Raw genomic sequence first — 70,198 nt, forward strand, 5'->3', positions numbered from 1 at the left:
TATAAGATGTGACAATATCCTTTATATCGATATATGTTACGTTATAATTATACTTGTGGAGCCAAGTTTGCCTCTCTTTCGTCCACTTTTGTCTGTTACTCCTATTTTTCGTAATAATAATTTTTAATAGTTGTTTGATACTATATGTTTCCCCCCCTCTTTCTTGAGGGACTCTTAGCTTTTATTTAACATTGTCTCTGCTGTGAAATCTTTTTGGTATAAAGCAATTCTTGTGTTTTTTTGTTTTTTGTTTTTACTTGTACTCTGGTGTTTAGGTTTCTTCAGTGAGACTAATAATGTAGGTTTCTCTCACCCAGCGTCACCATGTGAGAAGCTCTGAGACATTTCAAACATCAGGATGTTAGTTAAAATTCTGTTTTTGTCGTGTATGCCAGTAGATCATAAAACCAACAACAGCAGCAAAAAGAAACCCAGCAGACACACTCAGACCAACTTTCAATCCAACAGATCCATCCTCCCTCTCTCCTCCATCCTCTGTGTCTGTTGGCCTCACAGATTTGATGTTCCTGGACCATGACTTGTGTTCTTCCTTATTTTATAATGTTTTTGTTTTCTCTTACTTGAGGCACGGTGTGTATCATGGAGGAATTGACGTTCACCTCTTCTGTTATTTAAGCCTAACATTGGCTTACTTATCAATCCATTGTCCATCCTGTGAAATTTCTTGGAATATATGCAGCTGTTTTTGTTTCATGCTCGGATGCTATTGTTTTAGTTTTTCCAGTCAGATCTTCTCCTGATTTTCCTTTTCCAGCATCATCATGTAAGAATCTCTGGGACATTTCAAACAGGTTGCTGTTCAGCTGGCGGCTGGTATGAATCTTTACTCTGTTCTTGTTTACATTTTCTGTAGATCAAAAAAACTGAAACTGACTGCAGCTGAGATCAAATCTGCATCAACTGCTTTAATAGAGAAAGAGAGAAAAGAGACAACCCGGCTCAGAGGAAATGACAAGCAAGTGGGAGACCACACACACAGGTTTTTAAAGGCTGTAAGACATATTTAATGAAAATAAGGTAAAGCAACTTAAACACAACTTAAAGGACATAACAGCCATAACTGAAACTTCCAAATGATGGAGAGAGCCAGAGCAACACAGCTGGTTCCGTCAAGGTGTCTTTATATACACTGGGACTGGCCTTCTCAGGTGTGCTGCATCTATAATTGGGTCAGCTCCACCTACCTGCAAGAAACAGGTAACAGAAAAAGCAAAACACAAGGCCAGCCCACTGGCCGTCACAGAGAAAAAAACATTTACAGCCACAAAAACACATGAATAGACTCAGTTAAGACAACAATAAGGCTAAAAAGAAATTATAAGTAAAAACATTCAAAAAGAGTAAAAATGAATAACAAAAATGTGACCAGCTCTTGAAATATTTAAACTGACAGCCAGAAAACAGAATGTAAATTTCAAAAAGCTTCACAGATCACAGGAAACATCTTAGTGTTACAGAAATAATTTTTAAATTTTAAATCTTTGGTTTTATTACCAAAAGATTTAAAATTATAGTTGTTAAATAGATCCCGAACTCCATCAGATTGTTATTGATGACCTACAATCCACAGTAATTCATATGTTCATCTTCACAGGTTTGTGTTGTTTAGCTGGTTCAGTTACTGTTTGTAGTAACAGCTACGTGAGGATCAGTCTGTGTGGTATAAACAGCTGTTGAAAATAAGCACACAACAATACATGTAAAGAACATGAAATGCAAACAGAAATGGTTTAGAATATAATGTTTTATTCAATATTAGGCAGCATCTAGCATAAACTTTGCCTGTTGATTAAAATGTCTTTGATTTTTCTTGGATCATTTTGGGTCTAATTTCTGAGGTCTCTCCCACAGATACTGGAGAATTTTTAGTTTTTAATTGCATTGTGATATTACAGTTAAAATAACCTACAAGTTTTAATAATTGTAGTTTCCCATTATGGATTGATTAACTGATCCTTGTCATTTCTTCCTGATAGTAGTAGTAGTAGTAATAATAATAATAATTATAATAATAATAATAATAATAATAATAATAATAATAGTAGTAGTAGTAAAATAATAAATGTCTTTTTTATCCTATTGAGAGACAGTTAGCTTTTTATTTAACATTGTCTCTGCTGTAAAAAATTTTTTTAAATTGAATCAACTCTTTTGGTTTTGTAGATGTTATTGTTTTAGGTTCTTCAGTCAGATTTACTCCTGCCTTTGTTGCTTCTCTTACCAAGCATCACCATGTAAGAAGCTCAAAGCTGCTGCATTTCACTGGGAGGCTGGAATAATTCCCGACACTGTCGTTGTTTATATTTTCTGTAGATCAAAAAACCAACAACAGCATTAACAAGAACAACAACAGAAATGCACAGGATAACGATCAGTCCAACAGATATTTCCTCCTCTCCTTCCTCCTTCCCTCCATCCTCTGTGCCTCCTCCTGGCTGACCTGCAGGTGAGAAACAGGTGTGAGGTGTCAGCTGTCAGGTAGGTGATGAGTGAAGAACAGTACAGAATCCATTTCCTCTTCAAACTGCTGTCAGACATTATCTACTGCACTCTGATCACATCACTCAGACCAGCTGCTTTCTACAAAGTCTCATCAACAACATCTTTAGAAACAAACATCAACAACCAGGAAGCAGCTTCACCTCTGATCACACACACACTCAGCTCTACTCACTCACCTGGAGGATCAACATTAAGGTAGATGCTGCTGATGACCTTCAACGGTTGTCTGACTCCCAGGAAGACACGACACTCATATGTTCCAGTGTCATTAATCGTCACATTCTTCAGAATCAGAGACACGTCTCCATCCTTCATCTGTCTGTCCTGCAGATCCACCCGGTTCTTAAAAGATGGATGCTGGTTTTCTGGATCAAACTGGCCATCCCGGTACAAAAGCACATATTCTTTTTGGAAGGTCATATATGTCCACTTTACAACTATGATGTTGTTGTTGGGGACACGACATGTCAGAGTGACGAGTTGTCCAGACTCAGCTGTGATGGTTTTCTGGTCTGAAATTGGAAACGACACAGAGCAGAGAGGTTAAAGGTTAAAGTACAACTGTTGACTTCAACAACATGTGCCGATAATAAGTGAACATAATGTGTGAGAGAAAGCAGCCTCTCATTATAAGACACTGTGAGTCTCTGCATGCTGCCTTTATGTAGCTACAGCTGTTTGTATACACTGAACTAAAAGCTTTGTAGCTGCATACTGACTCCTGACACTACAACACATCACACTGACACACACATTACACTTCTTTGTCTCTGTGCTGGGAACAACATCACTGACCAAGCGGGTAAATCCACACAGAAACCACCACATCTCGAGATGCGGTTACACACACAGGCAAACTGAAACTAATTTTTTGGGAAGTACCATGTAAACCAGACTGATGTTTATTCCTCTTTATCTCAGAGGGAAACAGTTTGGTTTATAAACCTCACCTGCAGAGACAAACACGAAGACACCGACAAACAGCAAAGTCGAGCAGAGCGACGCAGTTACAGGAAACATTTCCGTGTTTTTGTTTCTGCTGATCTGACTCTTAGTTTGTTCTAAAAGTCTGAGTCTGTTGGTATTTTCAGTGAATAACACAACTAGAGTTTTAAAACTGACTACATGAGGTTAACTTTGAGGTTTAAATAAAGCTGAAACATTAGTTTTTCAGCCACTCATTCAAACGCCACACTTTCGATCTCTTAAGGAAGTCGCATTAAAGTGACGTATGTTACGCTGCGCTGTAGGACGACCATGAATAAGTGCGTCATTACTAAAGCGGTGAAATCTAAAGCAGGTCTGAGTGTTTACAGGTTCAGTTCAGTAACACTATAAAATATATATTTAGTTTTACAATTTATATTCAGTGTTAATAGTAGTTGGATTCAAAGTGTTGATGCTAGCTTATTTTAATAAAAACAATATAGATACAAAACTACGGTGGCACTCGGGGTGCCAAAAGATCATTTTAGGGTGGCACCTGCCACCTCTGTAGATCTGCCCCTGGCTGTATACCGACTCCTGAAGCTACAACACATCACAGTGACGAACATCTTACACATCTTTGTCTCTGTGGTGCAAACTGCACCACTGACCAAGCGGGTAAATCCACAGACACCACCAGACCTCGTGATGCCGTCACACAATCAGACAATATGATTGTCTGATTCAATATAAAACTAATTGTTTGGGAAGAACCATGTAAACCAGACTGATGTTTGTTCCTCTTTATCTCAGAGGGAAACACCGTTTGGTTTATAAACCTCACCTGCAGAGACAAACACGAAGACATCGACAAACAGCAAAGTTGAGCAGAGCGACGCAGTTACAGGAAACATTTCCGTGTTTTTGTTTCTGCTGATCTGACTCTTAGTTCGTTCTAACTATCGGTGGCTGTTGATATTTTCAGTGAATAACACAACTAGAGTTTTAAAACTGCCTCTGTAGGGTTAACTTTGAGGTTTAAATAAAGCTGAAACATTTGTTTTTCGGCCACTCGTTCAAATGCCACACTTTCAATATCTCTCAATATCAAGGAAGTCGCGTTAGAGTGACGTTTGGTAGGTTGGGAGAATGGACTGCCATATCCGTTATGTGTCTGTGAGCGCGAGGAGGGAGAAAAATGTGAGTGGAAAAGTACGAGCTGTCACCGAGCAGAAACAATAATAACCACTTCAGCCAAGAAGAGAGCCTGACGAGCCCAGTTATAAGTAAGCTATTAAGACTCGACTGTACGCCGTGTTCGTGTTTTCCTCCGAAACAATAAGTTCCGTTGGAGCAGTCTTTCAACGCCTCTCTCTGTCTTTATTTTTCAGCTACGAGCCTGACACCAACGTATTAGCCAGAGGTCCCTTTACTAGGGTTTGGACCCGCGGACCTTCAGTAATAGTAATAAATCACACAGCAACAGTACATTCATGCAGTTATAAAAAGCATGATAATATGTTAATTAATCCAAAGTATTCAGAATACGTTACTCTTATTGAGTAACGTAACGGAATACGTTACAGAATACATTTTGGGGCATGTATTCTGTATTCTGTAATGGAATACATTTTAAAAGTAACCTTCCCAACACTGGTCATAACTAAAGCAATGAAATCTGAAGCAGGTCTGAGTGTTTAACAGGTTCAGTTCTTGAATGATCTCAGCAGAACAACACAAACATAACCTCTCTCATCATCATCAATCATCAGCTACATACTAAAGACCATCATCAGCCAAAGGACTTCAAAATGACGTCACTGTATAAAAATGTATATTGTACTATGGAGGAGGCAGCATTTAGCTGGAGCCTCCATAAAACCACAGAAAACTTAGCTACTATAACTATAAAATATTTTTAATCACTTACTGTTCTTCTGAAGAAATCTCTGAAATCCTCAAAGTATTTTCTGATCATCATGATGGAAAGAATAATCAAACTAATAATAATAAAATAATATTTTAACAATTTAAAGAGCGAAAAAAAAGGTAAAAAAATAAAACTAAAAATGGACCTCTGTACTAAACAGCCAGAGAACAAACTGAGCTTTATTTCCTTGTCAGCTGTTTTCATACAGACACACCTCAGATCTATGACATCAGCACCCACAGCATCACCTTAGCAACCACATTCCTCTCCACCCATCAGATGTGAGTTCACATATTCGACAAACAAATACCACAAATACAAAGTCACAGCTGACTCTGAGCCCTCAGCTGATCTTTCTGTCAAATAATTTAATGAAAAACACAAGTTATAAGTTAAGGAGATGGCATATTCCACTTTTTTTGGATAAATCCTTGACTTGAATTCCTGGTCTACAAGAGGGACTCTGCCCTACTGGACCAGAAACTGATGGCCCTCAAAAGGTTTCCACCTGGCTGTGTTTGAACCAAGTTAACAAGCCAGCATCTAGAGTTGGACAACCATGATTCAGCTCTCCAAGACCACAGAATAAATGCTACACCCTAAGACCCCAACGACCAAAACCACAAGCAGATGTGCTTGATTTGCACTATTTTATTTTATCTTTTTAAAAACAAAACTGATTTTGCAGAGTAGCATTCAATCAGAAGTGGCCTCAATGTGCTGTAGCACATTTTTCACATTTGCAGATGTGTCACAGGGCCGAGTGGCCTGTACTGAACAGGACTCAGGTGCAGAAACCCAGAGCAGAGACAGCAGATGATGTAACAATTTATTAGGTTTAAGTGCAAAAAAAGAAAACGTAGCAAAGACAAAAAAAAAAAAAAAAAAAACCCACCACACACAACAACAACAAGACGTGGAGTTTGACGAGGCGTGGCCTGGGGAACGTGGCTAGGGCGAGGGAATGAGGCCTGAGATGCGGAGTGGAGCTGAACAGGGAGCAGTCACACTGAAGAGAGAAGATAGAGTTAGGGAGGTGGTGCAGGCAGCTCTGAAGTGGCCAGTTGTAAGAGTAGCAATTCTTACTTGCAGTAGGGGACATGGAGTGTTGAGAGGGGGGTGATGAGAATCCAGGGGAGGCTGAGTGGCGTGGAAAGGCTGGCCTGAGATCCGGGGCTTCAGATGGAGTGTGATGGCAGGAGGGCAGGCAGGTGAGGCACAGAGAGATTTTCAGAATGATTTCTTGGTATCCTGAGTCCGGAGGTGGAGCGTGAGCCAAGGTGAATACAGCAACTGCAGCACAAGAGAGTCGCGTTAACAAGATAGATCACAGCAAGAACTTGAAGCATAAGGCCTGTTACCAACATGTGTTGATGACGAACTGGCAGTGAATGAACATCAACATGTGGTTTAAATCCCTCTGGCTTGATTGCCTGCAATAGGCTCCAGGTGTGCAGGAGCTGGAGTTGGCCCTGCCCAGGGGCGGATCCCAGGTCAGTTCAGGAGCCTTATGGAAATTCCAGCCACCCACCGCAGACCATGACAAGATGAAAAAACTATGTATTTTGTTGTTTGATGTAATACTTTCCTTTGATGGCATGAAAACAGCAATGTTCACTGGCATGCTACTAGAAATAAACTGTATCCAATGCCCTGGATAGTTTTTGTTATTAATTTTATTATAATTTGGCCCTTTATTTGATTTGTTCAACTGTATTATCTACTGTACTTGTATTTGCATGACATTTCATATTTTTACCATAAAGGGACATCTCAACCGTTTGGTAGAGATCAATATTTTAAAAACTACAGGGTCTATTGAAAAAAAAGTATTGATTGTGGTTATTTCTCACCCCAATCAATAAGTAATGCAAACAAAACATTTTCCATTGCTTTTTTTTCTTGGTGAGGACATCAAAGGGTTAAAAGACTGAAAGACATTATTTTAAACACTTACTGTTGTTCTGAAGGAACCCTCACACAGTCTTCTGATCATCAGGATGGAGAAATTACCCACTTGAAACAACAAACCCTCAACACCCTCGACACACCTGTGTGACATCATAGCAACATTTTAGAAACAACATTCCTGTCTTCTCTAGCTTCATACATATATATTTCCAGTCCAACTTTATTTATAGAGTACTTTAAAAACAAAATGATTTACCAAAGTGCTTTCTTGAGTATTTGACAAACAAATACATTTACAAAGTAATGGAAAGTCAACACATTTGAGTAAAACAGATATGTAGAGACAATCTCTCAACACACTCTGTGTAGTGGGAAGTTGTCTGTCTGTGAATTGAGATCAACTTGGTCCAATGAATTAACTTCAAAGCTCACATGTCTCTAAACATGTTGTAAAATGTTATATACAATGTGTTTAGATAGGAGTCAAACTTTTCAGGCTTTTTGTAATCCTTTACACACCATACAAATGAAAAAAACCTCAATTGTTCAAAATATATGTTACCTTTAAAAAGTAAAACAAAACCAAATCATTCATCATTAATCCAGCAGGAATAATCCCATATTCAAATAACATGAAAAAAAAACCACATACACTTACCAATGATTCCCTCATTACATCATCAAATTATAAATTATGAAATTATCATGGCTAAAAAACACCAATTTGTGTTGTGGAAAAAAAGTGACAACCAAATTTTAGACAACTTTCTAAAATGTCAATATCTATAGAACAAAATCTTAATCACAGTTTTATGAGTGAATGTTAAAAATAAATGTTAACTTTAAGAAGTAAAAAAAGCAGGTATGATCAACATGAATGCAAAAAAAAAAAAAAGGACTTACCATTTGTTCTTTCTTTCTTTACGTCATCAAATATTAAGCTATCAAATCATTAAGGCTAAATACATACTTAATTTAAGTTGTGCAAAAGAGTTACAACCAAATTAATATATTTTACAGCATCCACTCTAACTCTCACAATCTACAGACAAAACCTTTATCAAAGTTTCACATTTTTAATAAACAAGTCCAGGTTAAAGCAGTGCATTCTGGGAAACTTTGAAGGCTCATATGACCATGTGGGAAATGTGGCTGCTCAGAGCAGTTGATGAGTTACTGATTACTGTTACTGTTCACGGCGAAAAGGTCAGTGTATAGGACTTTCTTTTACTTATGAATTAAATTTCCTTTATGAGATTGTTACCTTAAAATAATTATTTGATATTCTGATTATTCATCAAATCCTCACCAGCTTTGTGTTGGTGGAAAACAGGTGTGTGTGTGTGAGTCAGTATCCTGGTCAAACTGGTTTAGTGTTTGTTGATGGAACACATGAACACACGCTGTGTGTTTTGTATGTGAACACATGATATGTTGTTTGTACAGCAAAAAAAAAAAAGACATAAAGCTTCTTTCTTCTCAATTTTTATCCTGTGTTCATGTTGATTGTGAAGTGATTTAATGTTAGTAGAGCTAACAGAGCTGCTTAGATGTCAACACAATGGTCAGCTCAGCTGCCTGAAAGCAACGAAACCACATAGTTCAAAAAATCTTGAAAAGGAATAGTTGCTGTCGTTGCAGTCAGCGACTGAACCGCCAATCTTTCACTTTCAAGGTGACCTACACCACCTACTGAGCTATAGCAACTCCAAATGAATACTTGCTACTAGCTAATTTAATTAGCAAGTGATTAGCATGTGAAGATTACACTATGGATTTTTTAAATGTTTTTTACTTAAACAGCTACACAGCTAAACAACACAAAACTGTGGCTGTATCCCAAGTCAGGGTCTGCAGCCTTAAAGGCCGCATTTTAACACAGCAACGCGACGAAGGCTGTCTCAATTCAAAGGCTGCTCGAAATGCGGCCCTCAAATGCGTCCTTCATTTCACTGAATTTAAGGATGTGGTGGTGTAGACTTTGTGGCCCAACATATCCCAGAATGCATAGCGCGGTTGTGGGTGTGGATAATTTTGCCGGAAAAAGAGGGCCGACCGAAGAGTAAACTTTTAAAAGTAAGTACTGAATGTTATGTCACTTATTTATGTGCGAATGTTTAATAACGAGGAACATTAAAACATTACTGTTGGCCACATGTCGGCAAAGTTATGTGACATAAGTGATGTTTGTACTAACTTGGTTTTAAAGCCTTTACTTTAAAATACACGCCGTTCAATGGTTGACGTTAATCTTACAGAGAATGTGATGATTTAGTGGATATTTAAAGTAAGCACTGAGAGAAATTTAGTAATGCCAACATATTAAAAGAACAATATTTGTCTCTCATATATAACACAGTTATATATACAGTGTCAAAGAAACCTGTCTTTGAGTGAAGATTTAAGGTGACAGGAAATATAAATAATATAAATAAATGCAGCTTGAATCTTTACTGAAGCTCAGTATTTGAAACAGAGTTCATTCACTGCTGTAATAACTAATAATGATTGAAATTATAACTTTAATATTGGCCATATTATATTTACATCACCAAAGTGAGATGACTTTAGTCTCATGAACAACATTAGCTAATTGTCATTTACTAGCTAATCTTAAATGACTGTTCAGTACAGAAGTGAAGCCCAATAATCATGATTTCACAGTCCTGTGGTCTCAGCCTCAGATACTTATCAAATCAAAGCTCATGTAGAAACAAACAAACAAATGAACAACAGATTTTCTCCTTCATTTCTGTCAAACAATGCTGTGTCAAACGTTTCCAGCTGTTAGTGTCATTGTTGCTAGGCAACCTGGGCAGCCTGACGGAGGCTAGACGGTCCCATTTCACAAGCCTGTCACTTCCGGCCTTAGCGGTCTTTGAGTACGTGGCCCTTGTGGGCCGTTAAGGCTGCAGACCCTGAATTGGGATACAGCCTGTGTGTTGTAAAAGGAACAGGAAGTGATACAGTGACACACAGAGAGTAAGCACCAATTGAGAGTGCCACCAAACTGTTCAAAGGCCATTTAACTCAAATTACTTCACTGGTAAGCTGAAGTTTAAACGCTAGATGGCAGCAAATTTTCAACATGACCTTTCAAGTGTCAGCTCTGAGCAGATGAGATCCAGAAGGAAGTTCCATATGCATTACATGTTCATTGGTTTTTAGTTTATCTCCAAACACTTTAGCTCTCTAGATTCGGGTTAAAGTACTAAGTGTTAAAGAAATTAATTCAAGTGGGTCAAAGGCTATTCTGGAAATGAGTAGAAGACCTTTTGTTTGTAGATATCTGAGAAGTATACACAGAATCATTCCCAGGAGGAGGAACAAAAAAGAAATCTGTTTATCAAAATGAAGCACCCTGTAGTCCAAGTTAACTAGAAGGTTGGAATTAACTTGTTTTTGCTCAGTAGAAAAAAGTCCCAGATTTGAGATTTGTAATACATATTAATTGTAAAGAATCACACGAATCTGCAACCAAATAATGTTTAGATTGTTATTATTAGGTTTCCTTAACATCAAACAGTCAGCTGCGGTTTCAGTGTGAATTAGAACATCAAGGTAAGAACTCTTTCCATGTTGTAGCTCTCCTGCAGGTTTAATGGGGGTTTTTTCCCTCTTCTTCTTCTTCTCTGAAGTGAAAAGATGTCTGCATTGGTTACCCACAACCAAACCGGAACAAGTCAAATTTTCCGTCTTACATCTTGGTGAAGCCCACAGAACCACGTGAGAAACACAAGAGAACAAAGGGTTGTTAATCCTGCAGAGAAACACATGCTTGCTGTGGGAACAAGAGCAAGTTATTTCTCATATTTTTATTGTAAATAACAGTGAAGTTACAGTGTCTATAAAACACATTCATATATTTATATTAGCACTGATAGTTCTGTGTCAGTAAAAAAATATCATTTCTGATTTTTTGAATCATAAAAGAGTGAAAAAAAAACATGCACATATATAAAAAAAAAACTTTGTTAACATGTGGATGTCCTCTGGTCTGAGGTGCTGGGGGACCAGATCGAGACCAGCAGCTGGACGTCAGTGGTTGGACTGGTGGACTACCTTAGCGAAGAGTAGACGACGTCTGGCTCTGGTTTAAAGTCTAAACACAAACACACACAGTTCAAACAACAGGAAACATGATTACAAGCTTTGTAGTTCAATCAAGACCTCCAGTCTCCACCTCTCTGCATCACACACAGTCCCAGTTCAGACTTGAATCAATTCAAAAACACTTGAACCTGAAATCCACAGAGGTGAAACAATTAACTCATAAACTAAACTGCATTAAATTATATTCAAAAGTCTAATATGTAATTTTTGTTCACCTAATTGTTGCTTATTTTGTGTCTTTCTTGTAAGATTTGGCCTCATTCAAGAATATCCTTTAATAAACTGGTGACCTCTACAAGGGAGTATCCCACCTCACCTTTACAGCTGGGAAAAGCTCCACCATGCAAATGATCCTGAACAGCAGAAGCAGCAAGAAACTGGGTGGATTGACGGAACTGGCAAAACATTTATTCAAAATATGGAACTAACTAGTCTTCTAACTAATCTAACTATTCTTTTGCTCTTCTGGCATAGAAACAGTGCAAGAAGAGCTCTCTCTCTCTGTCTCTCATTCACTGGGTGGGCGAGCAGCGAGACTTCGGAGAACAAAGGTGAGCAGTGGTGCACAGTGGTGTTGCAATGAAGCAAGGCATAGGTGAGTGAAATTTGACCTAGTTAAGTGCACACAGAGGAAAAAAAGAGGACCTAACACTGAACTGTGTGGTGCGTCACAGCTAGATGATAACTAAAAAGCTGATTTCTAAAATATATGAATGAAATATATGAAATCAGCAGCTGATAAAAAATGTTCAGATCTACTGAGTCAAATGCTGCGGTCATGTGTGAAAGAAAGCAGCCATGCTTCAGTGCAGTAATAGATTTATTTCAGTCTGTTAATGAGCCCTAAACTCTCATTTTCCACTGTGTGGCAAATGTTACTGAACTGCAGCAGGTACTATGTAATGCACATGGTGTAATACAGCAAGGTTTACTAAAATATCAGGATTGAGACAGTGTTACTCTATTTTGGTTTGGTTATAATTTGTAACCAGTCGGAATCAGCAACTTGTTTAAAATGATTACATTTGTCATGCTTGAAGGGGGATGGCTGCTTAAACTTAGCACATCTATTGTGCTATCCTGTAATTTCCACATTTCAACCAAAGCTCTTGTGCAAACTTGTGATAACTTTTGACCAGCTTGAACAAAATCATTTCTGTTTAAGGTAATTTAAGTCAAGGTATATTAAATTAATTTACATTTTTCATTGACTTCACAGTTTGCTTTGCACTTCGAATGAATAGTGCAACTTTGCAGATAAAAAATATATATATATTTCTTTCTGAAATTATACCAAGAAGTTTGAAATCTTGAGTTTTAGTCAAGATCGGGGTTGCTGATCTTTGTGTGGAGACCAGAACAACTTGTGTCCAAAGTCAGACGTAAAGATCATCTGTACCTCTTTTCATCTTTGGTGTGATGATTATGTGTTCATAACTAACATCTTCAATTCTCCTTGCTGAATAGATTACAGCTGGATCACCTTCTGTAAAACAAAGCAAACACAGATTACAGAAAATGCAGCAGCAATGTTATACTCTTTCACTTTTTTTTATTTTTTCATTATACAGACATTAAATGATTACTTTTGTGACTAGCAGCAGGTTTTCAGAGGTTTTTTCCACTCCTTTAAACCTCTGCTGAGAATCATGAAATGATTGCAGAGAACTGGTAGGTGTTTGTGTAAGAAGAACATGCACAGCCACAAAGATGCCACCTTCTTTAAGTGCCGTCTGACACACTTCACCGCAGTGCACCAAGCAAACAAATTCTCACAAAATGAACACTGCCATTGGCCAAACCAGAACTCTCTGTGGTGAAAAGTTTCTTCAACTTCAGACTACAAGAACAAACTAAATATAACAGGAAGCAGCTGCTGTGGTTTGACACAGACCTTTAAGACGACAAAGACCCATTGTCTTATAGTTGTCTCTTTATACACTTCATATATCCAACACATTCACCACTCTAGTAACCTGTATGTGGGTCAAGAACATGTGGCGAACACAGCTGGACTGCCGTCTACCCATCTTGGTTTATTTGTGGTTCCTAGAGAATTTTAAAGTAGAATGGGGAGCAGAGCTCTCGTTCTTCAGAACTATGTTCCAGTTTCACTTCAGGAGACAGACACAATCTCAACTTTTAATATTAGACATGTTCAGCCGATCTTGGCAAATGAATTGGTGATATATGAATAAAAGTGAACTGAATGGAATCTGGGCACCTCTTCATTGATGGTACTACACAAAGCACAGTGTAGATTTCTACTCTGGCAGGGGGAAGTATGAACTTTCAGGTAGATGGGATCACGTTGCAGTGGACAGTGGCTTCTTGGACAGAGAGCTGAAGACATCGTTAGATGGTTGCAGACAAACATCAGTGAACATCAGTGAGACGAGAATGAGTCTGGACAGTCTGAATTGTAGATTGAACACAGGAGGTCTCATTACCAAGGATATGGGCCTGAATGTGGTGGATGTAAGGATAATTATGATGATGCTTGTATCTTAAGTCAAAGTAAGTCAAGTCAAAGTAGACTTTATTATCAAGTTTTGTTTGGTCTAAATTTCTGAACATTTTTTAGAAGCTAGATTATTTTTGATCTAATTGTATTAGATAAAATAATGAGTTTATTTAGAGCTCAGTGCCAATAAGACAGGTACAAGTTGCTGTGCTAGAAAATGTGGCCATCCTCATGAATTAATTATCTAATATCAGGAAGATTCTGGGTGCTTTTTCCTGTGGTCATGTTAGCCTATAATTTTCAATCAGTCTCTGTCCTTCAATACCTCTGCAAAATAACTTTATAGTCTAGTTTTTGGTGATGTTTTGTCCATAACTGACATTTTCTGTTCATATTACATTCACTTAATATGTTTGTTTAATTATTATATGCTTCTAACCTGCTTTAGATGAAGTTCAAAAATGTTTAAAATGTTTGATTGTTTTTTTTAATCATAAACAGGAAACGGTACAAATGCAGAGGTGTTAGCTTCTGTTAACCACAGACAACAAACACAGAGACCAGCACACAAATAACATCACACAGTAAGCACGGAGTGATTCGACTGCAAAGCGCCTTTTTAAAATACAACACTATGGGCCACTTGACCTTAATTAATTAATACTTATACCAATATTATGGGGCATCTTTGACAGACATGAGCCTCGGGACAAAGGTGGCTGTCTGCTACGTTTCACCTGAGCTAATTGGAGTCCCTGAACTTGACTTCTGGACTGTGTTTGTAATGTTGGAGCTTCAACAGTTAAATTTTCACTCACCAGTTTTAAATCTAAGATTTTATATATGTTATTTACCAAGAACAGATGTTCTTTTACAGTATATTTAAACGTTTCCTAGCTTTTTAAAAATGTCAGCACTGTTTCTACTTTCTAAATCATATTTGACCACACACCCAATATTACCTCCGACTGGCTGTTGTTGATGATTTGATATTGTCATATCTCTGTGCATGTTGTCATCTTCTGCAGGTTCACTGTGATCTTATGAAATGTTTAAAATTTAACAGTGAAATATGTTATTGTAAAGAGTCTAAACAGAACCTTGACATAACACAACTAAACTAAAGACATACTTTTAGATTTTTAATGTGTAAAAATGCAAGTTAGTTGTGTGAGAATAAGGTAAATGAATAAACATCTGATATAATATGTATATATAATGTAGATAATGTATATAAAAACAATTTCAATATATATTTAACACACCTCACATGTCTAAAATGCAGCCATCTGGGTCTCACCTTCAGGTTTCCTGTGAACACATCGTCTCACTAGCAGAACCAGTAACACCAGTAGAACCACAACACAGACTGATCCAACACATGACAACACAGAGATAACAGGAGGAGAGAGTGATGGAGGAAGAGTGATGGAGGTGGAACCAGGAGCAGAGCTGGATGTAGGTGGAGGTGTGGATGTAGGTGGAGGTGTGGTGGTGTCTTCCCCTAAAATAAAGCAAACACAGTCATTAAGTTGTCGTCACATTGTGAATGTTGAAAGCTGCAGAAACACAGACAGGTGAGTGTGTCACCTGTGACAGTGATCCAGCTGGATGGAGACTCTCCATGACCGCTGATGTCACACTTGTAGAGGCCTTCATCAGACCTGGAAACATGCTGGATGGTCATGTGACCTGTAGGCTGCTTCCTGATGAGGGAGCCATCTTTATAGAAAGCAGCTGTGAAGTTGGAGGGAGTGGTCTTTGTTTTACAGAGCAGAGTGACGTCATCTCCCTCCATCACAGGGAGGACAGGACTCTGCAGGATCACTGATCCACCTCAACACAGAGACAACTACAGCATTTCATCCATTTACACACAGCTTCATCAACACTAACTCCACACACTCAGCTTACCAGTGACTGTCAGGTTAACCATGTTACTGATGGGACCCTCTCTGGACTCACACCAGTAAACTCCACTGTCATGAAGCATCATAGAGGTGTTACATGAAGAACCAGCTGGTTTTCCCCATGTACTTCCACACTGAGACCTCTGTTGTTTGCTTGTGTTTCTCCTCAGAGTCCATCCAGCAGAGCTGTCGTCCTCCTCACAGCTCAGAGACACAAAGTCTCCTTTAAAGAACTGAGAGCTGCTGGGACTCACAGTCAGACGAGCTGTGAGGGTTACAATGAAAAAAATGATGATCTGTTTGACTTTACATTGTGAAACATGAACCCAATCAGGTCATATCAGTGAGCATTTCTCAGGTTTAAACTGTGACAGAAGAAGGTTACTGACCTTGGTTTGTTGTGCAGCTCAGCAGTGAGATCAGAACTAAAGAGAAATGACACTCAGGTTGATTTGACTGTATTTTAAACATTCTTTGCTTTATAAATGATTATTTCTCAGATCATGTATTCACTTAAATTCAGTTCAATTTAATTTTGTTTTGCCAAATCACAATAACATTGGGCTGAAAGTTCTTTGTTTTGTAATGCAATTATGCTGAGACCCCCCCAAAATCAGACAACTCCTTCTGACCAAGCACTTTGACACTTACAGCCACACAGCGTTCCTTCAAGCAAATCCAAGTGTGGCAAGACCCACAGACAATTGGCTGCCTGGGAACCTGTGGTTTGCACCTCAAGGGAAAGGAACCAATTAGTGGCTTATTGGGCACACATGCATCTTTAAAGGGCTGAAGAGCATTTGTTCAGGGGCTGCTGCTTTGAAATGTGTGAGCAGTCTGTGCCGTATGTTTCTTTCTGTCAGCCTTGTCTAAGTTACAGCCTGTAAGGCTAGTTTTGATTTTTACAGGTAAGACGTAAGTGAGTAAGTTGTTTTTTTGGTTGTTTGTTTTTTATTTCACTATTGAAATTTAAAACCCTAATAATCCCACACGTGGGAAGTTTTGTAGTCCTCTGCATTTAACCAATTCACTCAGTGAAGCAGTGGGCAGCAACTAATCCAGCGCCCAGGGAGCAGTGTGCAGAGACAGTCACTTAGCTCAAGAGTAGCTCAGGGTAGCTGTTCGGTGGATTTAAACCCCCGTCTTTCCAATCATGGAGCTATCCCTGCCCCCATTTGTAGTAAATGCTTCTTATTATTTTTTTAAATAAAACTTTTCAACTCCGATCTTCCCTGTGGGAATTTCATATATGTTACCTCCTCTCCCGCAGCAGAGCTGGGTTGTAAGATAGACAAATTGATGTTTCAATAAAGTTTGAACAACAAAACACCAAAAAGTGTGTAAAGCTAAAAAGCTGGTGGTGGAAGATTAACAATCATCTATCCCTTCCAGTTTTCACAGCATGTGTAAAGGTCATCCGTCCATCGCAGATTAGCATTCACACCTACAATCGGTTTAGAATCACCAGTTAACTAAACATTTCTCATGTCTAACCCTCATTTTTATTCAGTTCCTTATCCTTATCTGCTTCATGTTGTGTGGTCTCCTGTCTGTCAGTTAATCCATGTTTGTTTGTTTTTTTACAGTCAGTTTTAGTGATTTGCGAATGATGAACGAATTGTTCAATACTCGAGAATCACTTTAGACTGACTCGTGACTCATAATTCACAAGCCCAGCTGACTCACTGACTCATCCCTGTTGCTCTTAGCAAACTAATTTCATTATTAGAAAGTTTTGGAGAAGAACACAACATCTTAGCAAAAACATTTCTGCTCTGAACTGGAAGAAAAAACCCTGAGTAGAAGCTCAATCTGGTCTTTAAGTGATGACATGACGAATTCTGCTTCCGGGTCTAAAGTAGTCTGCGTTTAATATGGCTTTTGTGTTGTTAACATGTTTATTGTTTTGTATTTTCTTCTATTTAATCTCAAAAAGCTCCTAAAACAGTCAGTGATGACTGTTGACCTCCCTCGGCTTTTATTACTGCTAATCATTTATTTAAGCTCAGTTTTTAAAACCTTAGGATGTACAGTGGGGCAAAAAAGTATTTAGTCAGCCACCGATTGTGCAAGTTCCCCCACCTAAAATGATGACAGAGGTCAGTAATTTGCACCAGAGGTACACTTCAACTGTGAGAGACAGAATGTGAAAAAAAAATCCATGAATTCACATGGTAGGATTTGTAAAGAATTTATCCGTAAATCAGGGTGGAAAATAAGTATTTGGTCACCTCAAACATGGAAAATCTTTGGCTCTCACAGACCTGTAACGTCTTCTGTAAGACGCTTTTCTGTCCCCCACTCGTTACCTGTATGAATGGCACCTGTTTGAACTCATCGTCTGTATAAAAGACACCTGTCCACAGCCTCAAACAGTCAGACTCCAAACTCCGCCATGGCCAAGACCAAAGAGCTCTCGAAGGACACCAGGAAAAGTAACCCCATAGAAAATCTGTGGCGGGAGTTGAAAGTCCGTGTTGCTCGGCGACAGCCCCAAAACATCACTGCTCTCGAGAAGATCTGCATGGAGGAATGGGCCAAAATACCAGCTACTGTGTGTGAAAATCTGGTAAAGATCTATAGTAAATGTTTGACCTCTGTTATTGCCAACTAAGGTTATGTTACAAAGTATTGAGTTGTATTTTTGTTATTGACCAAATACTATTTGCCACCCTGATTTACAAATCCTACCATGTGAATTCATGGATTTTTTTTCACATTCTGTCTCTCACAGTTGAAGTGTACCTCTGGTGCAAATTACTGACCTCTGTCATCATTTTAGGTGGGGGAACTTGCACAATCGGTGGCTGACTAAATACTTTTTTGCCCCACTGTAGCTACAGCCCAGCCCATGCAGCAGTATATGAATGACTGACCTCGTATTGTGGATGGATTATCTCAGTTGTTCTCCTGACTGAAGTTTGGTCCTTTTACAGCATCCTGCCATGCGCTTACATTTGTTCCTGACCACCGAGAACACTCACGTTAACTTTTATAGAGTGGGAAAAAAAGTTAGCGTGTTTATATTATGCTAACATAGATGTGTCGCTAGCGGTCACGTAGCACATCATTACATACCAGCTAGCCAAACTTCAGTAACCCTACAAATGTCACTGCTGTTTAGTTTTCTGTCTTCATTTATGTCAGAAGTGATAACAGCGCTGTACGTTAACTTCTAACTCCGTTAAATGTCATAAATTCCGTTTTCATGGATGCCTGGATGTTAAACTCAATTGTTACACGCTGATCATTTTATTAAAGACTTCAGACAGTTTTTCAACTCTCAGCGATGCCACAGTGATCGTTTGATTTATGGACCTGCAGCGGAGTTTAAGCCCAGACACAGCTAGTGACGTCAGACTTAAAGACCGGATAGCTCCTCAGTTCACAGTAGCGTCACTCTGCTAACATGCTAACAGCACATTTGAGCTACTCACTTATGGCGTTATTTTTGTGCCACTATTCTGAGCGCACGTAAAAAAAATTTACAAACAAATCACTCACGACTCAGGTCGTGTCCAAATTCATGGGCTGCATCCTCCTGAGGACCTGGCCTTCGCGGTCTACGTGGGCCGGGTCCTCAGAAGGTCGGGTAGGCTGGAAGTAAACGGCTGGGGAAATTGGACAGTCTAGCCTTCTGATTTGCGTCACCGCTGTCTCGGTGGAGTTTAATAAACTCGGCCGTCTGCTCCTTGCTATCTAAAATATAACAGGACATTGGCATAAATTCTCGACCGTCTCACACTTCTGTTTAATCAGTTTTCTGTTTGACGTTTAGTCAGCTGTGTAAAAACCAAGGAGGAGGATTAATAAAGCTTTATTTTATCTAATCTAATCTAATAACTTTAATCTCAGCCAAACCGATTTACTCACGAACAAACAAAACAAAGACATGCAGCTTGTGGGGATAGGTTAATTGGTTAATCCAAATTGCCACTAGGTGTCAATGTGTGAATGAATGTGAGTGTGAATGGTTGTCTGTCCTTGTGTGTTGGCCCTGCGACAGACTGGCGACCTGTCCAGGGTGTACCCCGCCTCTCGCCCTATGACAGCTGGGATAGGCTCCAGCGCCCCCCGCAACCCTGAAAAGGATAAGCGGAAGCGAATGGATGGATGGACAAACAAAACACTGAAAAAACCCCAACAATAACATTTTTAGTTTGTGTGACTTATATATTACGTTTAACCCGAGTAGTGAAAGTCTGCGGTGATCTGAAAGTGATGTGCCGGGAGTTGTGCCGTTCTCGGCGGCTTCAGTGACCCTCGAGCTCCCGGCAAGCTATCGAACTGGTGAGTAGCAGACGCCTCCGAAAACGTCGAAGCACTTTTGCAAATATGGGATATCTTGATAAACCGAGCAGACATTTGATGTTTACACAACTACTTTCTCGCCTGAAAAAATGTTAAAAGTTTATTTTGTGACCCAGAAAGATTAGTATGAGTAATTTTAAAACTTAGTAGCGGCCGCCATTGTTGGAAACTGGAGTTTGGCTGGGCCGCGCTATGAATTCTGGGATATGGTAGGCCACGAAGGACACACCCGACCCATCCTTCAAATTCGGGGAAAAGGAGCACGCATTTGTCGGCTGCATTCGGAGGAGTCTACGAATTTGGACAGCCTTCGGCGCGTCGCTGTGACGTAATCGGTCTACAAATGCAGCATCAGGAGGATGCAGCCCATGAATTTGGACACGACCTCTCAACCCCTCCGTCCTGGCTCACAGCTTCTTCTTCTTCTTGGTTGGTAACCAATGTTAAGGAGCATTACCGCCCCCTGGCTCACAGCTCAGTGGACATTTAGGTGAGAAAATATATATTTGACACATTTAAGGAAAATATTAATAAAATAAAAATAAATAAAATAAATGTTCCCTTTAGAAATTTTTTTTGCTCTATAAAATAGTTGTTTTTCTTTTTCAATCACTCATCTTAGAAGTAGAATTTACACGAAAAGAGAAACAGATTAAGTTTGAGTGAAAATGTACATTTTTTGCACTCTCTAGTCAGTGACTCATTCAAACTTGATTCAGTAAAAAGAATCGAATTTACCATCACTAGTCAGTTTGCTTCCTCTGCCTTATATTTTGTTGAGACCTGCCAGTTTACATCTAATGAACCTGTGTCTTCAGTCTGTATGATGAGTCCACTCTTTGCCTGCATCACACAGACACTAACCTCAGCGCCTCTCTGCTACCTGTGCTGTCAAGTCTTTAATCAACAGTTCTCGCTACCCTGAAACTCATATGGAGGAACTTTGTCACTGACAAACATGTTTACACAGGTTGGGCTCGCCTTTTTCTGTGATCATTATGTTTACAGCGAGTATACACAAGATATCCGTTGCCTCGACTCCTGAGCAAAGATAAAGAGTCAGTTCAGACCTGCAGTTGGTCCTCGTGGTGTTTGAACTTGAATTCAGCCTGATTTGTTTTTCATGTCTTCTCCTCCATCATCAGTTATCAGGAGAGCAGACAGTCAAAGTACAAGAATTCAAACAAACACAGAGATTCTACTTACAGAGCAGACACAGCACAGATGTTTCCTTCATCGTCCTTCTCACTCATTTGAGCTTTTTTTCATTTCTGTCACTGACACCAAGTAAAGCCCGCCCTCTTCCTCTGAGCACCAGCTTTCTATTGGTTCAAAAACGATGATGGGGCATTGGGTTTTTTTCTTTTTTCCTTTTAACAATAGAAGTTATAAAACTATTCAAACATATATGTAAAGGCACACTGTACCACTGCAATTTTATGTTGAAACAAAAAAAAAAAAATCACAACTCACAATTATGTAATTTAAGACAAACATACATACAATTACTCAAGGATGGACATATTTTAAAATCCATGTCCATGTAGTGGATGTCCCCTCAGTGAGAGAGGCAGATATGAGCTGAAACACAGGAATCAAACCAGGGACGCTGCTGTTATGGAGCTGAACTGGAACCATTCAGACACTGAGGCCCTCTGAACACATTTTTTACAGCTGTGCAGAGACACACTGATGACTGACTGGATCACTATGATTCACATTTACATTAACACCATCCTCACACATGTTTATATGTGACCACTAGAGGGAGATGTTGGACTTTAAACACTAACATGGATACAAGCAGCTCATCAATGATCGAGCAGGAACATCACACTGATCATATGCATACTAAACGTATGCTCACTTAAATGAAATGGAGCTGTCACACCGAAAACACCTGTCTACCGCAGAGCTAATACAGAGAGACAGACAATGAAGCACACTCATATTGGCCTATGGCCCCACTAACTATGTCTTTGGACTGTGGAACAAAGCTGGAGTACCTGGAGAGAACCCACACAAACACGGGGAGAACATGGACCTCCGCACAGACAGGCCCCGTGGTTGATTTAAGTTCAGGATCTTCTTGCTGTGAGGCAGTAGTGCTGACATCAAAATTATGTCACTGTATAAAAATGTATATTGTGTACTGTGGAGGAGGCAGCATTTAGCTGTAGCTGTAAAGCCACAAAGAACTGTAGACAATGATCAAATATGTCATTTTAAAACATTTACTGTTCTTCTGACGGGACCTTAGAGCGATGCAATTAAACAACTTCAGGGTTATTTGAGTGATATTCTTGTTTTTATATGATCTATTTGGACCGACTCCTAAGATAAAATCTGCATCAATTATGTCAACACGGAGATAAAAGAGATATCAAAAAAACTTTTACAGCCACAGAAAACACATGAATAGAGTCAAAACAACTATACAGTACTATTTTATATAAAAAATGTGTTAGCTCTTGGAATATTTCCACTGAAGTAACAACCACAGAACAAACAACACAAGTGTTCATGGGATTAAAAGTTCAATAAATCTTCAGAGGAAACATCTGACTTACAGAAATCATTTCATCTTTGGTTTCATGACACTGTCAGAACATTCATTCAGTTATAGTTGCCATCAGACTGATTATTGATCAGTTAGTGTCTGTAATTATGTAACAGCTGATCTGCACATGAGGATCAGTTTGTGGTTCAAACCTCACAGAACAAGTCTGACTTTACAAACAGAGGTTGAACCTGTAACACACTGGGCACTGACCTCATCAATACTGTGGGGAAACAAACCATAAACAAAGTAAATTCCTGACGTCAATTGAAATGAAATTTAGCTTCAAACAAGTTCAATGAGAAATAGAATATGTTGTTAAGGAAAACAATGAAATATATTTGTACTCATTTGAATATGTCTTAATTTTGTTTTGAAAATGGAAACTCATGTCTGTCCCACAGAAATGTAAAGAGTATAACATGTTAACAGATATTCATTTAGCTCATTTAGCTGCCTGAGACCAAACATACAATTAAATGTAAATTCAACCTCTATTTGTCACATACACAGTACAACATGTAGTAAAATGCTTGTGTCCGAGCTGCGGACTGGCTGCTGACATAGCTGTGCCATTGTTTTAGCATATGGGGGGGGGGGGTCTAGCCAGGACCCTTATTGGATACAGGGTGGGACTCCTGCTCCAAAGGTGTGTAGTCTTACCAATAGACTAGCTCCAGACTAGCTACTAGCTCCTACACTAGATCCAGCTGCGATAATAACAATGATAATAATCATACCAATTTACAATTCTCCCATACATCATAAGCAAAAAATGTTCAGTGTTGCATGTAATTACATTCCAATAGATGTAAAAAAACAAAACAAACAAACAAACATAAAAATACAGTTATGGTGAAGGATTCAACACTTCTTCCAACATTATTCAGTATCTTCTCTAAGCCTGATGTTAAAAAAAATGTCTTTGATCATTTTGGGTCTAATTTCATCCCAAAGGTGCTGGAGAACATTATTTATTTTAACCCGCAATTTTTAATAATTGTTTCATTATCTTTTTATTCCTTCTTACTTGCAGAAAGGACAGCAGATACAACGTTTTATTTAAATGTTGTATCTGCCGTGGAATTTTTGGAATGAAGCAAATTTCTGGTTTTTCACTTGAACTCTGGTGTTTATGTTTCTTCAGTCAGTCAGTACTCCTGTGTTTTTCCCTTAGTAATGTTGGCTTCTCTTATCCAGCTTCACCATGTAAGAAGCTCTGGGACATTTCAAACTTGCTGATGTTCATCAGGATGTTAGTTAAAATCTCGGTTCTGTCGTTTACATTTTCTGTAGACCAGAAAACCAGCAACAAGCACAACAGCAGCAGCAGCAGAAACACTCAGACCGACGATCAGTCCAACAGGTCCTCCTGCAGGTGAGAAACAGGTGTGAGGTGTCAGCTGTCAGGTAGGTGATGAGTGAAGAACAGAACAGAATCCATTTCCTCTTCAAACTGCTGTCAGACATTATCTACTGCACTCTGATCACATCACTCAGACCAGCTGCTTTCTACAAAGTCTCATCAACAACATCTTTAGAAACAAACATCAACAACCAGGAAGCAGCTTCACCTCTGATCACACACACACTCAACTCTACTCACTCACCTGGAGGAACAACTCTGAGGTCGATGATGCTGATGGGATCAGTCCTCGAATTTGCTCTCTTCCTCACGTTTGTTCCTCCCATGAAGACCTGACACACATATGTCCCATTATCAGTAATCGTCACATCCTTCAGAATCAGAGACACGTCTCCATCCTTCATCTGTCTGTCCTTCAGATCCACCCGGTTCTTAAAAGATGGATCCTGGTTGGTTGGATCAAACAGGTCATCCCGGTACAAAAGCACATATTCATCTTGCAGGTCAGCTCTGCTCCACTCTACAACTGAGATGCTGCTGCTGTTGTTTGGAGCTCGACATGGAAGAGTGACGCTCTTCTGTCCAGGCTCAGCTGTGATGATTTTCTGGTCTGAAAGAGGAAACGACACAGAGCAGAGAGGTTAAAGGTCAAAGTACAACTGCTCACGTCGACGGCAGCCAATCGGAATAAGAACAAAACACACTGACTGCTTGTAGCAAATAAATAAGATGGATGAAAGAATCAGTGTTATATAAACATTTATACAGTGAGACACGTGCTGATAATAAGTGAACATAATGTGTGAGAGAAAGCAGCCTCTCATTATAAGACACTGTGAGTCTCTGCATGCTGCCTTTATGGAGCTACAGCTGTTTGTATACACTGAACAAAAAGCTTTGTAGCTGCATACAGGGCTGGATCTAGAGAAATGTTCTTAGGGTTGCATGGAAAATCACATGGGCTGGCAAAATCAAAGGCATTTCTTTACACATATGCAGGTGTAACATTGTGTAATATGCCTTAAAATGCCAATGCAAACTCAGGTGGATCAACAGAGGTGGCATGTGGCACCCAGGTTCAAAGTGTCGATACTAGCTTATTTTAATAAACAACATTGTCATTTACAAAACTACGGTGGCACAAGGTGTGGCAAGAGAATTATTTTTGTGTGGCACATGCCACTCCATGCCACCTCTGTAGATACGTCCCTGACTCCTGAAACTACAACACATCACGCTGACACACACATGCTGGAAAAAGCACCGCTGTGCAAGCGGTCAAATTCACGTTACTTCACCTAAACTCGTGACATTTTCACACAAACAAACAAACTGATTCAATATGAAACTCAGTGTTTGGGAAGTAACATGTAAACCAGACTGAAGTTTATTCCTCTTTATCTCAGAGGGAAACACCGTTTGGTTTATAAACCTCACCTGCAGAGACAAACACGAAGACACCGACAAACAGCAAAGTGGAGCAGAGCGACGCAGTTACAGGAAACATTTCCGGGTTCTCCGTTTCTGCTGATCTGACTCTTAGTTTGTTCTAAAAGTCTGAGTTTCTTGGTATTTTAAGTGAATAACAGAACCCGATTTAAAACTTGACTACACAGTGTTAACTTTGAGGATTAAATAAAGCTGAGAGACTTGAAATTCAGCCACTCGTTCAAACTCCACACTTTCGATGTGTCCTAGTCGCATCAGAGTGACGTTTGGTAGGTGGGCCTGTCATAAATAAGTGCGTCATAACTAAGGCAGCGAAATGTAATGACTTATTTGAGAGATATCAGCAATGTGTAAACCGGACTACTTCTCTTTCTCAGAGATATTTACTGTTTTCCTGCTAACATCTTTAGAAACAAACATCAAAGAAGCAGCTTTACCTCTGATCACACACACACAAAACTCTACTCACTCACCTGGAGGATCAACAACACTCAGGTTGATGATGCTGATGGGGTCACCACTGAGATTAGCTCTTTTCCTGCGATTATTTCCTGTCTTGACACGACACTCGTATGTTCCAGCGTCATCAATCGTCACATTCTTCAGAATCAAAGACACGTCTCCATCCTTCATCTGTCTGTCCTGCAGATCCACCCGGTTCTTAAAAGATGGATGCTGGTTGTCTGGGTCAAATAACTCATCCCGGTACAAAAGAACATATTCGTCTCCCAGGTCAGCTCTGCTCCACTCTACACCGGTGATGCTGCTGCTGTTGTTTGGAGCTCGACATGGTAGCATGACATTCTGTCCAGGCTCAGCTGTGATGATTTTCTGGTCTGAAAGTGAAAACAACACAGAGCAGAGAGGTTAAAGGTCAAAGTACAACTGTTCACTTCGACAGCAGCCAATGAGAGGACCACAAACACACTCACTGCTGTAGTATCATTTTCAATAAATAAGAGCAGGACCTGTGTTATATAAACATTTATACAGTGAAACATGTGCTGATAATAAGTGAACATAATGTGTGAGAGAAAGCAGCCTCTCATTATAAGACACTGTGAGTCTCTGCATGCTGCCTTTATGGAGCTACAGCTGTTTGTATACACTGAACAAAAAGCTTTGTAGCTGTATACTGACTCCTGACACTACAACACATCACACTGACAAACACACATCACACTGACAAACACACACGTCTTTGTCTCTGTGCTGGAAACAGCATCGCTGACCAAGCGGGTAAATCCACAGACACCAACAGGCCTCGTGATGCCGTCACACAAACAGACGCTCAGAAACTAATTGTTTGGGAAGTAACATGTAAACCAGACTGATGTTTATTCCTCTTTATCTCAGAGGGAAACACCGTTTGGTTTATAAACCTCACCTGCAGAGACAAACACGAAGACACCGACAATCAGCAAAGTCGAGCAGAGCGACGCAGTTACAGGAAACATTTCCGTGTTTTTGTTTCTGCTGATCTGACTCTTAGTTTGTTCTAAAAGTCTGAGTCTGTTGGTATTTTCAGTTAATAACAGAACCCGAGTTAAAACTGCCTACATGAGGTTAACTTTGAGGTTTAAATAAAGCTGAAACATTTGTTTTTCAGACACTCGTTCAAACGCCACACTTTCAATATCTCTTAAGGAAGTCGCGTTAAAGTGACGTCTGTTACGCTGCGCTGTACGATGACCATGAATAAGTGCGTCATGACTAAAGCGGTGAAATGTAATGTAATGATTTCTTTGAGAGATATCAATGTGAAAATCAGGTTAATTCTCTTTTTCACAGACAAACACTGTTTGTTTTCTAACAGTTAAATTTCACCTACATTCACAAACACAAAGACACCAACAAACAAACAAGCTTTACTGATACAGGCTTCTCTTACCCAGCATCACCACGTAAGAAGCTCTGAGACATTTCTAACCTGCTGCTTTTCACTGGGAGGCTGGAATAAATCCTGACTCTGTCTCTTATGTTTACTGTAGATCAAAACACCAACAAGAAGCTTTCAGACCAACGTTCAGTCCAACAGATGATGCAGGTGAGAAACAGGTGTGAGGTGTCAGGTAGGTGATGAGTGAAGAACAGAACAGAATCCATTTCCTGCAGCTGCTTGTACACACTAAACTAAAAGCTTTGTATACAGGGTCGGATGTAATGAAATGTTCTTAGGCTGGCAAAATCAAAGGTATTTCTTTACATATATGCAGGTGTTGCATTGTGTAATATGCCTTAAAGTGTAAACAGTGTTTCTGACTTTTTTTGCACAACCATTTAAAAAATAAGGGACAGATCTACAGAGGTGACATGTTTATAAACCTCACCTGCAGAGACAAACATGAAGACGCCGACAAACAGCAAAGTCGAGCAGAGCAACGCAGTTACAGGAAACATTTCCGTGTTTTTGTTTCTGCTGATCTGACTCTTAGTTTGTTCTAACTATGTGAGTCTGTTGATTTTTTCAGTGAATAAAAGAACCTCAGTTTAAAAAAAAGTTTAAAAATGACTACATGAGGTTAAATTTGAGTTTTAATAAAGCTGAAACATTTCTTTTTCACTCATACTCATATTCATACCCAACACTTGCATCATTTTGTAGGATGACCATAAGTAAGTGCGTCATTACTAAAGTGGTGAAATCTAAAACAGGTCTGAGTGTTTAACAGGTTCAGTCCTTGAATGATCTCCACAGAACAACACACACATAACCTCTCTCATCATCAATCATCAGCTACATACTAAAGACCATCATCAGCCAAAGGACTTCAAAATGACGTCACTGTATAAAAATGTATATTGTACTATGGAGGAGGCAGCATTTAGCTGGAGCCTCCATCAAACCACAGAGAACTTTCTCCACCTTTGTACAAAATAGTCAAACACTTACTTTTTTTCTGGATGAAATCTGTAATCCTCAAAGTCTTTTCTGATCATCATGATGGAATAAAATAAATAATAAATAAATAAATAAAATATTTTAAAAAATGTAAAGAGCAAAAAGAAAAAGTACAATAAAATAAAATAAAATAAATGGACCTCTGTACTAAACATCCAGAGAACAAACTGAGCTGTGTTTCCTTATCAGCTGTTTTTATACAGACACACCTCAGATCTGTGACATCAGCGCCCACAGCTTCACCATAGCAACCACATTCCTCCACCTATCAGCTGTGAGTTCACATATTTGACAAACAAATACAAAGTCACAGCTGACTCTGAGCCCTCACAGTCAGCTGATCCTTCTGTCAAATAACTTAATGAAACCCTGAAATACAACAAATGTTTTCAGGTCCTTGAAGTACACACGGGTGGGGGCTGGAAACCCACTCCACCTGTCACAGTCTGAAGACAGAACGTGATTTCTGTTCAGTGTGTGAGGATCAGTATGATGTATAATAATGTGAGTAAACTTCAGCAGGTTCATGTCTGTGATGTAGAGAAGAGGAACAAGCAGAGGTGCTCTGGATGTTTGATCTGTGCTCTGATAATTCAGCGTATCACCATGTGGGACAGGAGACTGTCCAGCACAAGTTACAGCCTGTCAGAGTGTCGCTCACATTTACTGACAAACAACAGATGCATCTGTTACTGTTTCTGTCTGCTTTTATTCTAAGCCCACCTTTTATTTCCTGTCCTGTTCTTGTTTTGTGCTCATGCTCTGACTGTGAAATGATTTCACTTCAGTGCAGCTCAAGCTCCTGTTAGAGCGAACATAGCTGTGGTTAGCTCCGCCCATCTGTTAGAATATAATAGAATCAAATACAATAAAAACATCCTGAATATTAACATCATTAGTTCAAACTAACAAAGTCTATGTATTATTATTATAATTGTTTTAATATAACACTGAGATGCAGCATAAACTGTTCATTTAAAAGAAAAATTGAAACTGATTGTTGCAGTAACTAAATACATTTACTAAAGTGAAACTCATGATACAACCTGTTTAAAAAAAGATTGTTCAAACCTTAAATATTCTTTTTAAATGCAACATATGTAAAACCAATAAATCAAGGTGATTAAATGATTAAATTATTGATCAGCTCCTCAGCACCACTGTGTTGATGGTAAATAGCTGTGTGTCAGTATCCTGGTCAGACTGGTTCAGCAGTAGCATCATGTGTCTGTCTGTGAATCATATCAGATTTCCTCTTTGGTGTTCAGCACATTCATCAGCTCTATTTGAACTTGGAGCTCCATTATTTTTCTTTCTGTTGTTTTGTTCTCGTCTGGATGTAAAATCATTTTAGAGGTCAAAGCTGACACACCTGTGGTTATTTCTGCCTGTCCAACAGATCTAAACATTTCAAATTTCACTGAAGTTTTATTTTAATCTACTTTGACTTTTCTTGCGTTTAGTGTTTGTTTTGATGGTAACTAAATACTTGACAAGTTTCTTATTGTTTACTTCTAATGAATTAAATGATCAGTAACTCCTTTGAAATGATCATCTGAGAAAGTTTGCTAAAGACAACAAACAGAAACTAAACCTCCAGCTTCCTTAAATGTAAAAGTTTGATTATTTTTCTTAGGTGAGAACATAGAAAGAAATATGTCAACATGATCAATTAAAATCAAGCAGGGAAAATTTGATGAAATTTGAAGAGAAGTTTGTAACTGCTCCTGAAGGTTTTTCATGTTCGAAGTAGAATGAAGGGCCATGCTCCAACTGATGTTCAGCCAGTATTTTAATCTTCTTTTCACCAGCAAACACCGTGAAAAACTATGGTGAAATGATCAATGAAAAACACGGATATTACATCAGCAGAACAAAAATTACAACTCAAATAAAACATGCACACAAAGTAAATGCACCAACATACCGTGTGCGCCTTTCTACTGAACATTCATGTTCAGTCCATATTTTCTATATTTCCACCCTTTACACAGGCCAGCATTCTCTTTCTGGCTCGAGCCTTCAGTCTCTGGTGACACGTGCGCTTAATTGAGCCTCACCCCAAAGCATGCGCACCACAAAGCGCCACACTCAGGCCCACCAGTAGGTGGCGACAACACAACATGAATCCAGATTAAACACCAAATTTTTCAACATTGCAATCACATAATAATTACATTTCAATGCGACAGCTACAAAGTTAAAATGTAACAAAGAGAAATGATTAAATATTAACTTCCTTTCTCTGTTCTGACAGTGAGTGAAGATTAGATGGGAAACATTTTATGGTCTTCCTCTTGTCAGTAAATTATTTTGGGTCATTTCTTTTTATTCAATCTGTGGAAATAAAATAGGGACACATTTTAGCTCAAGACTCGTGGGGAGCAGGTGCTGCAGCACCTCCTGGTGGATGTTTAAATTCATGACCAGGGAGACGTATTAAAATAAATAAATAAATAAATGAATAAATAAATAAATAAATAAAGATATCTCAAAATGTAAGTTCTTTTGTAAACAGCAGAGTAATAATGTTTAATTCCACCTTTACTTTCACCCAGAGCTCAAAGACTATATGCAGGTGAAGTCTATATTTTATGTATATGTTTTATATGATTACTCTTTTATAAAGAAGTTAAAATGTGTGTTAATGTCTAGAAAGATTCTAAAAAATGGATTTTATTCCTCTGTGGACCTGGCATAAATAAAACCTTCCTACTCCTAACAGTTAAATCTTGCCTGCAGACACAAACACAACAACACCCACAAACAGAGAAACTGATCAGAGTAAAGCAGACATTCCTCTGTTATCTAGTTGTGATAATCTGCTGTCTTCTAAATGTCTGAGACTGTTTGTATTTTCAGTGAAAACAGAAACAGAGTTTCAATCTAACTACGATTAAATTCAGATTTAAATAAGTCACTGATTAAGATAAGAGATCTGTGTTTGAGCTACTTGGTTGACTTTCCCATAAATGTTGATGAAAAAAGAACTTTGGGTAACTACATATAAGTGCTTCATAATAAAATATTAGCTGTCGCAACCATAAAACCACAGCTGTTCTGGAGAGCTTTGTCCACCTTTAGTATCCAATCTGTTATTCCACTGAAGACCATAGTTTTTTTTTAGTTTTTTAGTTCTCTCCATTTTTTTAGCTGTCTCCATGATGACAGCAGGGCTAACTATGTATTTAACTAGCTTTGCTATGCAAAACAGCTAAAGTCTGTCTAGATAGATGCAATATTTGTTGCTAGAAGGCAGCGCTATTTAGAAGCTTCTGGTGAGGCTGTGTTCTCAGTTCTCCTTTCCTGCCGTGTTTCTCACCACAGCGTCGTAGGTGGGGTAGCAACAGCTCATTTGCTACAGACTCTGAAATTGACTGAAACCGCAGGTATACAGGCACGGTACAATGAGCAATCTGAATGGTGTTTTAACATGAAACTTGAAAGGCACATTCTCAATCATGCAATAGCCTCTATTGGTAAAGCCTCAATTTTGCAGCAAGACAATGATCCCAAACTCACTGTCAATGCAGTAAAAGCACACGTGGATACAAAAAATAAAAAATAAACAAAACACACACGCACAAAATGAAACTCTATCAATCATGGATTGGCTTCCTCAGAGCTGTGTTAGATCCTTTTGCCAGAGAAAAGAACAAAAGGCAGCAAAAAGATCCAAAGAAACTTGGGTCATATTAAATAAAAAATCATTTTTATGCAACCAGGACAGCGTAGATGGAAACACTCATGCAGAGGTTTCACCGAATTCAGAAATCAGTGGACGACATCACGGTAGCTATGTCCATCTTTTGTACTGTCTGTATTTACATAGACGTTTGCACTTGTTTCAGTAAATCCCTGGAGCTGGAAAAAAGCTCATCTTACTATAATATGACTCCCTTTTAATAGAGGGTCTAACATGGAACATTAAATATGTGCAACACTTTGGTCACCGTCTGTTACATTTAAATGTGTTTTATGAATAAAGACTTGACTATCATGTACAGTGACATCAGAAAAATACATACACTGTGAGGTGCATCACTATGATGCAATAAAAGCACTGGAATTAAGACTATATTACTAAAAACCCTTAGTTCTGTTGACACTAACTGATTTGTGTGTTATACACTGGGGTTGAACAATGTCTGGCTGCCATATTAAAATATTCTAATATTTTGTTTTATTCATCTTTATATAAACACATACTATTATATAATACGAACCAATCAAAGTCTACAACACTGCAAACCTCAAGCTCAAAAACTTATAGTCTGTGTCAAAACCAATTATATTCACTCTCCACAGTAACACAAACTTAGTGCAAATGCTGATAAGGTCATTTTTGGTCACTGGATAAATTTGTTTGAGGTACCTCAAAGTACACTAAGGAAACATGCACCTTAAAGCTTTAATAATTTTGAATATGAAAAGGTGAACTATAGCAACATTTTAGAAACCACAGTCCTGTCTTCTCCAGCTTTACATACACATATTTGACAAACAAGTACATTTACAAAGTAACAGGAAGTGAACTTGTCTCAGTAAAACAGGTAGATGTGTAGAAACATCCTGTCTGTGTAGTGTATGTGAATTGAAATCAACTTATTCTAATGAGTAAAATTCAAATGTCACATGTACCTAAACATCATGTACAATGTCCTGTACAACACGGTTATTTACAAAAACAACAGGCTCTTTTCTTAATTCTTCACATGCAATAAACCCCAAGAGAGTGACTGTTCAAAATATATCCACTGTCTTGAGTGAATGCATTTTTTCATTTGGAAACAAAAACAAACAAACAAACAAACAAAAAAAACCCATTGATCATAAATCCAGCAGGTCTGATCACATACTCAGACAACATGAATGGAAAATGTAAATAAAACACTTACTCTGTTTAAAACCACCGCACTTGTTTCTGGTGTCGTCTGTGTCATGGACGTCATTCATTACTCTACTCCGAGTACAAAGCGCTATATAAGAACCATTTACTGTTTACGATTTGTTCCCTCAGAACTTCATAAGTTATGAAATTTCAATGGCTAAAAAAAACTAAACAACAAAAAAAAGTTCTATGAAAAGCTCAAACCACTACAACTGTCACAATCTAGAGACAAAATTTTTATCAAAGTTTTAATAAACTGAACCATCTGTGAGGAACAGGAACAAGTCCAGGGTAAACCAGTGCATTCTGGGAAACTTTAAAGGCTCATATGACCATGTGGGAAATGTGGGAAATGTGGCTCAGAACAAGTTTCAGAATAAAGTAAAACAAAAAGGCCGATGGAATTTTCCAATTATTTATTATTACTATTGATTATTATTTAAATAATATCCTGATTATTTATACAATCCTCAGCAGCTGTGTGTTGGTGGAAAAGGTGTGTCTGTGTGTGTCTGTGTGTCAGTGTCCTGGTCAAACTGGTTCAGCAGTGAGTGTTTGTTTATTGTACAGATGTGTGTTTTGTTTCACATGAGCTGTTGGTTTGTACAGCAGAATGAAAACACACTAAGCTTCTTTCCTTCTACGTTTTTATTCTGTGTTCATGAAACATCTGACAGTGACGTGACCTCATGTGTCAGTAGAGCAAACAGAGCTGGTTAGCTGTTAACAAGATGCTTAGCTCAGCTGCGTGAAAGCCATAAAACCACACAGTTAAAAACGTTTTGAAACAGAACGGTTGTTGTTGTGTAGATTAGTGCTGCATTCATTTGATTTCTAGTTAAGGAAATGATGAGCTGCTCCCCCTGGTGGATCACCGGGGAAATTGTTGAACTAAATAGCAATAAAAATTTGAATACAGAAAAAAATCAAGATAGCACCAGTGTGTGCGGCTTGCCGTCTGCTTCTGTCAATTGTGTTATTGTTTGTTTTGTTTCTGACAGTTCTTGCCACCCAATCAACTCACAACTGGTGTATGAATGCCCCAAAACTTTTAGATCTTCAGTTTTCTGCCATAAGTTTTGAAAGCTCTAATCAGAAAGAGTTAAGAACAGAGTATCCACCGCCCCTGGCTGATGTTCTTACTTGCTACGTGGAGCGCTTCCACCTGCCCCGACACACCGTCATTAACGCCGTAAATGTACTGGTTTAAGGTTTAAGCTGGTCAAGTTTAAACCTTGCCTTAGTGTTTCTTCAGCGGCTGCTCCAGTTGGTTATTGTCTGTTCCATCCCAGGGCATCTCCTGGAACCTGTTGCCTCTTGTCTGGTTCTTGTGATGGGGTTGGGTGGCGGTGAGCCTGCTGGCTACTGTTGCCCTCTGACTGCTCATTTCTTAATGCTCTAAGGATATCAGGTAGAGGAGGAGGAATACTGACTGTTTCTAAAATAACTTTCACTGCAAACAACTCCATGTACCAGTTTCCCCCTCCAGCTTTGAACTTCTCATGATTGGATTTTAATAGTTGGTGATTTTAATATTCACGTCTGTTCCCCTGATGGATCGTTTGCTCAGGAATTTTTAAATCTTATTCAATCTTTTAACATTGTACAGTCTGTAGAAAGCCCTACACATCAGCAGGGGCACACTCTTCAAAGTGACCTTGACCTCTGTCTCGGTTTGCTGAAATGTTAGACTGAAAACTCACATTCCTTTCAAAGCTATTGGAAAAAAAAGTTTTTTTTTCCCAACTGATTATGTTTTTGGATAGTAATGGTGTTTTTTCAGTCTGGTTTTAAACATCTACACTCCACTAAAACAACACTTTTACGGGCTTTTAATTACGTAATTCTAGCAAATGATTGCGGAAGATCCGCAATTCTTGTGCTTTTAGATCTTACTGCAGCCTTTGATGTTGTTGACCAACCACAGTATTCTTGGAACACTGATCTAAAGGGTTGAAGGACCTTAGATCAGCTGACCTGCTGCTTTCGGTTGTCCCCAAAACTGGTTGAAACTTAAAGGAGAACGAGCTTTTTCAATTGTGGCTCCCAAACTTTGGAATATGTTGCCTTTAAATATTAGACAGGCATCTACGCTTCTTCCTTTTAAGTCTCTTTTGAAAACACAAGTTTTTTCAGCATTTAGCATTTAGACTGGTGTGAGTTGATATGCTTTTTTCCCTTCATGTGCGTGTTTTAATGTGAATGGTTTTATCTTTTGTTTTATATCCTGTTTTATTTTTGTACAGCACTTTGGGCAAACTTTCCACCTTTTAAATGTGCTATATAAATAAATTAGATTTGGATTGTATTTGAAAATCATTAATCTATAAATCAACACTAAACTTTCCAGGTGATGGCTATCTGATCATTTGTAACCTCTAATTATAAATTATTCCAACTCACTGGAATCAAGAAAATTTTATAGATAAGATATGATAATTTTATAGATAGATATATATTTTACTTTTATATATTTAACAAATAGCTTCCGAATCCTCTTAGGTAAAAAAGCAACTAAAGTCTGACATCTTGAAGTAAAATGTGAACGGTAATCTATGGTGTGGAGGGCAAAATATTAATTAATTCAGTGTGAAAACACTGCCACCATGTGGTAAAAGTGAAACATTACATAATTATGAAAAGACACATTTGTGGGATCATAAATTATGCATATGTATACGTAATGCACTGAGTATAATGTGACTGATTCTTCACCAGATTTACCTTTTGTTAAATCTGTTGTGCAGAACAGAAGAAGAGCACTGTCAGGACCCCCTGAGTTTCACAGAAAATCAGACTTTACTTTTCACAGAACGTTAAAAACACATCATCTGTGGTGATCTTAAGATGCCCCCAGCAAAGTCACAGGAGTGTTATACCCACTGAGATGTAAAGTCATCCCTCTTACCTAAATGGACATTGATTCGTTTCTGAAAATAGCAGCAGCACAAATTGGTTGTTAATAGATTAGTACGACTGTCATGCTGCTATGAGAGAGTATTGGGGCCATTTTAAGAAAAAAAAAAAACATTGTCAATTTTGAGATTAAGCTCCAAACTCATATTTGACAAAGTTGAAATTTGGCCCTGTTACGACCCGTCTAGGGCCAGGCCATAACATGAGCGAGGCACTCGCTTCCCCCCCCCAAGACCCGAGCAGTCACACGCAACAAATCCGTTAGATGTGAAGTGATTTATTTACAAGGTGAATAAAGAGAACCAAAACGGGAGTGTCAACACTTCAGGGTGAGCCAAGGCCAAAACAATAAACAAAACAAACCTACACAAATCCCGCACCCCTGACCTCACCAAAATAAAGTCAAAAATAAAGACAGAGTCTGACCTCCTTAACCAACTCAAAAACAGGAGAAAACGGGTGATCAAAATAAACGGCAGCTCACCCCTACCCACTCCACTTCCACAATTTTCGCACGTATACTCTGCAGCCAGCGGCTACCACAGGACTACTGCTGGGTGATGAGGAGAAATGCGAGGACCTCTCCCGCTGTAGCACTCCAGCCTCCTTTTATTGGGCGGGTCCTCCAGCTGGATCCAATCACGCCGGGGCAGTAAGTCCACGCACCAATCGGAACAGGGCCCTGGCAGAGCTGAATTAACATAGACAAAAACACAGCACCTGCACAAACAAACACACGGACATACAAGTTCGTAACAGGCCCTCACAGTCGTTTCCAGCCGAACAACTGCCACAGTGCTTATACCCTCTACAAAATGCTTGTGTAGATGAATCAGTGAAACACATTGGTCTTATTATGTCTTGTGATACAACACACATATTCTTTATTGCACAAGACTGTAAATATCCATATTTCCACTCCCAGCTATTTCATTTAGCACAAATCTGGCAAACTCTTTCATGTTTGTGTGTTTTTTCCTTTTAACCAGATGCAGATGTGTGCGCCATCTCTTCTAACTTTGCTATACTTATCACCACAATGTGTTTGTTTCTGAAGACATTCTGAATTATGATTTCACTAACTAATATACACGGGATATAGGCCCTTTGCACATTACTCATTTAGCCTGAAAAAATATTAAATATTCCAACAAAAAATACATAAAACATATAAAAATGTGTTTTATGTATTTTTTTTACTCTGGTCTGAGGTGCTGGGGGGACCAGTTAGAGACCAGCAGCTGGACGTCAGTGGTTGGACTGGTGGACTACTTCAGTGAAGAGTACACGACGTCTGGCTCTGGTTTAAAGTCTGAACACAAACACACACAGTTCAAACAACAGGAAACATGATTACAAGCTTTGTAGTTCAGTCAAGACCTCCAACCTCCATCTCTCTGCATCACACACAGTCCCAGTTCAACTGGGTCAGAGCTCTGAGTTTGATCCAGGATGAGGTTTGATCAGCTTATCTTAGCATGATGGATGCAAACAGGATGAGCAGCGAGCTTGTCTCTATGCAAAGTCAAAGATAAAGAGCAGCTGTACCTGGGCCTGCTTGTTCTGATGGTTGTTTGTCCATAACTGACGTCTTCACTTCTCACTGCTGAGTAGATCACAACTACAAAATAAATATCTGCAAAATGAAAACAAAACTCATTGAAGCTACAACAATACACCAGTGTAGCTACACAAAGCAAAACATTTTTACTGTTTCTAATGTTTCATCACGAGAGTCCATGACAGTGCCGGCCACTGCAAGGGTCACATTTGCAACCAGATGAATTTGTCCCACAAACACTGTTTGTGTGACTTCCCAGAGTTTATCGTCCAATATAGTGAAGAAATAACAAGAACTTTCTTTCTGTTCTTCACACGGTTCAGTAACATGAGAAATGTGATGGGTCATGAACAGGAGGAGCTACATGGCACTGATGTTCTGCTTTATAAACCGCAGCATCTTTGTACAGTTTTTTCTCTCATCTTAACACCTCTGCTGTGAAACACTGAGTGACCACAAAGAACTGGAGGCTGTTTCTGAGAAAGATGCAGGTGGACGACCACAAAGCTGCCATCTTCTTCCACTGCAGACTGACACTCTTCACCACAGAGCAAAAAGCAAAGATGTTCTCACAACATGAACACTATTGTTAGACAAACCAGTAAAAACTGTGGTGAGAATGAACTGTGTGATGGATGAACTGTAATCAACAACAGGAAGTTGGTTTTACAGTTTGCTGAACTTTGACACGGTAAAAAGTGTTTATTATATTAAACAACATCTTGTCAATTCAGTCGTTTTCTTTATATCGACCGACAACCAACAACCGACAGTCTCGGTTGTTGTGTCCTTGGGCAAGACACTTCACCCGTTGCCTACTGGTGGTGGTCAGAGGGCCCGGTGGCGCCAGTGTCCGGCAGCCTCGCCTTTCTCAATGCGCCCCAGAGCAGCTGTGGCTACAATGTAGCTTGCCATCACAAGTGTGTGAACGTGTGTGTGAATGGGTGGATGACTGAATGTAGTGTAAAGCGCTTTGGGGCCCATAGGGACAAAGTAAAACACAAAGTAAAGCGCTATACAAATACAGGCCATTTACCATATGCAAATATGGCAATAAATTGACGTGGGCCAAAAACCAGACAGCAGATACATGTCAGACTAATCAGAGCTGCTCTAAGGTCCTACTGCTCAATTACAACACTGATAATGTTCTGAGTGTCACAACATACCTGCCATCTGGACCTGAGGCTGAGTCATTAGTTAAAATCAAAGACTCTCTAAAGAAATTTGCTGATCTGTCACATTTATTTCTGCTTATCTGCAGGGGAAGCACCCTAAGAAGAGAAGCCCAGAACTCCACCTCCTTGGCCACCTCCTTGGCCACCTCCTCCAGTTTGTCCAGGGAAACACCATCATTCCCAAAGACTGCTGAGGAATATTATCTCTAAAGCAGTGGTTCTTAACCTTGTTGGAGGTACCGAACCCCACCAGTTTCATATGCGCATTCACTGAACCCCTCTTTAGTGAAAAATAAAATATGCTTTTTTTCAAATTCAAGACATAGATATGTTTTTTATTGGTGCACAAAATGAGCCGTGCATGTCACGGTGGAGGCTCTGCCGAACCCCTGAGACCGACTCACCGAACCCCTAGGGTTCGATCGAACCCAGGTTAAGAACCACTGCTCTAAAGCATGTCCTGGGTCTGCCCCTGGGCGTACTCCCAGTGGGACACCTCATCCAAGAGGCATCCTTGTCAGATATCCGAACCACCGCAACTGGATCCTTTTAATGTGGCGGAGCGGTGGCTCTACTCTGAGCCTCTCCGGGATGGCTGAACTTCTCACGCTATCTCTAAGGGAGAGGCGAGGCACTCCTCGGTGAAAACTCACCTGATTAAGCAAACAGAACCACATCATCTGCAAAAACCAGGGATTAGATTCTAAGGCTACGTTCACACTAAATGCGAAAGTGCATCAAATCTAACTTTTTTTGACCCTATGCGACCCATATCCAATCATGTTATGACAGTTTGAACAGCACAAATCCGATATTTTCAAATCCGACCTAGGTCACTTTTGTACCTACCAATTATCAGTGCCAGAAAAGACAAACTAGAAAGCATGGGGCAGAAACTGGAGACGGAGCGAGTCAATGGACAGAAACTGAGTTTTCTGTCTAGTTAATTTGTCAAAATTCTTTCGGTTATGACTCTGCAGAAATTGATATATTGCTGCAACAACACCTACTAACTCTGTAGCTGCCATTTTTACTTCCGTAAACAGAGCACGTTGTGTGTGATTAGTAGGATCTGCTAAATTGGTCCTGGGATCAGATAAAGAGCAATTCAAAAACTCCTTTGAGCAGAGGTCCATCGGGCCTGGCTGGGCATAGCCCAAAAAAGGGACATTAGTCAACCCTTTTGTATGCCCACCACCACCACCCGCACAAGGCACTGTAGAGGTCAGGAAACATTGTGTGCTTGGCAGTGGCCAGGAGCGGAGGCCCTGGCAGACGGATCCCTGGCTATGAACATTAGGGAGTTCATATTTGACACAATAAAATAAATGCAATATATCTCACATCTTTCTATTAAATATGTGTTCCTGTTTCAGCTGCCAATTAGCTCTTTTTGGGGCAGGGATAGCTCAGTAGGTAGAGTGGTCGCCCCATTATTGGAAAGTTGGTGGTTCGAGTCCACTGAACGGTTACCCTGAGGTACCCTTGAGCTAGGTGCCGTCCCTACACAGTGCTCCCCAGTGTGGCTGCCCACTGCTTCACTGAGTGAGTGGGTCAAACGCAGAGAGAGGGGATCAATAAAGTATACACTATTATTAGCAACTATATTTGTTGAAGATTTTCATTTAGATAAAATTGTAATGTCTCTCTGTTTACATGTTTTTTTTAATCATTTTTATTATTGGTTTGCAATACTTCTTTAGGAAAAGATTATTTATATACTTACTAAGAATATTAAAAACAGACCTTTGACCCACAGCCCACCATAAAGAAAAAAAAAAAAATACTACCTCGTCTTTCTTTGTCAGATTGTTCTTGATGAACTGATATCTCAATGATGACATAAGTGATGAGGTCGTCTTCTTCACTTTCTTCTTGATTTGCTGAAATGATCCAAATAATGTGAATTACATCTCTAAACAGAGATTCGACCCACAATAAATCTCAGACATGTGGTATCTAACCAGATACGTACTGATATCATTACCTTGGCCTTACTCTTTATTACTCTTTATTTTATTTAGGACAGTGCATGTTAATGAACATACATGTAAAAAAAAAACTTACATGAATGTAAACATACCAGATTATAGCCAAGGGCTAATTTCCATCTGTTGTCCATAAAACATAAAAAGTAGACATAATAATTCATAAAAAATTCATAATTCATCCATATTAAAAACTCCATCACCAAACTCACACATACACACCATTCTATTCCCAAATAAAACATTAAAACTATACAACTTCAGGAACACTTAGAAACCCTCTGGTTATTTTTGACCAGATTACATCAGTGTGCATATTAAAATTAATATGTGAGCTTTTTTTCCCTGTTTGTCTCAAAGTGGTGCCGAAAAGCAAGATTCCAACGATGCACGAGTGTTTCTTTGTCAGTCACCTTTTTCACTCACTATGTGCTTTTATTCCTCTCTGCATTTAAATATTAGCCCTTATACATCTCTACCTCTCTTCCACAGCGTGCCTCTGTCTGTCTGCCTCCCCTCACCCCAACCAATCACGGCAGATGGCTGCCCCTCCCTGAGCCTGTTTCTGCTGGAGGTTCCTTCCTGATAAAAGGCAGATTTTCCTTCCCACTTTCACCAAAGCAATTGCTCATAGGCAGTGATGCCGGTAACGCGTTGCTTAGTAATGCGTTACTCCGAATATGACCACTTTTTCAGTAACGACTAATCTAACGCGTTACTATTTCCATAACAGTAGTCAGATTAAAGTTACTTGTCCAAACCACTGTGCGTTACTATTTTTTTAAGCAAAAAGATTTGGTTTCTTCTTTTCGTCTCAGCGGATGACAAACGCATACGTGTCGTGAAACGTCACATAAGCGATAGGTCACGTTTCCCGCTCACAAGCAGCCAGCGACGTAAAAAAGTGTAAACAACAATGGAGGGAGAGAGATGTTCGTTCTTTAGCTGGAAATATGGTCACTATTTTGAGTTTCTGTCAACTAAATATTTAAATATTAAGGTTCGTTGTACACACTGTGTTGGCGAAAAAGTGTTATCTACCTTCAAAAACACTACGTCAAACTTAAAGAAACATTTGGAGTCGCAGCACAGCACAGTCAAACTCACAGAGAGAGTCCCACCAAGTGGTCCGAAGCAGAGAGCCGTGACTTCCGCAGAAGGTCCTACACCCCCCAAACAACAAAAGTTGGACTTTGGTGCAAAACCAGTAAGTGATGAAGAATTGATGAAGTTGGGCGCGCAGTATATTGTAGAAGAAATGCTACCTATAAACACTGTTGACTTGCCCTCGTTTCGTGCCATAATAAAAAAGACCCCTACTTCTGTTAATGCCGAGCTGCCTCACCGAATGACTTTTACTTCTTACTTGGAGAAGGAGTTTACAGAAATGGAGAGAAATTTGAAGGCCACACTGAATGAGATTGACTTTGTTTCAACTACCGCGGATATTTGGACTGCTAACAACAGAAGCTATATGGGAGTAACGCTCCACTGGATCAGTAGAACCACATTAGAGCGTCACAAGGTTGCATTAGCATGTAGGCGAATTCGTGGTAGACACATGTATGATGTCATTGGTACAGAAATCGAAAACATCCACTCCTCTTATGGATTACTCAACAAAGTAGTTGCAACAGTTACTGATAATGGATCCAACTTTGTTAAGGCGTTTCAAGTTTATCATCCTGTCACGGAGTCCGATGATGAGACGGAGGAGGAAGAGTCCAGCCCCAAAGACGATGATGTCACTTTTTCTGATCTGTCAGAAATCCTCTCGGCTGAGAATGAAAGTGATGGTCAGCTGTCTCTTCCCCCGCACCGCAGGTGTGCTTCGCACACCATCAACATAATTTGCACACGTGATGTGGAGAAACATTTAACAACCAATGCAGAGAGCAGGGCTGTGTATAGGAGCAGCACAGCAAAATGCACAGCTCTTTGGACCAAATCGAGTAGATCTACACTTGCATCAGAAACAGTGGAAGAAATCAGCAAAAGAAAGCTCCTAATACCAACATCCATAAGGTGGAATTCCTTTTTTGATGCTGTAAAGAGAATTGCAGAAATCCCCATGGGTGAGCTGAATACTCTGTGCACAAAGCTAGGACTGAGGTGCTTCAAAGATCAAGAATACCAGTTCCTGCATGAGTACTGCATGGCCATGAAACCTCTGACTGCAGCACTGGACATTTTACAAGGCGACTGTCCATATGGAACTTTACTACCAACACTTGAAGTTCTGATGCAGAAGACCCAGGCTGTGAAAGATGACCTCTCCAGGATGACTGCAGGCCTTCCAGATGCCATTGTACAGGTACGCTCTATCTTGAAATTAGTCAGATTTTTTGCTTCATACAATTCACAAATATGGAACAGAATATTAATTATCATTGAAAAATAAGATTAAAACAATTAAAATGTTTACAAGTAACCTAAAACAAAATAAATCCATAATACTGATCTCATATTAGGCATGGTTTGCAAATAATTCAATAACATAATAAATTGTAGGCATAAAAATATCAATTGTGTTTTTTTAGGCTATTCAGACTCGTTTCGCCGGTGTGCTGGACGACAAAGATGCCCTTCTTGCAGCTGCCAGTTGTCCAAAATTCAAACTCCGATGGCTGAGAGATGCAGGAAGGAGGGAGCGAGTTAAACAGCTTCTGACAGCAGAGTGTTGCACCACTGCTCCTCTGGCAAAAAACCCTGCCAGTGTGCCCAGTGCTACTACATCTAACAGCCAAGGTGAGATGGACTTTTTCACTTTTGAGGCAGAGCCAGAGGAGGAGACCTATTCTGCAGAAAAAGAAGTCATGGACTACCTGATGTCAGGCTACGACCTTCAGATTCTGCATAAATTTTCAAGCATAAAGACAATTTTTTTAAAGTATAACACTCCAACCCCATCAAGTGCTCCTGTGGAGCGACTTTTTAGTCTGGGAGGTTTGGTGCTCACGCCTAAAAGAAATCGACTTTCTGACAAAAGGTTTGAGAAGCTTCTGTTAATGAGGTACAACCACTGGTTTACTCGCTCCACTCTACTGTTTCCCCCATAACATGCCATCGCATGTTATGGGGGAAACAGTAGAGTATACTGTTTACAACATATACTGAAAAAACAGAGAATGGAGAATCCAATTTAAATAACTATTTACAAGTAATTGAATTAAGTTTATCAAAGTCACTTAATTAACTTATTAAAGTTTTCAAGTTGATTAACTTAAATCAATTACCTGCAAGGAAGTAAGGCAATTTAAGTTGGACCTGCAGTCTCTTTTTTTTTCATAAGATTAGTCCAAAGTTACAAAAGCGGACAATAGTGCTTACATGTGGATGGTATAAAAAGTATCTTAAGGGAAGTCAAGAAAGACTCTTTGTTTGTTTGTTTGTTTTTTTATAAAAAGTATTTATGTTAAATAAAGTCAAGAAAGACTCCTTTTTTTTCCCATAAAAAGTCCATCCATCCATCCGCGTCCGCTTATCCTTTTCAGGGTCGCGGGGGGCGCTGGAGCCTATCCAAGCTGTCATAGGGCGAGAGGTGGGGTACACCCTGGACAGGTCGCCAGTCTGTCGCAGGGCCAACACACAGGTACAGACAACCATTTGCACTCACATTCACACCTATGGGCAAATTGGATTAACCAATTAACCTATCCCCACTAAGTGCATGTCTTTGGACAGTGGGAGGAAGCCGGAGTACCCGGAGAGAACCCACACAAACACGGGGAGAACATGCAAACTCCACACAGAAAGACCCCGGCCTGATGGTGGAATTGAACTCAGGACCTTCTTGCTGTGCGGCAACAGTGCTAACCACCGTGCCACCATGCTGCCTTCATAAAAAGTATTTATGATAAATGAAGTCGACTTATTTTTTTGGGCGGCACAGTGGTCAGCACTGTTGCCGCACAGCAAGAAGGTCCTGAGTTCAATTCCACCATCAGGCTGGGGTCTTTCTGTGTGGAGTTTGCATGTTCTCCCCGTGTTTGTGTGGGTTCCCTCCGGGTACTCCGGCTTCCTCCCACCGTCCAAAGACATGCAGCTTGTGGGGATAGGTTAATTGGATAATCCAAATTGCCACTAGGTGTGAATGTGAGCGCGAATGGCTGTCTGTACCTGTGTGTTAGCCCTGCGACAGACTGGCGACCTGTCCAGGGTGTACCCCCCGCGACCCTGAAAAGGAGAAGCGGAAGCGAATGGATGGATGGACTTATTTTTTTATAAAAAGTATTTATGTTAAGTGAAGTAACAAGACTGTCTTTATTTTCATACAAACAAGTATTTCTGTCAGGAAAAAAGTTTTAAGTTCAACTTCAAATGTCAGGAGATATATTGTTGACATTACTGTTAAAATACACTTCCAATAAAGTGAGTATTGGCAAAATCGGTTGATGTTTTTATGTTGAGGCAGAGGGGAGTGTTATTGGCAGCTTCTGAAAGTAACTAATAAAGTAACTAGTAATCTAACTTAGTTACTTTAAAAATAAAGTAATCAGTAAAGTAACTAAGTTACTTTTGGAAGGAGTAATCAGTAGTCCGTAATATATTACTTTTTCTAAGTAACTGTGGCAACACTGCTCATAGGAGGTCATATGATTCTTGGGTTTTATTGTTTGGTTTGTTTGGTTTTTTAAATTCCATCCATCCATTTGCCTCTGCTTATTCTTTTCAGGGTCGCGGGGGGCGCTGGAGCCTATCCCAGCTGTCATAGGGCGAGAGGCAGGGTACACCCTGGACAGGTCGCCAGTCTGTCGCAGGGCCAACACACAGGGACAGACAACCATTCACACTCACGCATTCACAACTATGGGCAATTTAGATTCTTTAATTAACCTATCCTGACCTTTCTTATTTATTTTGTTTAATGATCATAATGAATGTGAACTTTATTCTACTAAACAAACTCAGACATGAAAGATCAGGAAGTCTGAGTCTCACCTTCAGGTTTCCTGTGAACACATCGCCTCACCAGCAGAACCAGTAACACCAGTAGAACCCCAACACAGACTGATCCAACAGATGACAACACAGAGAGAACAGGAGGAGAGAGTGATGGAGGAAGAGTGATGGAGGTGGAACCAGGAGCAGAGCTGGATGTAGGTGGAGATGTGGATCCAGGTGGAGGTGTGGTGGTGTGTTCCCCTAAAATAAAGCAAACACAGTCATTAATTGTCGTCACATTGTGAATGTTGAAACCTGCAGAAACACAGACAGGTGAGTGTGTCACCTGTGACAGTGATCCAGCTGGATGGAGACTCTCCATGACCGCTGATGTCACACTTGTAGAGGCCTTCATCAGACCTGGAAACATGCTGGATGGTCATGTGACCTGTAGGCTGCTTCCTGATGAGGGAGCCATCTTTATAGAAAGCAGCTGGGAGGTTGGAGGGAGTGGTCTTTGTTTTACAGAGCAGAGTGACATCATCTCCCTCCATCACAGGGAGGACAGGACTCTGCAGGATCACTGATCCACCTCAACACAGAGACAAACTACAGCATTTCATCCATTTACACACAGCTTCATCAACACTAACTCCACACACTCAGCTTACCAGTGACTGTCAGGTTAACCATGTTACTGATGGGACCCTCTCTGGACTCACACCAGTAAACTCCACTGTCATGAAGCATCATAGAGGTGTTACATGAAGAACCAGCTGGTTTTCCCCATGTACTTCCACACTGAGACCTCTGTTGTTTGCTTGTGTTTCTCCTCAGAGTCCATCCAGCAGAGCTGTCGTCCTCCTCACAGCTCAGAGACACAAAGTCTCCTTTAAAGAACTGAGAGCTGCTGGGACTCACAGTCAGACGAGCTGTGAGGGTTACAATGAAAAACTGACAATCTGTTAGCATTTATCAGGTTTAAACTGTGACAGAAGAAGGTTACTGACCTTGGTTTGTTGTGCAGCTCAGCAGTGAGATCAGAACTAAAGAGAAATGACACTCAGGTTGATTTGAGGTGAACATAAAGAACAACTCCACACAAACAGCTGACAAACACAGAAATCACACTCTTCTAATCATAGATTCTGGGTTAACTTGTTTAAATAACATCATATATACTGATGTTAGCCCGAGAGTGGTCTCTGTGCATCACCCGTATGAAGTCAGTATTGTCTCTTGTGTTAGTTAATTTCTTACTTATTATGTTGCTCTTGTATTTGTCACTCATCTCTCTTGTTGTCTCTGTGTTCACCTGTAACTCGTTCTCAGTCCAGTTGTGTCCTTGTTCTCTAATTTTCTCATGTCAACATTTAAGCCTTCACTTTTAGCTCAGGTCTTTCTGCAAAGTCCCGCATTCAGCTCGCTCTCTGTCTGCAACACACAGGCACTAACCACAGACCACTCTGTCTCCTGAGCTGTAAAGTGCAATTAAATATATATATATATATATATATATATATATATATATATATATATTGTTTGCATTACCAATTCTCACTGCATACAAACTACTAATGTAAAAATATGAGTGTGGACTCCTCATGCTTCTCTTCCCCAGTTCTTATCTATAAAGCAGCTCTTGCTGTGATCATGTTTAATTCAATTTTATTTTATTTATACATTATACCAAATCCCAACAACAATCGGCTCAAGTTGCTTTGCATTGTATGGTAGACCCTACAGCAATAGCATTATAGTTTACTGACTACACTTTGAGTATACACAAAATATTCACTTCTTTTGATAATAAATAATAAATATCCACTGTATTTAAATAACCCAGTGAAGTCATGTGTCCACTGTGCAGCTGTGTTGATATAATGAGTGAATGATTTGATCTTTTCACTGCCTGCTGTGTTTCCTCGACTCCTGAGCAAAGATAAAGAGTCAGTTCAGACCTGCAGTTGGTCCTCGTGGTGTTTTGAACTTGAATTCAGCCTGATTTGTTTTTCATGTCTTCTCCTCCATCATCAGTTATCAGGAGAGCAGACAGTCAAAGTACAAGAATTCAAACAAACACAGAGATTCTACTTACAGAGCAGACACAGCACAGATGTTTCCTTCATCGTCCTTCTCACTCATTTGAGCTTTTTTTCATTTCTGTCACTGACACAAAGTAAAGCCCGCCCTCTTCCTCTGAGCACCAGCTTTCTATTGGTTCAAACACAGAGGTGGGTAGCTAACGTTTTCTCTTTTTCTCTTTGCTTAGATAGTTAGCTATCCATCACTTACCACTGATGTAGTGGATGTCCTCCTCAGTGAGAGAGGCGGAGGAATCAAATTCACAACCTTCTTGCTGTGAGGCAACAGTGCTAACCTCAAAATCAATTTGAGGTCAATAATGACAGTCAGTGATGGCAATGTATAAAATTTTATGTTGTACTGTAGAGAAGGCAGCATTTAGCTGTAGCCTCCATAAAACCACATCTGTTCTGGAGAACGTCCCCCTTTGTCTAAAATGATCAAAAAACACCAAAGACTTTTCTGATCATCTAGATGGAAACAAAAACAAAACACGTACATTTTTCAAAAATTAAAAAATATAAAGAACAATCTATCTATCTATCTATCTATCTATCTATCTATCTATCTATCTATCTATCTATGTATGTACGGACAACTCTTAGATCAACTTTCCCGTCCTCTACACTTATCAGCTGTGAATACAAATATCTGATAAACAAATGCCACAATTAAAACAGCTGCAACAAAACAAACAAAACAGCTCCTTAGAATCAGATGATTTTTCTGTCAAATGAAACCCTAAAATGTAATAAATATGTTCAGTTCCTTGATGTACACAGGGGTGGTGGCTGGAAACCACTCCACTTGTCACAGTCAAAGACAGAACTCTGACATGCTGAAGAAAACAAGTTTAAATTATTCTATATGTGTGGCGAGCAAAATGTCAACTGGGTTTTTTCATTATTTTGAATCTTTCCCAGGAGGATGAACAATAAAGACATCTATTTATCAAAATGAAGCACCTCGTTGTCAAGTTAACTCGAAGGTTAGCTAGAAAGTTGGAATTAACTTGTTTTTGTTCAGTAGAAAAAAGGCAGAAATTTGAGATTTGTAATAAATATTAATTATAAAACATCACCTTCAAGAATCTACTAGCAAATAATTTGTAGGTTATTTAGGTTTAGGTTATTATTATTATTTTTTTTCTCACTTTCTACTTTGGCTCTCGACAAAGGCGGTCACACTTTTCTCCTCTCTCTTTCCCTTATCTTTCCTGCTTAGCTTCTGTGTCTTTGTCTATTCTTCTCTATTTTTTACTATTTTCCTGGAAAACTCTCTCACAGTCTGCTCCTTTGACTACGATGACCTGGATGACTGAGAACCTTCACAGACATATCTCTCACAGTCTGTTCTCTAAAACCTAAAAGAGGAACTATGGATTTGATCAACTGGTCCCTGAATGCAATTGACACCCTCTTCTCAACGAGAAGCCTGGGCTTGGGTGTGCCTGAGTGTCCTGGAGGGACGTTCCCTGCCGGATACACGATGGACGGCATAACTGGAGGGTCGTGTGCCTGGCTGGACCCTAACCATGATAACAGGGTTCTTGCTGATCGGAGCTGGCTTGGCCCTAGCTTATCAAAGATTAAAGAAAGCGGAATCAGCTGTTCAAAACCCCACAAGGCTGCCTGCTGTGATTGAAACGATGGGACAAGTCGTGGGCTCTCAAAATGGGCTCATTTCCAAACACCTTCGATGCTTGTTCCCTCCCAATGCAGATGGCGGGTCGATTGGACCAGTGCAGACATGCAGGACCGGATGTGCTGTCTACACCGGCTCTCTCTTACCCTTACCCACCCCTGCTGCTTGTCTTGTGTTTCTATGGTGTATTGACAGTCATGTGCTTTTTGTACCGGGGTGTTTTTTCTGTTCTCAAACTGTTTTCCCATTAGGAGCTCAGTCTGAGTGGAGTTTTTTTTCTCCTCCTCTCACCTCATGTTGTGTATTTTCGTTGTTTTTCCTACCAGCCTACCTCTCTGACATGTCTTCCCAATGTGATGTTTGTGTAAAGTTTGGTCAGAAGGTTCTTTGTTAGTGTGCATGAACCGTAGCGCGCTGCCTGCTGCAACCTATAATTTCCTTCAGGATTAATAAAGTATTCTGATTCTGATTTCCTTAATCAGCTGCTGCTGCCATGTGTCAGTGTGAATTAGAACATCAAGGTAGCAACTATTTCCATGCTGTAGCTCTTCTATTGCTGTGGTTTAATGTTTATGTTTGTTTCCCCCCTCTTCTTCTTTTTATCTGCAGTTAAAAGATGTCTGCATCGGTTAGCCACAACCAAACCGGAACAAGTCAAATTTTCCATCGTATAGCTTGGTGAAACCCAAAGAACCACGTGAGAAACGAAAGAGAGCAAACGGTTTTTAATCCTGCAGAGAAACACGTTTGCTGTGGGAACAAGAGCAAGGTATTTGTCTCATATTTTTATTATAAATATCTATGAAACACATTCACATATTTCTGTAAACCCTGCTGATTTTCGAGTCAGTTAAATATGATATATGAAAAAAAACAAAAAACAAACAGAAGAGTCCAAAAGAGCGAAAAACTACTTTGAACATTTAAAAAAATATGTATCCCTTTTCCAACAGCACCTACTAAGATAGACTCGCCACAGACTGACTGGTTTTCCATTACAATCCGCTAGTATCTAATGTGCATGGTTGTTGTCATACGCATCCAAGCATCCCTCTACCTTTATATAGGAGGCGAACGCTACAAAAATGGTGAACATCGAGGCAATAATATAACTTCTCCTTGGTCTGAAGCTTTTAGTCAGACTTAGGGAAACATTGCATTGGTTTTTGTAGCCATTTCTCTTGTTGCTGGGTTAAAAAAATTCCACGTCCTAAATTTTTGTGAACGAGACGCAATTGTGACACATTGAGTGATGCTACTGACCAGAAAATCGGTGGGAAGTAGTCTGACAATGTCATATTTAATTACCTGCTTGGTTCTCTTGGAACCCAGGCAGAGCAGGTATTAACAAGTACCTTGAAAACGTTGACAAAACATGCTGCACCATCCGACTAGGTACTAATGGAAAAGGAGCTTTTGTTAACACATAAAACATTTTTGTATCATGTGGATGTCCTCTGGTCTGAGATGCTGGGGGGGCCAGTTAGAGAACAGCAGCTGGACGTCAGTGGTTGGACTGGTGGACTACTTCAGTGAAGAGTAGACAACGTCTGGCTCTGGTTTAAAGTCTGAATACAAACACACACAGTTCAAACAACAGGAAACATGATTACAAGCTTTGTAGTTCAATTAAGACCTCCAATCTCCACCTCTCTGCATCACACACAGTCCCATTCAGTACTGTACTGGGAACCAGCTCAGATACAAATCAGAGCTTCCATACTGGTCACACTTTAATTGCATATTAAAAAAACCCAAAAAAACGTCAACATGAAATCCACAGAGGTGAAACAATTATCTCATAAACTAAACTGCATTAAATTGCATTTTAAAAGTTAAATATTTGCTTTTTGTTCAGCTAATTGTTGGCCATAGATTTGTCATAAACCAGTGGTGGAGGAGCAGCAGAACAGGACGCCTTGTGGGTTGTAATGGTAACGACATGAATGACATGGTGTCAGGGCTCTGTGTGCGGGCAGGCAGAGATGAGGATCCAAATGCAGGACTCGAACACAGAATGAAACTCAAAAAACCTCAGCTTTATTGCTGGCAGGAACACAAACATGAAGTGATGACGGAACACTGAGACCAAGGACACACAGGCATAATCTGATGGTACGACGCAACACTGAGCATGGGAAAACACAGGGCTTATATACACAGGGTAGTAACGGGGGAATCGGCAACAGGAGGGAGACACAGCTGGGAGAGATCAGGGCTAACGAGACGGGGGAGCTAAGCTGCACACACTAACATAAGACAAAGACTTTCACAATAAAACAGGAAACATGAAACTAATAATAATCATCATCATCACTACGAGAAGAAAACAATCCATGAAGCAGAAATAAACCAAAACATAATAAACTCAAAATACTGGGTCCAACGGACCCAGAACCGTGACACATGGATTGTGATTCTGACTCTGATAATATTTCTGTAGCAGACAGTGTGTCTTAAAATGCAGATTTGTATTCTTTGGAGGAAATCGTTGCTTTTCTGCATGACACTTTTGGTAAAAAAGTGAATGTTAGGAAATATTTCCCCGAAGTGGAGAAATTCATTCAGTCAGCTATGACTCTTCAGAAAGTGGGGTTGGACTTACTGGACTTACTTAAAAAGCATTATTGCCTGAAGAAACATGTTACTGGTCTGAGGAAAGAATTAAAGCGTCTGAATCAGTAGAGAAAAGCAACTTTTCAAAATAAGACATCATGATCATACAACTCTAGGTGTTTCATCTCTGATGGGTTTTTCTGTTTGCTTTCATGATGGTTTCCTTTTATGTGCAGGGGTTGAGGGTGGCCTCCTTCAATGTGAATGGGAGGCCACCCTCCCATTCACATGGGATGCAAATAAGAGAGCCTTATTAGCAGAAGAAATCAAGCAGAAGAGACTAGTTATAGTCTTTCTCCAAGAAACACATACTGACTGTCATGGTCCTGGGCCATGTGGGCCCAGTATTCTTAGTTCCTTGAATTTCGTTCCTTATTTAGGCCATGTTTCCTGAGTTGCCCTGTTGTGTTGTTCCCTAAGTGTTTTCCCTTCGTGACTCTTACCCCCTGTGTGCCCCTTTGTGTATTTATGAGCCCTCGTCTCTCTTTGTGTTTTATTCTATGTTTTCCCCAGCCCGTTATGTCTGTGTTCTCCCCGTGCTCTCTCTCCTCCTGTCTGAACCTCTGTACTTCCTGTTTTACTTTGCCCGTCTCCCGTTAGTGTTGTGTTCACTCCTGCCGTGTCTTGTTATGATTATCAGTGTCACCTGTGTTCCCCGTGTGCTCCCACTTCCCTCGTTAACCCTCTGTATTTATGTCTGCGTCTCCCTCAGTTCTGTGTCGCGTTCTCCCTCATGCTGTGTGTGGTTCTCCCCGTGTCTTCTGGTATGTGTTACTATTAGCTCTTCCCAGTTTAGTTTAGTTTTGTATTGCTTTTGTATCACTGCTATCGTTTGTCACCTGTCAGCAATAAAGCTGCATTTTGAGTTTATCCCCTGAGTCTGTGAGTTTTGCGATTGGGTCCTCATCCTGCCTGCCACACAGCCGAGCCATGACAGAAGAACGCGACCAGTAATGGACCCAGCAAACTCCCTACGGAACCGGCAGCATGCAGACCCCGCCTTCCCTAACGAAATGAGAAGGCAGGAGGCTCGGCATGCCCGGGAGCGCGAGTCTGCCTTCTATGGGACTCGATTGGCTCTAGGTGGGCCGCGCAGCCTCCAAACTGCAAACGCTGCTGCCTTTTCCCCACATCGTCCCACGGTGATAAGAGTTGAAGGATTCAGCTTATCGCCTGCCACAACTCCTCTGGCCTTCTCAACTTCCGGTTCACCTCCCCAGTCGCCGCCCACGTCCCGCGCAAAGAAGAGGGTTACTCGGCGGCCGAGGAGAGATTTTGTGCCTCCGACAAGCAGCCTTTCACCGCTGCAGTCCTTTGCGCTCTTCCTGGGACTTCCACGCTCGGAGCTGCACAAGCTCCCTGTCTCTTCGGCGCAGCCCGGCCCGTCATCGGCTCGGGCAGCCGACGTCTCTGGGGTACCCGCGTCTACAGCCTCAGGAACTCATGGCACAGTTCCCAGGAATAAACGGCGCTCACGCCGTCGCCACCCTAAAGTTACTGAGCAAACTCCGGTGGTGAGTGAATCTGACAGTTTTTTCCATGCCACTTCTAAGTTGGACTGACTCGGACAATATTCTGTTCCTGAGTCCGCAGTTTTTCACGTCTGTAACTCATCAGAGATGAACAGTAAGTTTGAAAATGACTGTGTTTCCAGGTCTCATAACGTTTCTAAGTTCACCTCTGCACCTATTAAGCATGAGACTGAGTTCATTGCCCCCCTAGAGACTGCTGTTCAGGCTGACTTAAAAAACTCTGGCACTGTAAACTCTGTGTGCGTCATCCCAGAGACCGTTAACTCTGTGTCTGGTAATTCTGGGTCAGTTAATCCAGAGTCTGCATTACCTACCCTCACGCCCATGTTTGAGAATGACTGTTTTTCCTTTGTTCCTCCCAGGTCAGCAGTAATTAACACACAGACTGATAATCTCACCTTAGAAAAGCAAAAGACTGTTTTTGGGTTGCATACTTGTGAACTAAATATTAAAACAAACAGTCCTGAGGTTCCTGCTGAAACTGGAGGGGACCACCTGGAAACTGACCTGTGCGTCTTCCAACCTTCAAAGGCTGCGCGTTCTGTTCTTCAGGTTGCTTGTGACCCTCTGCCACATGTAGATTTTCCTGTCTTGTCTCTTAGCTCTGAAACTGTTTCTCCAGGGTTAAAGAATGTTGCTCCCCTCGAGTTAACGATGGCAGATGTGAAGTCTGGTAACTCAGGTGTTGATAACACTAAGACTATGCATTCAATCACAGTTGTTAAGGTTAAGTGCAACAAGTTACCGTCCGTCATGTGTAAACTGCTAGGGGAGCTCAGGTTGACCATTCCTGAGTCAGTTTCACACTCAGTTGCCTCAGACACCACCTGTGTTAACTCCCCTACTCCTGTACCTGCTGAGTATAAGACTGTGGACAGTGTTTCTTCACTCCTGGACTATGTTACTGCTCCTGAACTCTGCTCTCCAATTCCAGTTCCTGTAACCAGGGCAGCGTGGGCCCAGCTTTCCCTTGCTCCCGTATCTGTTTCTCGGGAGAGGGTGGCTGAGGTCCAGCCTGTCCCTGCTTCTGTCCCCAGTCTGACAAAGGCTCCGTTCATCCCGGCACCCGTACCTGCTCCTCGGGTGGGGTTGATGGACACCCAGCCTTTGCCTGCTCCTGTTCCGGTTCCCCGGGTGAGGTCAGCCGTGACCCTGCCGACTCCTGCACCCGTCTCAGTTCCTCGGGTGGGAGCGACAGAGGTCCAGCTAGCTCCTGCACCTACACCGGCCCCCAGGGTAAAGGCAGCCAGAGCCCAGCTCGTCCCTGCACCCGTAACTGTTTCTCGGGTGGGGATGGCTGGTGTTCGGCCAGGCCCAGCACCCGTCCCTGTCCCTCGGAGGAGAGCAGCCAAGAGTCAGTCACCTGTTCAGTCACCAGTTCAACTACCTGCTGTTCCACCATCACTACAACCACCACTACAACTTGCACTTCTGTCCTCAGCACAGTCACCAGCTCAGTCTCTAGTTCAGTTAGCTCACCAGCTGAGTTAATCGCTCAGCAACCCATTCAGACACTGCCAACCTTAGCTGGAAGCCTTTGTGAGCTTTCTCCGCCAGCTGAGGACTGCGTGGTGCTGACAAACTTTGGACGGACTGTTTGCCCTGCACAGCCGCAGCCGTTGCATCCTAAGCCGACTGCGTGCCCTGTGCAGCTACAGTTAGCATCCCCTCAGCCAGAAGTCTCTGCACCTGCTGGCTCTGCATCTGTCTCCGCTGGGGGTTCAGGAGGACCCCTCCAGCAGCTCCTCGTCTCCGCTGGCGGCTCTGCTCAGCCCGGCCAGCACTTCCTCGTCTCCGCTGGGGGTTCAGGGGAACCTCTCCAGCACCTCCTCGTCTCCGCTGGAGGGTCCGAGGGGCCCGTTCAGCCACCAGCTGCTTCACCGGCAGCCTCGTCCACGTTTGCAGCAGCCGTGTCTTCATCCACGCTAGCTGCGGCCTCCGTGTCCATGTCTTCGCCTGGTCCAGCTCCAGCCTGTGCTTCGCCTGCTGCAGCTCCAGCCTGTGCTTCACCTGCTGCAGCCTCATCTTCGCCTGGTCCGGCTCCGGCTTCAGCCTCATCTTCGTCTGGCCCAGCCTCAGAGTCTTCGTCCTCGTCTGGCCCAGCCTCAGAGTCTTCGTCCTCGTCTGGTCCAGCTTCAGCCTGTGCTTCGCCTGGTCCGGCCCCATCATCGCCTGGTCCAGCCTCTGCGGCGACGCCTGGTCCGGCCTCCGCATCGCCACCGTCTGGTCCTGCCTCGATTGGTCCTGTGCCCACCAGGCCATGGCCAGCACGCCTAACACTGGAGAGCCGCCGCTGCCTTCCGCGCGGCCGGCCCCCTGAACTGCTCCATCGTCTCCTTCGCCGCCGCTGCCTTCCGCGCGGCCGGCCCCCTGAACTGCTCCATCGTCTCCTTCGCCGCCGCCGCCGCTGCCTTCCGCGCGGCCGGCCCCCTGAACTGCTCCGTCGTCTCCTTCGTCGCCGCCTTTGCCTTGCGCACGGCCGGCCCCCTGAACTGTTTCCACATCTCCACCGTTGCCGTCTGCATGGTCGGCCCCCTGAACTGCACTGTGTTTTTGGGTTGTTTTTCTTGGGTCCGGTGTTTGCTGTGCTCTTTTGTTTTCTGTTCTGTTTCTGTTGCCCATATTCCTAGACTCCTTGGGGTCAGTGGGGTTGAAGGGGTATTAAAACTCTTGGGGTATACTTGGGGAGTGATGACTGTGAAGCAGAACTGGGAGCGAGTGTGGGAAAAGGTGGAGACTAAGTTGTCTAAATGGAACTGGTTGCTCCCCTACCTTTCCTACAGGGCAAGGATTTGATAGCTAACAATCTAGCCACATCCTTATGGCACAGACATTGTTTTAGTGCTACCACCTGGTCTTTTGAAAGCAGTGCAGCGCCTTCTGGTCAGCATTGGCTTTGTGTGGTAGCATTGTATCTTCTCATGGCAGAGGGCAGGGGCGGAGCGTGGGGGTGGCTTACTGGGCTTAAGCCCGGGTTGTTTTGTCAGAAGCCCGGGGTCTTTTGGAGTGTAATTTTTTCATAGCTAGATGCCTGGCTGACAACTGTATAAAACAAAAAGTACACACAATATTCGAAGCACATAGTGCACACTGTGGGAATTTACGACTGTGCGTGAATCCCCCCTGATATTGGTATGATCCGAGCTCAGGCACTAAGCGACTGAGCGAGGGGGCGGGGCAGCTGCTGCCTGTGAGTGCGCTGTTGGAGAAACGGAGCCAGCCATACTAAGGAGAGCTTAAGTTTGACCAGGTACCAAAGCAAATCATTCGTACTGTACAAATAATGTAAATATGACAGTGTATCACAAAAGATTGATATCAAACTGATCACTTGACCAATATTACGTTACTTGCTCTTCAAGTGAATCAACAAATGGCGAAATGAAAAGCCGAACAAATGCTATTTTTTTTAAGAGTCTTAGCTTAAGTGTGTTTATTTCATATTTTCAGTTCTTACCCTCCCCGACTAAATCGGTTTCAGTTATGTACTGAAATATAAGAATGGACATTAGAGGGCTCTTTCAAAGAAAAAACTCAGGTAAATGTTATTTTATATATTATGCTTTGTATGTTGTTCAGTATATTTCTATGCAAAACAAGAGGGATTTCAGTACACAGCAGGATATTCACATTTGTAACCAGATATTTACATACACTTTAGGGAGAAAACATAAAACATTTTTACTGTACAACATCAATTTAGAGTAAACTTTTGTTTTAGATAAATATTGAAATATATTTTGAATTAGTTAAATGTCAGAATAAAGAGAGACAGAGCTGTCTATTTTTATCACTTTGATCAAATTTAGGAGTACATATACACTAAGTTTATTGTTAATTAATAAGAAAACTGCAGGCGATTCCATTCTGAGCTGAAGAAGCTTCTGATAGGTTAGTAGAGTCCATGTGAGTAAATTGGTGGCACACCTGTAGATGCATATAAGGCAAAACACAGAGCCTGTTTCTGTGACATGGGAACATCAAGAGATGTCAACCAAAACACCAAGAAAAGAACTGTGGAGCTCCATAAGTGTGGCTCAATTTTGAATACAATTTGGTGCCATTTGCAATTAAGAAAGTTTCTCTCTTTACTCTTAAAGTTAACAAATATGTTTTTTATATTTATCAATCTAAAAAAATGAATATTTAATCTGATTTGATGTTACAATTTAAAAAAGTGTTTGTGTTTTGATCTGAAGAGTACATAAATATGTGGTTTCAACTGTATATTTGATGATTGTCAGCACAAAGAGGGAGAGAGAGGAGAATGAGGACAGAACAGAGATGAACAAGAGCAGGTGAGACACACATGTTAGTCAAATGGTTGTTTACCAAAAGTATCACCGTATCATAGGTACTCATGTATCTCGTACCTAGTGTTTCTTTTTAGGTTTGCTATTTTTCAAATTCTACATTTATTAAGTTATACAAGGCTAAATAATTATATAAACTTTTCTCAATCTAAATAGTGGACATTGGTAGAATTAAAAAAATAAGTGTAATACAGGTCTATGATGATTTTTAGTGCTACTATCATCTAGTTCTGATTCTGGTTCTGTCTTGGTTAAATCCTAAGTAGTCCTGATTTTGAACTGTTGTAGTCCTGTTTTAATTCCGGATCAGTTCTGGGTCTGGTTGAATTGGGGTTTAGTCCTCGTGTCTTGATACAGCCCTGACCTTGTTCTGCCTTGCTGCTTAATTAAAAAACTAGTTTAAGGTGTCCTGCACATGTGATATATATTTTTCCCTATATGAAGTCATTCTTTTTTGAACAAAACTCAAAACAGAGCCTATTAATCTTTCAGTCATTTCTACCCCCCCCCCAAAAAAAAAAATAAATAAAAATCCCACATGCATACTACCCTTTAGGGCTAAGCCCCGGGTGTTTCAAATGTCTGGCTCCGCCTCTGGCAGAGGGGGGGCAAGGACTAATAGAAGTTTTGTCCAGAACTGCAGCTCTTAGACTACAAATGACACAGAGGCTGCTGAATGGCTGTGGTTACTGATAGCTGACTTCTGCTCAGTTACTTCTTTGGAGAGTGGGCTGGCTTGGATTGGATAAACAGCTTTTTCCCCTCAAATTGGCTGAGGCTGTCTGGACTTATACCTTTTTACAGCTCGTGATCAACACCTGGCAGAGTCACACGGACTCCTGACCCAAGACTTGGGATATAGCTTTTTGAAGAGCTGCTGTTTTTAATTACTTTCTGTTCCAAGTACTATTCCATAATAAAGAGCCAGTTTGTGGAGGCTGGTATTATCAAATTGGGTCATCTCACAAGGATGTCGATGGGAACACTTGGTTGTGTCACGGGCATTAAGTCCTCCAGAGTTCTGGTTAGGATTGTGGAGGAAATTTGGCAATCCCTGTCACCATCGCTGAGAGTTTGCTGGAAACCAGGTCCTAGCTGATCAATGGGGTGATGACAGCGAATATGTTTTTCCCTCCTTGATGGTCAGTACTGCCTTTGAGGAGCAGCCTGAAGGGGAGTGACCTACTTCTCCCCTTGGGAACACCATTGCTAGTTTTACGTCTTGTGGGAAGAAGCAGCTATAATATAGCTGTGCTAAGGTGGTGAACTTACATTCTCTGGTTGGAATGAGGGAGTTGAAATGGACTGGCGTTTTTTGCCTCCAACTTTACCCCTAAATGCAAAAGGATTATACATGGCCATGAACAGATAGAGAGCCCACCTGGACCCAAGCACTGGGGAGGGATGTCATTTCTGTCCTTTCAGCACTTAGTGGTTTGTTGTCCACGGCTAGTGGGTTTATTTTCTTTGTTGCAGGAGTGGGTGAAATCTCTGGCGGAGAAATTCTCTGCACCCTCATTAGTTTTTGGTCCTAAGTATTCAGTGAAGTAAGAATGGACTCTGGTTCTGATTATTATTTTTTGCTTGGTGCAGCCAAGCCGGCAAGATGGAAGACTAGGAAGAACCAAATGTTAGGTCAGGGTTGGACTGATGCTGTGCAGAGCTTAAACGGATAGTCGGCATCCCGTTTGAGAGTAGAGCATGCTTTTAACTCTCTGAATAAAAATCTGGACTCCTTTAAAACTATGTGGGTATTAGACAGGTTTTGTGTTCTATAGGAGCAGATGGGACACTTGTTCTCAGTGTGTGTGTCTTATCCTAAACTAAATACACACACCCATGTAGGATAAGCCAAATACCTTCTGGAGAAAGGTTTTATGGTCAGAAGACACAAAGTTTGAGTTACTGTACCAAAATGACAATAGGTATGTTTGGAGGAGTAAAGGCAAGCCTTTCAAACTGTATAGGGCTTTGGAGCGTGATGTCACGGGGGTGGGCGTGGAAAGGATTTTGGCCCGATCCGCCATTTTGGGGGTCTAAGTAAGGAGCGAAAGCATAGCCATGGTTCGTACTTGCTGTGTGGTCGGCTGCAATGTTCGATCTTACGACCGGCACGGGAATAAGTTTGGATTGTCTTTTTATGCTTTCCCAACCTGGAAGCAACATGAAGGAGCTCATGTATCGGATATTACCAAACGAAGGCGTCTAGCCTGGATAGCAGCCGTGAGACGAGCTGATATCAAGTTCTGTTACGTCTCCAGCTATCAGCTGGTGTGCTCAAGACATTTTCATTCCGGTAAGTTCTAAATATGTTCACATCACACTTTATAGCTGAATAATATCATCGTTGGTGGTCTCAGAAGTTATAGAAATTGCGATCAAACATCGAATGGAGTGACTTGATTGGTTGATGTAAAGACAATAAATGAAGTGAGACAGGAAGGACACAAATTGGCGTTAATAATTTGCCCGATTATCAATATGTTAATTTGCATGTACTTTACAATTACGGGCATATAATATGATAACGATATTTTAGCAGTTCAATGATAAATGTATAACATTAATTATGGTGGGGGGTGGAAAATGGCTATTTCACTCGATGCACTCCAGCTGACTTACTTTGACGACGTACTCTGATTTTGGCGGCTTGAAAATAGCCAAATCTTGCACCCAGCCATTTGTAAATTGGATGTGCGCCTCCAGTGACTTGTAATTACGAAACTGGTTCACTGTGTAAGCGCTTACTCCACAAACAAGATACGTGAAGATATCGGGGTAGGACAGTGGCGGTAAGTCGTCTGGGTCTTTACTCCACTGCCGTATTTCATATGGGTCCAGATTTGCGATGCACTATTTTTTTCAAGTACCGCTGCTTCGCCTCTGGACGCAATCGGTCTCTATACCATCCGTTTTCTTTTGAGCTGCTTTTAAGCATGTTTCTTGTCGTCGTCGTTCCAACACAGTGTGTTTGCTTTGATTCGTAGACCCCGAAAATGGAGCTGCGCTCCCACAATGCATTGCGGCGTGACGTCAACTCCAAAGCCCTATATGAGACTGAAGTCTATCTTATCTGTCATTACATCTGAGAGTGGGTAAAAAGGTAAGAACTATTTATATTAATGTGGATTTAATACTCAGTTTTACCTTTATGGTTTCAAAAAGGGATAAAAAAGGGATGCACAAAATTAATAGGATTTACTATTTGCAAAAGCACTCTGTTATAGCACTTTGTATCACTGTAAACATAAGAGCCTGGATGTTAAGACCTTTTACCCACTCTCAAATGTAATGAGAGGTAAGCTCCTCTGGGGACTTCAATCCCTTTCAGTTCCACCTTTCTTCACAGTTTGAAAAGTTCACCTTCACTCCTCCACACATAACTCTTATCATTTCTGAAAATTAGTAGCGTCAATTAGCCTTTATACATGTAATGTATTGGCCATTTAAGGAAACAGATCCTTGGGCAACTGACTGCAGGTTTACCCAGCCAGCCGAGACCGAAGAAGTCACTTGGATGAGTGACAAAACGTTTCTCCCACTGAAAACGCTATGTCCAGATGAACAGAATCAACTTTTTGGGATTTACTTCCCTGGATGATTGAGCATGCATCGAGGTGTTGGTTTAGGGTTAGTAAATGGTTAGTGCATATAGATGTTGCTGATTATGTAGTAGCAACTGTGTATTCGGTTAGTTTTTTTTGTGGTTTTTGTTTTTTAATGTGGTGTTAATAAAGTTGTCAAAGTCATCTCTCTCTCTCTCTCTCTCTCTCCCTCTCTCTCTCTCTCTCTGTCGTGTTCATAGGCGAGCAGTGAGACTTCGGAGAACAAAGGTGAACAGTGGTGTAGTGATGAAACGAGGCATAGGTGGGTGAAATTGACCTAGTTAAGTGCGCATAGAAAAAAAAAAAGGACCTAAAATTGAACCTTGTGGTGCACCACATCTACAGTGAGCTGATGATATGTTATCTATGTTGAACAAACAGCTTATTTCTAAAATATGATTGAAAACAGCTGTTGATAAAAATGTTCTGACCTACTGAGTCAAATGCTGAGGTTATGTGTAAAATAAAGCAGCCATGGTTCAGTACAGTAACAGCAGTAGATTTATTCTTAGTCTGTTAATTTGTGCTAAACTATTATTTTCCACTGTGTGGCAAATGTTACTGCAGCAGGTACTATGTAATGCACATGGTGCACTACAGAAAAGTTTACTAAAATATTAGGATTGGGACAGTGTTATTGGATTGGTTTGGTTATTTTTTGTAACCATTATGATTAAGCACCTTGTTTAAATTTAATAGTTATTATGAATTATTTTCTGCTTCATACTCAAAGGGTAAAAAATGTCTGCATCCACTTAGCATATCTATTGTGCTATCCAGCATTTTCCACAGATTAAATTAAACTTCCCAAGTAAAAAGAAGAGCAGCTGTACCTCTTTTCATCTTTCGTGTGACGATTATTTGTCCATAGCTAACATCTTCAGTTCTCACTGCTGAGTAAATTACTGCTGGATCACTTTCTGCAGAACAAAGGAAACACAAATTACAAGAGATGCAACAGCAACAGCGCTGTTTTCACACTTTACACTACAGCTGTGGCAAAACAATTTTAATTTTATTATTTTATTTTTCGTTAAACTGACATTAATCACCACTTTTGTGACTAGCAGCATGTTTTTAGAGTTTTTTTCCCACTCCTTTACACATCTGCTGAGAAACAGGAAATTATTGCAGAGAACTGGTAGGTGATTGTGTGAAGAAAGACATGCACAACCACAAAAATGCCACCTTCTTTAAGTGCAGTCTGACACACTTCACCGCAGAGCACCAAGCAAACAAGTTCTCACAACATGAACACTGTCACTGGCCAAACCAGAACTCTCTGTGGTGAAAAGTCTCATCAGCCTCAGACTACAAGAACAGACTGAATATAACAGGAAGAAGCTATTGTGGTTTTACATACAGGCCTTTAAGAAGACAAAAGGACCAATTGTCTTACAGTTTTCTCTTTATACACTTCATATATCCAACACATTCACCCAGATAACAACCGTATGGGGGTCAAAACCAGAAAGAAGACACACCTGGGCTGCTGTCTAACTCATGGTTCCTGAAGTATTTGAAAGTAGAATGGGAGGCAGAACCCCTGTTTTGTGGAACAAGGTCCCAGATTAGATCCACGAAACAGACACTCTACTTTTAAGATTAGATCTGTCATTGTCCCTAAGCATTGGACCTAGGAGTTTCCTAAAGGTTGATTCTGTTCATTTGGACGTAGTAGCATTTTCAATAGTGATGTGCGATACCACTGATTTTCTTTCCGATCCGATACCAAGTAATATTCAGGGTGTTATTGATGATTCTGATCCGATACCGATACTTTGTACGAAAAAATTAATTTATTTATTGTATCTCAAATTATAACATCATAATGATTACAGGACATCAGATTACTTGTTCTTATCACTTCATAATGCAGGGTTCATCATATAGGAATAAAAAACTGAAGTTGTGCGCTATTTGAACACCTTGCCTGCCTGCAGCACTAAAGGACTCCGTGAGAGACGTCTGTCTCGCCCTAGCAGCACCTGTCCCTGTCCTTCTCTTCAGTTCGCCTCAACATACGATCGTCATATTCTGTGATATGATTTACTCTGAGGTGTTTGACAAGGTTAGTGATGTTGCCACAACCATACATACCAACCCTTCCGATTTTACCGGAAGAATACCGAATTTCAGTGCCCCTCCCGAAAATTTCCCGGAGCCACCATTCTCCCGAATTTCTCCCAATTTTCCACCCGGACAACAAAATTGAAAAAACATATCACAGAATTCATAGCGCGGCCCAGCCAATTCCAGTTTCCAACATTGGCGGCAGCGACTTAGTTTTAATATCACTCTTATTATTAAATGATTAAACAGAAGAGTGAGACGGTTGAGAGTTTACGTCAGTGCCCGGTTATACAGTGGGGCAAAAAAGTATTTAGTCAGCCACCAATTGTGCAAGTTTCCCCACTTAAAATGATGACAGAGGTCAGTAATTTGCACCAGAGGTACACTTCAACTGTGAGAGACAGAATGTGAAAAAAAATCCATGAATCCACATGGTAGGATTTGTAAAGAATTTATTCGTAAATCAGGGTGGAAAATAAGTATTTGGTCAATAACAAAAATACAACTCAATACTTTGTAACATAACCTTTGTTGGCAATAACAGAGGTCAAACGTTTACTATAGGTCTTTACCAGGTTTGCACACACAGTAGCTGGTATTTTGGCCCATTCCTCCATGCAGATCTTCTCGAGAGCAGTGATGTTTTGGGGCTGTCGCCGAGCAACACGGACTTTCAACTCCCGCCACAGATTTTCTATGGAGTTGAGGTCTGGAGACTGGCTAGGCCACTCCAGGACTTTCAAATGCTTCTTATGGAGCCACTCCTTTGTTGCCCGGGCGGTGTGTTTTGGATCATTGTCATGTTGGAAGACCCAGCCTCGTTTCATCTTCAAAGTTCTCACTGATGGAAGGAGGTTTTGGTTCAAAATCTCACGATACATGGCCCCATTCATTCTGTCCTTAACACGGATCAGTCGTCCTGTCCCCTTGGCAGAAAAACAGCCCCATAGCATGATGTTTCCACCCCCATGCTTCACAGTAGGTATGGTGTTCTTGGGATGCAACTCACTATTCTTCTTCCTCCAAACACGACGAGTTGAGTTTATACCAAAAAGTTCTACTTTGGTTTCATCTGACCACATGACATTCTCCCAATCCTCTGCTGTATCATCCATGTGCTCTCTGGCAAACTTCAGACGGGCCTGGACATGCACTGGCTTCAGCAGCGGAACACGTCTGGCACTGCGGGATTTGATTCCTTGCCGTTGTAGTGTGTTACTGATGGTGACCTTTGTTACTTTGGTCCCAGCTCTCTGCAGGTCATTCACCAGGTCCCCCCGTGTGGTTCTGGGATCTTTGCTCACCGTTCTCATGATCATTTTGACCCCACGGGATGAGATCTTGCGTGGAGCCCCAGATCGAGGGAGATTATCAGTGGTCTTGTATGTCTTCCATTTTCTGATGATTGCTCCCACAGTTGATTTTTTCACACCAAGCTGCTTGCCTATTGTAGATTCACTCTTCCCAGTCTGGTGCAGGTCTACAATACTTTTCCTGGTGTCCTTCGAAAGCTCTTTGGTCTTGGCCATGGCGGAGTTTGGAGTCTGACTGTTTGAGGCTGTGGACAGGTGTCTTTTATACAGATGATGAGTTCAAACAGGTGCCATTCATACAGGTAACGAGTGGGGGACAGAAAAGCTTCTTACAGAAGACGTTACAGGTCTGTGAGAGCCAGAGATTTTCCTTGTTTGAGGTGACCAAATACTTATTTTCCACCCTAATTTACGAATAAATTCTTTACAAATCCTACCATGTGAATTCATGGATTTTTTTTCACATTCTGTCTCTCACAGTTGAAGTGTACCTCTGGTGCAAATTACTGACCTCTGTCATCATTTTAAGTGGGGGAACTTGCACAATCGGTGGCTGACTAAATACTTTTTTGCCCCACTGTATTTTAGATAGCAAGGAGCAGACAGCAGAGTTTCACTCCACCGAGGGAGTTTGTGACGTACTACCCGGCTTTCTCTAGACCGCGAAGGCCAGGTCCTCAGGTGGAAGCAGTCTCTGAATTTGGACACCCCCACTGTTTCCGGGCCGGCCAATAATAACGGTGACATTTAACGTATTTTATCCGATAAATAAACCTCACTCTTAGAGCACTTTTTTGCCACATGTATCGCAAACCACCTCTCAGCTGTTTGTGGAGGTAAAATCCGCACATGACTCCAATTACGCTGCGAGACATTTATACAGCCGTATTTCGCACATGACTATGAAAGGGGGAAAGGGGGAAGAGGAAGTAGTTCCTTTGAATGTAGACAATCTGAATGTTATAGTTTCTTTCCACTGTGTTCCTGTTAATGATAAACTACAAATTTACTCTAAATTTATAAAATATCGATATTTTAATGTGAGAATCGATTCTAGAACATAAATGATTGGTATCGGAGGAATTGATATTTCAGGATCGATCTGCACATCACTAGATTTCAATGGGAGAAACATTTCATCACTCACTCAAGACACAAAACATTCTCCCATTGAAAACATAAAACCCCTTTTGGAATTTACTTATCTGGATGATTGAGTATGCACCAAGAGACCTAGGATTGTAGGTGTTGTCATATGTAAACTTTTCTTTTTTGGTTTTCTATTTTTCCATTTTTCCATTTCCATGTCTTTATTTCATTTCCTCATCCATCAGCCAGTTTTGCCAGATCAGCCTGCTGAACGTAGAGGGAAAGATCTTCTTCAGTTTCTTGGCCCAAAGACTATCTACTTTGTTGCAAAGAAACAACTATATTGACACATCAGTGCAGAAGGCCGGCATCCCGGGCTTCTCGGGATGCCTGGAGCATGCTAGCGTCATCTGGCACCAGATTCAAACTGCCAAGAAAGAACAAAGAGACCATCACGTGGTCTGTTTAGACCAGGGGTCCCCAATCCCAGTCCACGAGGGCAGGTGTCCCTGCAGGTTTTAGATCTCACCCTGGGTCAACACACCTGAATCACATGATTAGTTCATCACCAGGCCTCTGGAGAACTTCAAGACATGTTGAGAAGGTAATTTATCCATTTAAATCAGCTGTGATGGATCAAGGACACATCTAAAACCTGCAGGGACACCGGCCCTCATGGACTGGGATTGGGGACCCCTGGTTTAGACCTTGTCAATGCCTTTGGGTCAGTTCCGCACGAGATCTTGTGGATGGCCTTCAACTATTTCAGCATACCAAACCACATCACACGATTGGTCAAGATCTACTTTTAGGATTTACAGTTTTGTGTGACAGTTGAGAACACCACCACAGCCTGCCAGCACCTGGGAATTGGAGTTATGGCAGGCTGCACGATTTCCCCTCTGACACTTATCATGGCAATGGAGTTGGTCATGCGGGCATCTTGGTGGGTAGTAGGAGGTTAGAAACTCAAGAGTGGCCTTCGTCTTCCTCCTATTAGAGCTTACATGGATGACATGACCATCATTACAACAACAAAACCATGTACTGGGTGATTGCTACAGAAGCTCCAGGAAAACAGAATGGACAAGAATGGAGTTTAAGCCAAGTAAATCTTGCAGCATCTCCATCATGAAAGGAAAGGTGACAACTGAGCAATTCTATATCAGTGGAGAACAAATTCCAACAGTCTTAGAGAAGCCCATAAAGAGCCTGGGATGGTGGTGCAGATGATGATGCAGACCTCAATGATACGTGGCAACTAGAAAAACTAAGGCAGAACTTGGCTGATGACCTCAAGTGGATTAAAAACACTGCACTTCCAGGGAAATTGACGGTCTGGTGCTTCCAGTTTGGGTTATTACCCAGACTACTGTGGTCGTTGACAATGTACGAGGTCTCACTCAAACATACCAATAGACTAGAGAAGCTAGTGAGCTCCTACATTAAGAAGTGGCTCGGACTTCCTGAATGCCTCAGCAGCATTGGACTCTATAGCGACGGGATACTGTCATTGCCTATCCCTAGTCTGGTTGAGGAGTTTAAATGTGCAAAGGTGAGGCTTGAGATGTCACTCACGGACACCCGGGAGAGGCACTGCTCCCACTCTAGCAACAGGGAGGAGGTGGTGGTGGAGGAGGTGCGTCGACAGGAGGAAACAGCCAGATATGCCAGAGCCATGGCACTGGCCAAACAGGGTCGCTGGATGAATTGGGAGAGTGTGCAAAAGAGGAAACTCTCATGGAGTGAAATCTGGGGAATGGAGTCTAATAGACAAAGTTTCATCATACGAGTAACAAATGATGTGCTACCTTCCTAAACAAAATCTGAAGCTCTGGTTTGGAAAGGACCTATCCTGCCCCCAGTGTACAGACCCAGCCACACTCAAGCACATCTTGGTTGGTTGTAGGTAGAGCTGGGCGATATGAGATTTTTTCATATCACGATATGTTTTTTTCATTTCAGACGATAACGATATATATCACGATATAAGCCAAATAACTATATTTGTAAGTAAAATGTGAAATAATCAGCAGCTTGTTTTGATTTAAATATTTATTTCCCATAATAAGTTCAACAGGGTAGATGTACTTAAGAAACATGAGACTAACTACACAAAAGGCAGCAGCTAAAGCGTTTAAGTTTCCAAATAGAACAAAAAAACCAGACTACTAAATTGTCAATTCCACTTAGAAACAAAATATTAATTCTAAAAACAAATCTTAGTTTGTTTTACAGAAGAAGAGACAAAATTGACTAACTTTTGTCAATATCAAATACACTGTGAACTAAAACGAAATTCTCAATCTCTCCTTGTTGTATAGCTTAGCTTTTCAAACAGTTTTAACAGTTACTCTAGTCTGACAAAAGCCAAATGACGAATTAGTGCTTCCAGTCAGAGATTGAGCATGCACCAATTTATTGTATTTCCAGACTTGCTTTGGCACAAACTCTGTTTGACTTGAAATAGCCGAAATACCTTCACACTATGGAACGTCACGACAATCTCTCCGGCATTGGAACCATCATCTGTTTTCTCTTCGGTAACCTTCGGTCACGCTCTCGGTTGATTTTTCTCTAGTCGGCGCACTCATTTCCTCCATTACCCGGGCGGCACGGCGGCTGGCTGCTTCCCAAAATGGTAAATGGTAAATGGCCTGTATTTATATAGCGCTTTACTAGTCCCTAAGGACCCGAAAGCGCTTTACATATCCAGTCATCCACCCATTCACACACACATTCACACACTGGTGATGGCAAGCTACATTGTAGCCACAGCCACCCTGGGGCGCACTGACAGAGGCGAGGCTGCCGAACACTGGCGCCACCGGGCCCTCTGACCACCACCAGTAGGCAACGGGTGAAGTGTCTTGCCCAAGGACACAACGACCGAAACTGTCCAAGCCGGGGCTCGAACCGGCAACCTTCCGATTACAAGGCGAACTCCCAACTCTTGAGCCCGCAAACAAATACACATGTGCGGCTTGGCACTTGTGCTGTACGTAACAAGTCACGTGAAGTGACGGTGCGGCTGTGATTGGTTCGGCTCTGCGCTACTTAATTTGGATTGGCTGTTCTTTTTTTTCTTTTTTTTCTTTTTTAAGAGGACAAGAGCGGTGAGGCCTATCGCAATAGTTAAATTTTTCTATCGAGAAAAAGTTATTTTGCAATACATATCGTTATCGTTCTATCGCCCAGCTCTAGTTGTAGGACTAGCCTTACTCAGGGCAGATACACATGGAGACAAAACCAGGTTATCAGGTGTCTAGCAGAGAAAGTTAAGTGCAAAAGAAAGTCCATTAATGCTCAACCTTTCATGAACCAAGATGAGCGTCAGCTTTCATCAACATTTGTCCGGGAGGGAGAGAAGTCGAGGGCAAGTCCCAAAAAATTGTGTATCTCATTGAGCTGACGGTACCATGGGAGGAAACAATTGAGGAAACATTGGAGCTCCGCTATGCCAACTATGCAGCTGAGGCAAGGGCCAGAGACTGGAAGATGAAGGTGCGCCCGGTGGAAGTGGGGTGTAGGGGCTTTGTTGCCAATACAACAGGAAAACTGCTTAGAGGGATTGGGATCAGAGGACACGCGCAACAGCAGGCTAATAAGAGAACTAGCTAACACTGCTGAGAGGACCAGTCACTGGCTATAGCTAAAAAGGGCTGACATCACTTAGCAGTCAGCTAACCACAAGTGAAAAGAAATTTTCCGCTCTTCTCCCCTCTGCTCTTCTTCCCTTCTCTGGGAGGCAGTGGGGAGGTGGAGCATACAGCCCAATCCGGCGGGGAGGTGCCAATCCGGCTCTCCTCTCTACTCTCTCCTATCTTGTCCCTTTTGTCTTACTTCTCTCCATCATCTTTTCTATCCCTTTGAAGAAGTGAGGCTCCATAAATGCTAAAGAAGTAAGTATTAATTCTCAGTTGCAGTGAATAGATAGGAGAAAATAAACTGTAGAAAATTAAACAGAAGAAAGAATAAGAGAAATAACAATTTAACTAAACCAGTGACACACACTCTGGGGCTTGATCAACCCTGGCAGGGCCTCCTTGGATGACGATGTGTAGCAATAATTTCCGAAGAGGGTTTTTTTTATGCTGAATAATACTGGGAAACCGAGGACTGAGTTTCATTCCTGTATCAACGC

At 41.0% G+C, this 70,198-nt stretch overlaps 5 protein-coding genes and 1 long non-coding RNA gene across 6 annotated transcripts in view; 2 read left to right on the forward strand and 4 right to left on the reverse strand.

The window, feature by feature from the left end:
• Window positions 1–804: 804 nt before the first annotated feature.
• On the reverse strand, window positions 805–3,550 carry LOC146635130 (programmed cell death 1 ligand 1-like). The gene is made up of 4 exons (XM_085346392.1): window positions 3,474–3,550; window positions 2,700–3,035; window positions 2,345–2,461; window positions 805–884 (listed from the first exon to the last, which is right to left on the reverse strand). Exons 1-4 carry the CDS (start codon window positions 3,541–3,543, stop codon window positions 805–807), a joined length of 603 nt encoding a protein of 200 aa, XP_085202518.1. The 5' UTR covers window positions 3,544–3,550.
• A 7,637-nt stretch (window positions 3,551–11,187) lies between these two features.
• Window positions 11,188–47,913, reverse strand: LOC146635131 (low affinity immunoglobulin gamma Fc region receptor III-like). The gene is made up of 8 exons (XM_085345742.1): window positions 47,883–47,913; window positions 46,795–46,830; window positions 46,456–46,716; window positions 46,131–46,376; window positions 46,012–46,045; window positions 15,158–15,356; window positions 14,831–14,903; window positions 11,188–11,393 (listed from the first exon to the last, which is right to left on the reverse strand). Exons 1-8 carry the CDS (start codon window positions 47,911–47,913, stop codon window positions 11,350–11,352), a joined length of 924 nt encoding a protein of 307 aa, XP_085201868.1. The 3' UTR covers window positions 11,188–11,349.
• Window positions 11,837–14,590, forward strand: LOC146635132 (uncharacterized). The gene is made up of 3 exons (XR_014905081.1): window positions 11,837–11,955; window positions 14,370–14,452; window positions 14,564–14,590. It is a non-coding gene; the product is annotated as an uncharacterized LOC146635132 (long non-coding RNA).
• LOC146635133 (cell surface A33 antigen-like) lies at window positions 23,763–25,533 on the reverse strand. Its single transcript, XM_085346357.1, has 3 exons — window positions 25,453–25,533; window positions 24,260–24,625; window positions 23,763–24,021 (listed from the first exon to the last, which is right to left on the reverse strand). The coding sequence occupies exons 1-3, from the start codon at window positions 25,520–25,522 to the stop codon at window positions 23,906–23,908; spliced, it is 552 nt and encodes a 183-aa protein (XP_085202483.1). The 5' UTR covers window positions 25,523–25,533; the 3' UTR covers window positions 23,763–23,905.
• On the forward strand, window positions 42,957–43,959 carry LOC146635134 (uncharacterized). Its single transcript, XM_085346582.1, has 2 exons — window positions 42,957–43,214; window positions 43,441–43,959. Exons 1-2 carry the CDS (start codon window positions 42,972–42,974, stop codon window positions 43,957–43,959), a joined length of 762 nt encoding a protein of 253 aa, XP_085202708.1. The 5' UTR covers window positions 42,957–42,971.
• Window positions 47,914–58,931: 11,018 nt separating the features above from the next.
• Window positions 58,932–70,198, reverse strand: part of LOC146635135 (sialoadhesin-like) — a 21,585-nt gene continuing 10,318 nt past the window's right edge. The window contains exons 6-7 of the mRNA XM_085350034.1: window positions 62,413–62,499; window positions 58,932–59,065 (exon numbers count right to left, since the gene is read on the reverse strand). Of these exons, the coding sequence (XP_085206160.1) occupies window positions 58,932–59,065; window positions 62,413–62,499 (221 nt within the window). The remainder of the gene's footprint in view (window positions 59,066–62,412; window positions 62,500–70,198) is intronic.

This window comes from Diplotaxodon limnothrissa, linkage group LG3, assembly GCF_057381915.1.
Source record: "Diplotaxodon limnothrissa isolate DT_005_m linkage group LG3, D_limnothrissa_male_GT1.1, whole genome shotgun sequence".
NCBI lineage: Eukaryota > Metazoa > Chordata > Actinopteri > Cichliformes > Cichlidae > Diplotaxodon > Diplotaxodon limnothrissa.

Bases quoted from the DNA above. Each gene is read 5' to 3' on its own strand.
- LOC146635130 (XM_085346392.1), bottom strand. From the start codon at position 3,543: ATGTTTCCTGTAACTGCGTCGCTCTGCTCGACTTTGCTGTTTGTCGGT. The intron at 2,462-2,699 runs GTGAGTGAGTAG...TCTCACCTGCAG, and splicing joins CCTTAATGTTGATCCTCCAG to GTCAGCCAGGAGGAGGCACA. The intron at 885-2,344 runs GTTTTTTGATCT...AGTCAGTTTCAG, and splicing joins TCTTGTTAATGCTGTTGTTG to TTTTTTTGATCTACAGAAAA.
- LOC146635133 (XM_085346357.1), bottom strand. From the start codon at position 25,522: ATGTTTCCTGTAACTGCGTCGCTCTGCTCCACTTTGCTGTTTGTCGGT. The intron at 24,626-25,452 runs GTGAGGTTTATA...TTCCTCTTTCAG, and splicing joins CTTCGTGTTTGTCTCTGCAG to ACCAGAAAATCATCACAGCT. The intron at 24,022-24,259 runs GTGAGTGAGTAG...TCTCACCTGCAG, and splicing joins CCTCAGAGTTGTTCCTCCAG to GAGGACCTGTTGGACTGATC.
- LOC146635134 (XM_085346582.1), top strand. From the start codon at position 42,972: ATGGGTGAGCTGAATACTCTGTGCACAAAGCTAGGACTGAGGTGCTTC. The intron at 43,215-43,440 runs GTACGCTCTATC...GTGTTTTTTTAG, and splicing joins TTCCAGATGCCATTGTACAG to GCTATTCAGACTCGTTTCGC.
- LOC146635131 (XM_085345742.1), bottom strand. From the start codon at position 47,913: ATGAAGGAAACATCTGTGCTGTGTCTGCTCT. The intron at 46,831-47,882 runs GTAAGTAGAATC...ATTTCTCTTTAG, and splicing joins ATCTGTGCTGTGTCTGCTCT to TTCTGATCTCACTGCTGAGC. The intron at 46,046-46,130 runs GTGACACACTCA...GCTTTATTTTAG, and splicing joins CAGCTGGATCACTGTCACAG to GGGAACACACCACCACACCT.